This window comes from Homo sapiens, chromosome 10, assembly GCF_000001405.40.
Source record: "Homo sapiens chromosome 10, GRCh38.p14 Primary Assembly".
Taxonomy (NCBI): Eukaryota; Metazoa; Chordata; class Mammalia; order Primates; family Hominidae; genus Homo; species Homo sapiens.
In genome coordinates, this window is record NC_000010.11 from 10,139,139 (window position 1) to 10,211,227 (window position 72,089).

At 36.3% G+C, this 72,089-nt stretch overlaps 1 pseudogene, besides 2 other annotated features; it reads left to right on the top strand.

Annotated features, from left to right (window-relative positions):
- Positions 26,350 to 26,854: an enhancer, noted in NCBI's record as "OCT4-NANOG hESC enhancer chr10:10207451-10207955 (GRCh37/hg19 assembly coordinates)". NCBI's record gives its function as "activates a minimal SCP1, AML or CMV promoter by ChIP-STARR-seq in naive H9 embryonic stem cells {active_cell/tissue: H9 hESC(naive)}" and the evidence as "EXISTENCE:reporter gene assay evidence [ECO:0000049][PMID:30033119]".
- Positions 35,042 to 35,661, top strand: ELOCP3 (elongin C pseudogene 3; annotated as a pseudogene).
- Positions 60,920 to 61,089: an enhancer, noted in NCBI's record as "experimental_9687 CRE fragment used in MPRA reporter constructs". NCBI's record gives its function as "activates a minimal promoter by MPRAs in K562 erythroleukemia cells, with activity observed for the introgressed 10:10242106 variant allele {active_cell/tissue: K562}" and the evidence as "EXISTENCE:reporter gene assay evidence [ECO:0000049][PMID:34662402]".

A 72,089-nucleotide genomic window follows, 5' to 3' on the forward strand; every position in this document is an offset into this window, starting at 1 on the left:
AATCAACAATCCTTTTGCCAGATGAATCAAGGCAATAAAGGAGGAAACACAAATTACAAATATTAAGAATTAGATAGAGAACTTGACAAAGGCTTCCATAGAGATTAACAGGCTGATAAGAAATATTGTGAATACTTTTATGCCAATAAATTTGCCAACTTAGTTGAAATAAACAATTTCCTTGAAAGATGGGAACTACTCACTGAAGGGAAAAAATAACTAACCTGATTAGCTTTGCTTTTCTGAAGAAGTTGAATTGTTTTTAAAAACCTTCCCACAGCAAAAACTCCAGGCCTGGAGGGCATCAGTTCCAACAAGATAACTGCCAACAAACTTTCAAAAAGAAATAATATCAACTTTGCAAAAATTCTTCTAGAAAATTGAAGAGGAGGTAATACTTCCCAACTCATTCTGTGATGTCTGTATGTCTCTGAGACCAAAACGAGACAAGACATCCTGAGAAAAAGAAAAATTACACGCGATATTCCTCGTGAACATATGTAGAAAAAATAAGTAAATAAATTTGTGCAAATAAAACTCAATAATATATAAACAGTAATACATTATTAATGACTATGGTTTATTCCAGAAGTACCGGTTTGTTTAACATTTAAAAATCAATATAATGATTCGTAATCAGAGACTAAAAAAGCACTTGAGTGTCTTGAATGGAACAGTAAAAGCATTGGATAAAATACAACATTAATTCCTAGTAAAACCTGTGAGCAAACCAGGAATAGAAGGAAACTTTCTTAACCTGATAAAACACATCCATAAGAAACCCATGGCTAACAGCAAACAACACCCTTAATGGCTAAAGAGTCAAGGCTTTCCTCCTAGAACCAGGAACAAGGAAGAGATGTCTACTCTCACCACTTCTATTCAGCATTGCAGTCAGTTTCTAGTACGTTCTATACTAGTATAGTATAGTTCTAGTATGTTCTAGTATGTTCTGTAAGGCAAGAAGAAGAAAGAAAAGACATTTCAGATTGTAAAGGAGCAAGTAAACTTGTCTTTTCTAATAGACATTTGGTTGTTTATGTAGAAAATCCTATGAACCTAGGAAAATAAAACTGGAACAAATTAGTGGGTATAAATGATTATAGGATTCAAGGTCAATATACAAAATCCAATTGCATTTTGTATAACAGTAATGGACAACTGGAAATGGAATTTAAAAACATTATCACATATAAGAGTGGATCTCAAGTATTTTTACCAAAATATTAAAATAATGTACTATTAGAAATTTATTTTAAAGGGATGTGTTCCTCTCTTTGCATGAAAAAAATCCATGAATTATTTTAAGTGATAATTTATTTTGAAAATAAAATTCGTATTGCATAAAATGTTACCACTTATAGCTCGAAAATATGAAGTATTTTGAGAAACATATGTCAAAATATGAGTAAGACCTGTATATTTAAAATCACAAAGCATTACTAAAGAAAACTGAAGATATAAATAAACCGATAAATATATCATGCTTATTGATTGAAAAGCTCAGTGTTGTTTAGATGTCAACTCCCTCCGCATTGATGTATAAATTAATTGGAATGCCAATAAAAATCCAAATTGGCAAGCTTTTGCTAATACTCACAGGAGAACACAAAAGACTTAAATAAACCAAACAACTTTTTAAAAAGATGAGGATATTATCTAGTTTCAAGATTTACAGTCTTAAAAGTGTTGTTCCCAACATGACTGACAATTTCCATGCTGCTAAATCCAGGAGTCATATATATCACTCTTTGTTTTTCTTAATAAGTCGCCAGTATTTGACATAACCTATCACTTCCTTCTGACATGCTTTTGTAACCTAGCTTCTGAGATGCCATACTCTGTTTTTTCCTCTTGTTCCCTGCCTCTGAGAGTTGGAGTATCGTAGTGCCCAGTCCTTGACTTTATCTTTTGTCTGCTGTGTGTACACTCATGTCTTTGGGGAGCTCATCTCACTGCATGCTTTTAAATACCAAGCATTTAACCAGCATCAGATGGACAGGTGCAACCAGGACCTCGCCAGAGTAGTTCCGACACATATTTCCAGTTGTCTACTTGACATCTCCTCTTAGATTGTTAATGGACATCTGCAAATTGACATGTCCAAACCTGTAGTCTTGATCGTCCATACATTTGCTCCTCTGAGAGCCTTCTGAATCAGTTGACAGGAACTCAATTTTTCAATTACTCAGGCCAAAAAAAAAAAAACCTCACAGTCATCTTTGACTTCTCTATTTTGCACCCCATATCCATCCTTTAGGATACCCTGTTGATTCTTCTTCGGAGCACAAGCAGAATCTGGCCTCTTCTCGATATTTCCAAGGCTGACCCTCCAAGCTGTCACTTATTTGCTTCATTTGAGTTAGAGAAGTTCTTTATAAATCCCATGTTTTAGTAGTCCTTTGTCTAGTCCTTCCTTGATCAAAAATTTTCTGTCTCTACCTGTGTATCTATGTTCACCTATATAGTTAATGGTTTCAAACGTGTCTCTTTTTTTTGCCTTTTGTGACACATTTAAGAAATACTGCTTAACCTGATTTAATAAAATACATTTTCTTCTTCAGCTTACATGTTGGTTTTAAATAATCCTAAACCATTTAGAACTTGTTTTGGTCTGGTATAAAAGAAGGATTGACTTTTCCTGAAAGCACATTTATTGATTATTTTTCTCTTAAAGGCTCTATTGTGATACTATCTGTAGCTCCTTAGTTTAGACTCTCTAGAAAGCAAAGACTGGGCCAGGATTAAGGAGCTAACACTTTATTTGCAAAGTGCAAGCCAAGATAGAGTGAGAAAGAAAGGGTAGTGGGGTAAGGAAAGTGGGAAGCAAGCCATAGAGCGCATTGTCATTCAGGCTAATGCTGTTTCCCAGTAAACTCTGAGACAGAGTTCACTCCGACTTCCCTGGCAAGACTGAAAATAGACCCCTTAGACTTGTCTGCAGGAGAGAGGGAGAGGAAGAATACATGCCTGTGTACTTCCTTTCTCCTGTTGGGCCATGGGTCGATGTCCATACCACACAGGGCTAACTTCCCTTAAACATCTGGGTTACATCCCAGCCTGTTAGCAATGTCTCGGGAAGCCAGATTCCATGCTCTGTGGTAGGTTTCATCCCCATTCAAAAAAGGGCAAACAGGTGGGGTGAGGGTGTCAATTGGCCCATCAAGACAGAAAAAAGGAAAAGGTCCAGGAATTCTGAGAAGGCAAACAAGATTAATGTCCAATGCAGTCACATGTCAAGTTACCTTGTATGTTTGGATCTGTTTTTCAGCTATTCTATTTCAGTAGTCTATTAACCTATCTCTGGGGCAATGCCAAACTATTCTAATAATCACAGATTTACAGTAAATCAAATGTCGGGCAAGTCATCAGAAGCCTTGCTTTCTTATGGGTCACATACATTTTAGAATCAGTTTTTTTTTTAAGTTCCAGATAAGTAAAGCTATTTAATATTAGTTTATATTTTGAGAGAATCAACATATTTGTGATACAGAATCTTTATAGCCTTAAACATAATGTTTTGAGTCTTATTTTTAAACATCTGGAATATTTAGGTTAGATATATGCCCTGTGGGTTTTGTTGTAATTGGGAAGGATATTCCTTAAACTCAATTGTTAAATTGGTTGTGTTGATATATTAGAACACTACTGATCGGCATAGGCTGATCTTTACCCAGCAAGCCTTCTAAACCCTTATTACATCTTCTGTATTTTACATATATTCTTTTGGATTTTCTTTCTAGACAATTCTATGTGAATAACAAATTAGATTGTTCATCCTTCACCTTTTTATATCCTTTACTGTTTTCTTTAATTGTTCTATCTGAAAACCTTCAGCACAACGTTGAATCAGTGTACTGATAGGAATCATTTTTACCTTATTTCTATATTCATTTGATCTGATGACTTGTGATGTTTCACAGTTCAGGATTATTTTGATGTATTCTACTATCAGGGTAAGGCAGTTCCAGTTTATTCTATTATACGAAGATTCTGATTCTCATGAATTGACTATTTTATCAAATGATCTTTCTGTATCTGTTAATATGCTCAAATATTTTCCATTTGGCCTATTAATGTGATGAATTACATTATATGGTTTTCTAATATTTGAATGCATATCGGTAAGAAGTCTATATTTTTGTATTGAATTAAAAATATTTTAGCTGGATTTGGTTCTGGAAAAAATCTCATCCCTTCTAATGTTAATTATATTCTTTCTGTTCAATCCCTCAGAACAAACACTTAGCCTTCTTATTTTATCCTGCCTGGGTTTTTAAAAATATTTTTTTTTATTTCTATGGGTTTTTGGGGAACAGGTGGTATTTGGTAACATGAGTAAGTTCTTTATAACCACTGCCTGTTTCTTAATTTCTTAACCACATTCATATATTTTCTATCCCTTTATAGTTCTATGCCTATTCTCAGTGATTTATGTCTGTCTCCAAGCTCATTAACATTTTCTTCAGCTATGTCAATCTGCTTTTAAAGTAATACATTCACTTTAAAACTTCAATGACTGCTTTCCATTTCTTGAAGCTCTCTTTGGTGCTTTTTCATATATGACTATTTCTCATTGTTTCATGATGGCCTCATTATGGTTTATTAGAGCTCTCTGGCAAACATAAACATTTTTATACTCTTTCAGATATTTTGTTATTGCTAGATCTTAGGGTTAAAAATCTCTCATGTATTATGTCTACTCACTGCCCTTCCTGGTCGATGTTTTTCTAACTTGGTTTGTAATTTTCTTATAAGCTTATCTTCCATAGGCGTTATTTTTTTGTTTGTGTGTTCCACATGCTCTAGGTTATGTATCTCTTCAAATTATTTTGGTTTCTTCCTGATGTGGCTTTACATATGGCTGTTTTAAACTTGGTAGTATGTTAACTGTTTGACCTGGGATTTCCATGCCAATGTGAATATCAAGAGGGCATTATAAATACTGTTTGCATATCTGATGATGGTATTGGCTTGGGGTTGCAACTGGCATGGAGTCAATCTGTAAAATGATTTATTCATTTTTATTTTTTGTGTAAATCCCAAGGCACATAGCAATCCTTGTTACTGCTTCTCTGGGTTAATGGGAGATGTTTCTAGCTTGTTTTTCATGGCCAAGTAAAATGTTTGAGGTTTTGTGAAGTGCTTAGTTATAGCTCTCTATCTTCTAAGACCTTAAGGATTTTGTAGCAACACCCCAGCCACCATCTCCTTCATCTTGCATCTAAATCCTGCATAATATTAGACCAACACAGCATCAACTGAAGCTTATTACATTGTATTTGAGTTCTTTCTTCAATCGTCTTTGCCTTTTCTTATTTCTTGGCTACATATTTTAAATCAATGTGGTCATAATTTACCCATATTAAATGTATTTAAAGGGGGGAAAGAACAACTCCACCATTGCCAAAAGTCCTAGTCTAGCTGTTACTGCCCAACTTGTCTCATAATTTTGGATTTCCATGTATGAGCCTACTGTGTTTCCATTGCGTCTTAACTCTCTATTGTTTGTGAATGTTTCTGTCATCATCATGTCCAACATACATATTTCTGCCAGTAACTGCTAATCTTATAGCTTTTAATTGTTCACATCACTTTTCATTTTCTAAAAATACCTAAGTTTCTTGAAGCCAGGGACTGTGTATCATGCTTCTATAGCTTTCTGTCTTCCCATAGTAGTTCTTTAATTGATATCTGCTCCTCAAATATAATAAAAACAAGAATCCTAGAAAAGAGATACTCAAACTTTTTACATGTCAGAGAATATCCTAGAACTTTAACTATATGACAGCATTAATTGAACCCTCACATGTAGAAGCCATGCAGTATGCTGTTCAGATATTCCTTCAGGAGAAAGCCCGTTGCAAGGAACGTGTTGGCTGATAGCCTTGACCTTCACATTGAAGTCGGGTCCCCCCAAGCAGCTCCCTGCCAAAGACCATAGCAGGGGTACAAGACCCTGGCCATTCCTGCCCACCACTGAGCTCCCTTGCTGGGCCATATGTGCTCTGGGGTTCTCACCAGCCTAGATGAGCCTTTCTCTGAGTTGCACTGCAGTCTGAGGCTCTTCTTATCTCATCCCTCCTCCTTCCTACTGCTCCCCATGTCTGCATCATAGTCTGAAATCCTTCTTCACTCACTTCTGTGATCTCTATCCCTTAAAAATCATTTATCTGATAGCATTTATGATTCTGTTGATCAAGACCAATATCATGGATCCAAAGGAAGAAATGAAGACTGTAAGACCAGAAACACTTGCATGATGAGCTATGATAGATAGATCTAGAAATGGTTCATTTGGATAATCTTTCTTAGGCTGTCCCCTCTGCTTAGCATAAAGGCCCCATATCTGTAACCTTTACAGATGTTCCCATTAATACCTTCATTTCATATCCAATTACACCTGGCATCTGTTTCCCAGAGGATGCAAACTAGGCCATTGCCTCAACCTCTTCTTCAAATGAGGGAACCAGGGCTTTAAAAGATTAAGAGACATGTCAAGTTTACACAGTTATTCAGTCTAACAGTCCAAATTTGAAGCCAATTTTGTCTGACTACAAAGCCCACATATTTTACCACTACCTGGGAGAAAGTAAAAATAATGTTTCATGGAAATCAACGTCTTGCCATCTGAAAATGTTTAAGGATCACAGTGAAATCATTTTCCTCCTGCAGGGACCCACTTGCAGTATTTCCTGTTCAGAAGGGCTGAATACACAAGTGTTGGTCAGGAGGCAAATATTTAATTTCTATATTCTCTGATTTGTGAAAAATCAAAAGGGTAGCATTTGCTTCAGAGAGTCACAAGGAACCCAAATGGAACATAAAAGTCCTTCACGTGATAGCATTCATGATTCTTTTGATAAAGGCCAATACAATGGATCCAAAGGAAGATGTGAATAGTGTAAGGTCAGAAACAGTTGCATATCAGCTACGATATATAGACCCAGAAATGTTTCATTTGGAAAAATTCTTCTTAGGCTGTATGTACTGCTTAGAATAAGGGAACTATATCTGATTTTCAATACCAGTCTTAGATTACTCTATCTTTATGGTTTATTATATTGAATTGGAACATTTTGTTTATATAACTGCCTCCCTGCCCTCCTACTGCACAAACCTCATCCTCGATATGGACTCACCTATTCTAAAGTCTTTATGCCCTTGGGAGGCAGGGATAGAATTCTTTACTGTTGTACGCATGGAGCCCTGCAGTAGTGGGCATCCGATAAATACTTGTTAAAGGCTTTAAATAAATAGGAGATTTTATAACTGTTACAAAACTTTAAAAGACTGTCCAATGAAAGGAAATAAGTCTCTTTATACAATTACAACTAATTGTAAGATTAGTTGGAGTACAAGCTAAATGGCTATAACAAAGGCATCCTAAAACAGAGTAGACTGAACAAGACTGAAGCTTATTTCTCTACCATCCCAAAGTAAAGACTCCAGGACTGATGGAATAGCCCTGCCACTTTGAGTATGTGGCTTTAATCTCAGAGTCAGATAGCTCCTTTAGTCCCAGACATCTCTAGCCAGCAGTAAGGAAAAATTTGACGAGACAACGCACACTCAATTGTTTTAATGGCAAGTCATGAATGTGGTGCACATCACTTATTCTCCATCCACATGCCTTAGTAGTCACATGGCCAACTTAGTCACATGGTCAGCCTTGCTCACTACGAAATATATCTTCAGCCTTGTGGTGATGTGTCAGTTAAATCTTTATTCCTGCAAGATTGCAAGAGAATGGCTATTTGGGCAAACAGCCGTGTGCTATAACCATCTATAACAAACCACCTTCTAACCAGAAGAACTGAATTAGAAACAAATAGGTCAGCAGTGAATTAGCAAGCTATCTATTACTGAATATATTTAAGCAGAAACATAATTATCATTTACAAAGCAAAAATCTAAGATCAATACTATTTTTCCCATTGGGAGGTTCAAAGAGATGACCATTAAACTCTCCACTATGTGATTTTGTGATTTCATTTTATTTCTTGTACATTGTAGAATATATTGTGCACAGTAGACACTTGGGCAACCTGTTTCTTTTCACACTGTAAACTTTTTGAGGGTAAGGACAATGTCTGCCTTGAAGTCAGCCAGTACTTGGAAAATTACATGGGAGACAGTAGAAAAATAAGAGGTAAATATATTGTTGTTGAACAAATGAATTAATGACAATTAAAAATCATGGACTAGAAGCTAAAAAGACTAGGAAATGTACCCATGTTGCAATGGCAGGAAGTTTGGATTGACATTTAATACTTAAAATGCTCAGATTTTGTAATGCAGAATATTTTTACTAAATCTGTGAAAGATATTGCATAAACATGAAACAAATATATGTTGAGTGTATTTTTGGCATTTCTCAAAAGCTGATAGCAGTTATTTCTCTTATAGAGTCACAGAAATGATGAATTTTTTTTTTTAGGTACAAAATGACTGTAAACTCATTGTTATACACTAGTATCCCTCACTTTAATTTGAATCTTTGTTCGGCTTATACATTCAAACAGTTATTATTTAAGTTAAAAGTTGTCCCAAATAAAATAAGTTAAAGTAATGTCAGTGTCCCTAGAGGAAAATGTTTTTAACCTTCTCTATGCAACTCAGTATCGGGAAATTAAAATTCTTATCACTTCTAAGACTTACAATGGGGGATTGGGTGGCAGAAAATAAATATTACCAATTGTATATTTTCTCTCTTTCTTCCACTCTCCCTCACTCCCTCCTTTTATCTCTCTCTCTATCTCTCTCACACACAAACACACACACACTCCTCTCTCACACACACACACTCCTCTCTCTCACACACGCACAAACTCTCTCTCTTCCCCCCTCCCAACTCTCTCTTCTTCTCCCTCTTTTTCTCCTGTCTCTCTCTCCCTCCCCTTTATTCTCTCCACCCCTATGGATCCCCTTCTATTTATCCTATTTGTATGTTCTCTGTAAACCTTCCCTAGGATTATTACCCTATCTTAATTTATTCCTCAAGCCTGTTTTGGTCAAGTACCCTCTATCCCCAAAGAGAGCACTGACAGGCTATACAGGATATAAAAATCACATGGAGGCTGGACACAGTGGCTCACTCCTGTAATCCCAGCACTTTGGGAGACCAAGGTGGGCAGATCACAAGGTCAAGAGTTCAAGACCAGCTTGACCAACCTGATGAAACCCCATCTCTACTAAAGATACAAAAATTAGCCAGGCATGGTGGTGGGTGCCTATAATCCCAGCTACTCAGGAGGCTGAGGCAGAAGAATTGCTTGAACCCAGGAGGCGGAGGTTGCAGTGAGCCAAGATGGTGCCACTGCACTCCAGCCTGGGTGACAGAGCAAGACTCTGTCTCAAAAACAAACAAACAAACAAACAAAAAACAAACAAATCACACGGAGAAGCAAGGTAAAGATGAAATCGATGTAAAGGGAAATAATGTCAATTCTTCCATATTTAATAACTGACACAGTCATCCAGAAACAATGTTCTAGGTAGATCTCTTGTTAAATTTTGACTAAGCATATTATAGTGTATCGTATACTCATATATAAATACATGTATGATTATTATATTAGTTATAACTCACATGCTATCTGTTATTCTAGGTGCAGAAGAAAACCATCTCTATGATATTTTATGAAAAATGCATTCTCTGCACAAGTAATAATATCAAAGACTCAGATACAACCCAGAGCAGCAATTCTGATTTTTACACCAAAATCTGTTTAAGATTTTTAAATGACGTGTCTCTTCCAGAAGAATAGGGTATTTGCTCATATATGAGTAATGCTGAATAGTTTTTGGAGAGGTCTCTTGTGAAAAGTTAGAGGATTACTTTGATGTCAGTATCATTCTGAGCAGTAGATGAAATCAGAGAGCAGAACCCATCATCCCATGATAGATGGGGAGGCTACTTATGGCCTAGTGAGTAGATAAATTGGTTACATCATTTAATGTGCACCACTGATGTCCCAAGTCACTGTTCAGAGATACCCTATTATTCACCACGCAAACTTGACTTCCACACTTATTTAACATTACCCTACTAAGACCAACACTTTACTTTTGTCAGACTTGACCCATTAGTTTGATAATTCCCAGATAAATCAATGGCAGAGGCACATGCATCATGAAGATTTGCTCTCACATATAATCTGCAAGGATTGCTTGTGTCTAAAAGCAACATCCCGCTGCCTGTCCATGTGTAGTATCTGCCGCTACTATAAAACATTTCCTAGGACTGCAGGTTGGCCTTACACATCCAGCTGTCAATTAATAATGTGACCTTAGCTAAATGATTTAATTTTCCTGAACTCATTTATTTCTCCATATGAAGAGGGAGTAGAAATAAGTGATCTATAAAGTTTCTTCCAACTGTTCCATTCCTTAAAGGACCCTCCATTCCAGGGGCCATGAAGCAGGTCACATGTGATACAACCTCATTATTCACTGCAGTTGCATTCATTTCTGATGAATGAAATAAGAGTTAGAAGGATATTTTTCTCTTCTCCTGCAGTCTCCAACAATGGTTGTGATTTGGCATTGTGTAGAAATACAACAAAGGCAAACCCTCTTAGACATAGCCTACAACGGGGTGCAGGACAGCAGCTTCTCACTCTGGAATTCTCTAAAACTATAGATAAGCCCCATCCCACTCCTCCCTCTTCATTAAGATGTCCCACCTTTATACTCCCAGACAACCTGTCCCTTGATCTTAGCCTCAGTCACACTGCAGAGTAATTTTTATGTTGTTTTCCTTCTTCTGGGTCAGACTGTGAACCCTATGCAAGCAGGAAACATGCTTTTGTGGAATTTTTTCCCAATGTGAATAAACTCTGTTGCTTACCTTCCAATAACCTCTTTAATGATCTCTTTAATGAATGATTTTATGTCACTAGTTATCAACCATGACTGAATGGGGGCCAGGCAGCCCACAGCTCATAGTCTGTTCTGAGTTTCCATTCCTAAAGAGGAAAATTCCATTGGCATGATTCAACTTCAAAGTTCTGCATTTGATACCTCTGGCCAGCTAGCTATTATTCTTGACCCAGTACGCTGTGTTTGAGATGGCAAAGAGAATGAGTCTTACATTTGTTCCTTTAAAATAGTGGATACATACACTACATATTGTAGTTTCTTGCAACTAAAAGAATAATGGGGTTACATCACATGTGACCCATTTTATGACCTTTGGGATGATGGGTCCTTCAGCAAAAGCAAAAGGTAAGTAATGAGATTAAAAAGATAAGGAAATACATATGTGACCTGCCCTCAAGTAGTAGATAGTCTAGTTGTACGTTTTGTTATCTATTGCCCACTTATTAGGAGCAAGGATTCTTCCAGAGAGTGAGGAAGGGCCAGAGACCCCTGAATTGCTTCTGGCTCAGTAAGAATTTCTATTATTTGGGGGATATATTTTTTCCCCTAAAGCCTTCTAAAAGTAGGCTAGATTTCAGCGTCCTAACTGAAAAAATGCCCAACCCATATCCAGCATCCTGAAACCTGAAGCAAGTGGAATGGTAAGCCTCGTGGGAAAGATAACTCCAGGAGTGCCGGGTCTAACAGAATAGCATCAATGAGAGCCTGGTACTGAATTGCAGTTCAGTAGTTCAGTTGTGCTTACAAAGCACAACTATTGAAGAGAACACTGGAGGTAAGAGACAGCTCTCAACAGGACACGTAACTCAAAATCACAGAATGTGAGAACCAAAAGGGACTGATAGTTTACTTAGAAATGCCATGCAGTTGGAGGAAAATTAAGAAGGATTGTAATTGGGTCTTTCACCTGAGGTCTCCGAAGACCACTGAGGCAAATATACATATTGCATACTCAGTTTTTTTGTTGACATGTTTGCAATATAAAATTCTTTTTTTATTTTTTTGAAACAGAGTCTCCTTCTGTTGCCCAAGCTGGAGTGCAGTGGTGCAATCTCAGCTTACTGCAACCTCCGCCTCCTGGGTTCAAGTGATTCTCCTGCCTCAGCCTCCCAAGTAGCTGGGATTACAGGTGTGCACCACCACACCCAGCTAATTTTTGTATTTTTAATAGAGACAGGGTTTTACCATGTTGGCCAGCCTGGTCTCGAACTCCTGACTTCAGGTGATCCTCCTGCCTCAGCACCCCAAATTTCTGGGATTACAGGTGAGTCACTGCACCTGGCCTGAAATTCTTTTATTTTTATATTTCTTATGAATTTATTTTGTAGCTAATAAAATTAAGTGACACAGACAAGGAATTACAAAATATCCAAGTCACCACACCAATTTATGTGAGAATGAGATTAAAATTCTGTCCTCTTTCCACTAAGGTACTTTGTCCTACTTATATTTTGTTATACCAAGGACAAAAAAAAAAGTTTCTTTTTCAAATATTTGCTTGGCAGTTAGACCTATAATTGGAGTAGAAGACACAATATTCATACAATTCCTTGGAGTTAAGAAATGAGGTATTCAACTTCTATTTTTTTATTTCTGGTCAAGCCATTCATTTTCCTGGGAGAATTCTAAAGTCAAATTCCATCTAAAATATTATTAACTTGCCAGTTGGTTCTGAGAAATAAGTTTTTAAGCAATTTGACTCAGAGCATGTTCCCACGACAGAGCACTGTCCCCGACCAAAGGTGGTCACCTACTCAAATTCCTGATATCTGGAAGCTAACACACCTGCCCCAGTTTCTCTTGAGACCAGGTTTCTACCGTGCCATGTGGTGCAAAAATTGGATATTTCATTCTCTGCAACATGATCCTTTAGATAAAATTCTGAAAGTCTTTCTTTTTCTTCCTTTTTCTTACACAAGTCCTTGCTTCGCTCTTGTTAGTCTTGTCAATTTCTGACATTATCCGTTTTGGGACACTCTTCCTACCATCATTGCACCAAAGGAAAGAGGTTTGTTTGTGCAAAGCTGAATCTGTGCATGCCTCGCAGTGGTGCCTGAACGTTCTCTCTCTCATTCATATAAAGTACCCAAGTATTTCCCTTACTATCAAAAATCAGTCCAACTGGGGAATATCAGACAATATGTTTGTGCAGAAAATGATTAAAATTCAAATGATTGCTTGAATGATATAAATAAATTCAAAATTATGGTCTTACTACATTTATTGAGCTATATAAATGTGTATCTAGTAAAAATACTTCAACAATTCTTCCTTCAAGTATAGAGGCCTTCTTATTTCCCTTTACATTCTATAACAAAACTCATTAGGTATAGTTTCTGTTATAATATCTTTTTAAACTACACTGGCAGCCTATCAGTTCATCCTCTTCTTTCCTTTTCTTTTCTTTTTTTTTCTTTTTTCTTTCTTTTTTTTTTTTTTTTTAAGACAGGGTCTCACTCTGTTGCCCAAGCTGGAGTGCAGTGGTATGACCATGGCTCACTGCAGCCTTGAACTCATGGGCTCAGGTAATACTCCCACCTTGGCCACAAAGCAGCTGGGACTACAGGTGCATACCGCCATGCCCAGCTAATTTTTTTTTTTTTGTATTTTTTGTAGAGATATTGTTTTGCCATGTTGCCGATGCTGGTCTTAAATTCCTGGGCTTATGCCACCTGCCCACCTCGGCCTCCCAAAGTGCTGAGATTACAGGCGTGAGCCACTGCACCTGGCCTTTATTCTCCTTTAAACCATTAACATGTGTCTCTCTTAAATAGGCTTAAAATCACAAAGAGGGTTCAACAGGAGATATCAGGGGCTAAAAAATAGTCAGGAAAGGTCTTTCCTTTTAATGTACCTATAAATCATTCTGAACTTTCTACAATAGCAGTAAAAGAGATCACCCTCAATCTCTGTGACAGGCCTTTTTAACCCCTGCATCCAGTAACTACCCATTCATCTAAGGAAGAGTGAGGAAAGGAGGTAAACACTTCTCAACTATGCCACGGAATGAGAAGAGTAAAAAATTAACAGCGAAATGAAACTACCAGAAACTTACGGAAAAATACACTTAATATAGGAGACATGACTTTCACATTATAGTCAGGTACAAGAAAAGGATACCTATTTTCACCCTAAGTACTGTATATTTTACTTACAATAATACAAAACATTATAAAATGATATTTTAAATTATAACTTTAGAGATAATACTGATATTTCTATGATTGCATACATATAGGCAATTCACTACTGGACAAATGATTTTCAAAGAGTATTCAGTAAGGTGACTGGACGCAAGATCAATTTTAAAAAACCAATAGCTTTCTTTATTACAGCAAATCAATTAAAATATATAAAGAAACATAACAGTAAAAAATTATAAAATACATGAGCATAATCATGATGTCAAAAAATGTGCAAGACCTTTATTTAAACACCCACATAATATGACCTGAGAGTATAAAATAATATTTGATTACGTAGAAAGAGAAAATGCCCATGGTTTGGAAAATATGATGTTTATAAGGTTTTAATATTTTCGAATTATACTAGGAATGCAATGCCATTCAATTCAAAAATTCCAAAACTTGTTCATGATATTGAAAAGATGAGTCAAATTTTATATGGATTATTAAATGTGAAAAGCTAATCAAGAAGATTTTACAAACTAGCATTTTGAGAGACCAAGATGGGCAGATCACTTGAGGTCAGGAGTTCAAAATCAGCCTGGCCAACATGGTGAAACCCGTCTCTACTAAAAATACAAAAATTAACCAGGTGTAGTGGGGCAAGCCTGTAGTCCCAGCTACTTGGGAGGCTGAGGCAGGAGAATCGCTGGAACCCGGGAGGAGGAAGTTACAATGAGCTGAGATTGTGCCACTGCACTCCAGCCTGGGTGACAGAGCAAGATTCCATCTCAAAAAAAGAGGAAAAGAAAGAAAAAAATAATAAGGCAGTGATGGTTCTGCCAGATGTAAAAAAGCATGATAAGGCTATAGTATTTGTAGCTATGATAAAGCGTAGTATTTGTGCAGTAGACAAGTACATCATTGGACCAAAATAGGTATTTCACAGGTAGCTGCAGCATTTATGGGAAACTGAAATATAAAAATGATCCCATTTCAAATTACTAAGTGACAATGGCCTAGTCAATAAAATGCATTAAGACAATTGATTATTTAAGATGAGGAAAATACATAATTTTATGTTGTTTTTCCAAAGACAAAATAAACTTCAGCTAGAACTAAATTCGAAAATAAGAAAAATAAGGCAGCTATGAGATTATGAGAAGAAAATATGGGATATTCACAACATGAAAATGACAAGGAAAAGACTGATACATTTTTTTCATTGCTTGTCTTCCCTAATCAATTTGGTATATTTAATGGTATCAAAATATAAACATCTTTGTAACAAAATATGCCATAAGTATAATTAAAATATAAGAAATACACTGGAAGAAAATATTTTATAACATATAAAGCAGATAATATTGAGAATTTGTAAGTTAATAAATGTATGTCTGTTAATTATACAGGAAAGATATGTAAATTAATGAACCTGTGAAACAGTACATTAGCAAACAGAGTAGATATATAGAAAAGCAAATAATAGAAGAGATTTATAAAAAAGTGTTGAAAACCAGCCAGGTGTGGTGGTCCATGCCTATAATCCCAGCACTTTGGAAGGCCAAGGTGGGAGGATTACTTGATTCCACAAGTTCAAGACCAGCCTGAACAATACAGTGAGACCCCATCACTACAAAAAATTTTTAAAAAGCCCAGGTATGGTGGCACAAACCTATAGTCCCAGCTATGTAGGAGGCCAAGGTAGGAGGACTGCTTGAGCCCAAGGAGGTAGAAGCTGCAATGAGCCATAATTGTGCCACTGCACTCCAGTCTGCATGACAGAATGAGACACTGTCTCAAAAAAATAAAAGACAAAAACTATCCTCAACTAAACAGACCATCAAAGACATGCAAGAAAAATAAAATCATACAGTAACATTTGCAAAAATGGAGAATAAATGAAGTTTTATAGAAATGAATCTACATTATGAAATACTGTGCTTCATAGCTTTAAAGAGTGAAGTACGTTTCCACATTCAGACATGAAAAGATCTCAAGGGCAAATAATTTAATCTCTAACAGATCAGATCCCATATATTCTGTGTGAAACTTTTTTCTACTACATATTACACTAGAAACATGAACCAAAAAATGCTGGAGCTCCGAGGAATGATTTTATCTGGAGAGGATGACACATGTGACCCTGCAGCCAGTCCCTAAAATATGACTGAATATTTGACAGTAAGAAAAGTGGTGAATAGATCTTTTCAGAACAGGATATAGTCTGTTCCAAACTTCTCACAATTACATTCCAGTCTTCTTTGTCAACCCCACCAGTTTATCTGTGATCAGTCCCCAATCACCCACTTCACCTGGGCGGAGCTCTTTGATGCCATCTTGCCTTGTACCAATCTGTTCTTCTCTACTAACATCTCCTCCATTCTCCCCTCAGTCTCTCCCTTTCCGTTTGCCCAGCTAATTCCTTCTTCTTTTTTCTTTTTTCTTTTTTTTTTTTGAGACAGAGTCTTGCTGTATCACCCAGGCTGGAGTGCAGTGGCAGAATCTAGGCTTACTGCAACCTCCGTCTCCCGGGTTCAAGCGATTCTCCTGCCTCAGCCTCTTGAGTAGATGGGACTACAGGCGCCCGCCACCATGCCTGGCTAATTTTTGTATTTTTAGTAGACGCAGGATTTGACCATATTGGCCAAGCTGGTCTCGAACTCCTGACCTCGTGATCCACCCACCTTGGCCTCCCAAAGTGCTGGGATTACAGGTGTGAACCAGAGCACCCAGCCTTGCCCAGTAATTCCTTCTTTTAGCCTTAGCTAGGCCGCTACCTTCTTTGTAAAGTCTTTTCCAATCTTCATCTTCTCTCTGAGCATTCTTACTTCCTCATGCTTCTTTTCTCAAATAATCTATGCTACTGTTTAAGATCCAGAATCAAAATTGAACAAAAAAAATGATTTCTAAACTAAAGTCGGCAAAATATTGATAACAAAAAATTAAACTCCCCACATGGTGCATGAGTTTCAATGCACACGTATGGAAAGTAAATTACCAATGAAAGAACCTGAGCAATTCTGTAATATATATGTTCGTTATGCAAATAATAACATGTCAGAATTAGTACAGAAAAGTTATTTACCACCTAACTTTTCACTTGCAGATGAAGTAACTCCACATAAATGGTAAATTTCCTTGATGTACATGCATCAAAATATAAAGACTTTTTTTCTTCTTTTGGAAATCCTGGGAGACTGCTAATGTCTTTTCCCCTTGGTCACATTTACAAATGTCAAAAAAAGTAAGTAAACTTATTTTGCAAAACTGAGAATGTTTTCAATGTCAAGCACAACCATTTAAAACATGCTGCTGTTTCCCTTTGGACGTTTGACTACAAAATTGAGGCTGAAAATGTCCCACAAGTTTCAAATAAATGACAAGCAGAGTCAATATATTTTTTTTCTTCTGTTATTGAGACTTGAAATCTATTGCTGAATTGAAAAAAAGAAATCAAGATAACTGATCATCAGTTAGGAAAAAATGTTCATCCTAGTTAATAATACATGTGATATATCTAGTATAGTTATTATTGCATTGTATTGCAACTTAGTGAGGAACATTTCATCCAAGCAAAGGAATTGCAGAGCCCACGTGAATAGGGACTATGAGTAGACAAGGCAAACAAGGAAACTGTATAAGAGAAAAAGAAAACATGAATATATTTGAATGGCTTATATATTCCAGGCATTATCAGGTGCTTTCAATCACCTTATTTAATTTAATCTAGGTTGAGTTTAAATTATTGAAACACAAAATCAATCTATGCAGACTGGGGCCATTGTTATAATTTATGGGTTAGTATCTGATATCTAAACTCTGCAAATCTAATAATAATGCCTTATTCCTTCATGCCCTGTTTACAAGGAATGGGATGAAACTCAGATTCCCAACTGCCAGGAAATAGCCACCAGCTGCTGAAGCATAACAACGTTATCTAGATTTAGACGATGATTGCTGCATGCAAGACATATTTGGGGCCTGTCATATAACAAAGCAGTTGTGTTTGTTTAATTTGTTGGCGGTCTCAGGGTCCCCTTTAGGTGCCTCAGTGAATATGTCACTGGTAGAGACACCTTTCAATCCAGATGGATGGGAAATTAACATGTTGTTAATGAATGACATCCATGGTTTAGCAAGAAAGCAACAGCAACAATTCCAAAACAGTGATTTGAAAGAATTATATATTGATTGCTGGTTGTTAAAGTGGATTTCAATGTACACAATACTAACAACAAGAATCAGTATCTCCTTTCACTTCACAGTGTGCCTTTAAAAACGTCATTCAGTTTTTCGAAGACTGGCCATTGAATTCAAGACACGTTCCTAATGGTTACTGCCTTAGTTAAGAGTACACAATACAAGTTGGCAGAATAAAGAGCGGAGATTCTAACTAACTGTGATGTTTGTGCATTCTGAAATCTATTCATTAAGCTTCTCCTGACAGTGAACTAATAAATGAAGACTACTGAAGCTAACATTGTCTTTTACCCCCAAGCTCCAAGACATATGAAAGTGTCAACCCTCAATAAAAAACAAGTTTGTCAATTTTAGCTTCAATATTTTAGTGTGGGGAAGCTAAAATATCCGTAAGACAAAAGAGTATTCTTTATTATTAGGCCAGTAAGAAACTAAAGAATTCAATAACTCTGGCTTATTAGGAACTCCAATCATATTATGAAACAGCTCACCACCTACCTGGTTCTGTTTTCATGGGTCAAAGTGAGACACTCATCACTTGTCATGGGATTGATGCTATGGATGCTTTTTCTACAAAGCCCTTCTTAACGAAAGGCATTATAAAAATACAACTTGTTAGTAAAGAAGCTCTATAATGTCACTCATAATTATGTTTCTACATTATCAGAAAGTTATTTTACCTTCACAATATATCTGAAATATTGTTGAGTCATAAATAACAGAATTAAGAATGTTTCATATTCAAGAAATACAATAGATCATCAGTTGTTTTTTTATTGTTACAAGTTTCATAAATATGAAAACACATAGTTTTGGGAATTTTTGTTGTTGGTTTGTATATTTTTTGCTAGCTCTGGTAGCTTTCTTTAAAGAATTTAAAAGGCCAATCTAATCACCCTGAGAAGAAATGTGTTTTATTTTTATCTACTCTACAATTTAAAAATTCCTTCAATTTTTCTCCTGCAAGGGAAGTTTAATGAGCCATATTTGCTTGTTTCCATGGTATTTCAAAGGAGGATTACTAGCTGAAGCCAAGAAGATGTATACAAAAAAAAAAAAAAAAAAGTAGGGAAATAGCCCTTGCAATGAGACAGAAACTTTACTTTTCAAATAAATTCCATAGGTTAGTAGTTATTTATAATCTTTAAATCAGTGCCGATCAATTTTCATGTTATTTAAAGATTGATTTTCGCTCAAAAACAAAAAAAGAATGGTAACAAGAGTACTATCTTATAACATGGTTTGTCACTGCAAGTGCACATATAACCCATCATGATAATGGACCAAAATTCAACTCTCTGTACAACTATGGAATACCTAGAAAAACAAGGATGAAGTCCAGCTTGCATTTTCTTAGATCTGGCTGATAGTATGCTGAGTTTGTGTGTGTGTTATAGAAAGCATCATTATATTCTGTTATCTCTGAACACTGACACCTGTAAATCCACTCTCACTTGAGGGAGATTTTCCCAGAAGCAATTGGCCAACATATATTGTGTTACTCTCTTTCATCTCCAAAGTACATATTAATGACTTGCCTTTCGATTTTGTTTAAGTATTTTGATGATATCTGATGTTTAAAATACAAAGCAATTAAATCAAAGATTTCTATGGTGTCTCATGCAGTGACATTACAATGTCACATTTATAACTTGTGATAATTAAATTCTATTCTGTAAATATTCTCAATCTCTCTTTTACATGTTTAAGACTAGGTAGGTGCATTGGCATGTAAATGGGAGAGCAAGTCTTGAAGTCACATGTGTTGGACATCACAGGGCCTATTCTAGCATTTCTGAAAAAGAAATGTCAAGGAGAGGAAATGTTACATTTGTAGACAAAAAGAGTCAAACTCCTTACAATATTCGAAAAGATTTTTTCTGACCCAATTATGAGTAACCAATAGCCCATGATACAGACACAGGATGCTGTGAACATGTGTCCCAGATGGTCGGGCACATGTTCACAGCTATGAATGTATAAATGTATAAAGCTTTGGTTTATACATTTTAGGGGGATTCAAGACATCAACCAACACATGTAAGATGTACTTGGGTTCAGTCTGGAAAGGTGGGACAATTGATAGCAGAGTCTTCCAGGTTATAGGCAGACTCAAAGGTTTTCTGCTTGGCAATTGGTTGCAAGAGCTATTATCTAAAAACCTGGAATCAATAGAAGGGAGTGTCTGGGTTAAGATAAGGGGTTGTGGAGACCAATGTTCTTAAGCAGATGAAGCCTCCAGGTAAGAGGCTTCAGAGAGAATAGATTCTAAATGTTTCCTATCAGATTAAAAGAATCTGTTCTGTTGGTCTTAAGGTCTCTGTTTGGATGTTAATGCTGGTCAGCTAGGTCTGAATTCCAAAGGGAGGAAGGTATTGTGAGGCATGTCTGACCCCCACTTCCCATCATGGCCAGGACTAGTTTTTCAGGTTAATTTTGGAATGCCCTTGGCTGAGGGGAGGGTCCGTTGATCAGTTGAGAGGCTTAGAATTTTATTTTTGGTTTAGACTTTCTTAAAGGTAATTCAATACCATTGACTATGTAATATCCACAAAACAAAAAAAAAGTAGAAATCATTAGAAAATGTAAATTTTATGAGGTAATGTTGCGGGAGGGCAAGGTTCTTGGCACTCTGACAGTTTGCTGAAAAAGCAACTGAAAATAAGGTGTTAAAAAGAGAAAAGGCATATGAATTTCTTTAACCAAGCACCTGGAGAGAATTAGATAGTGATTGCCCAATATCCCAGTGGAGCCCAGAAGCTTGTATGTCATTGTGAGGTTGCAGAAAGAATGGGGGCTTAGATCCTGGACAGATAGGCTGTGGGAGGGGAAGAAGAGGAATTGGATGATTGGATCAGGCAGCAGAAATTAATTTGTAAATAGTTATCTTTGGAATTTAAATGATCTGTGTAGATAGTCATTATCTTGCAAACAAGTCTGTTCAGGTGTGGTTGCATTCTAGGTCTTCTTTCCTGTCACGGATTATAAGATAACAGGGAGAGGAACAATAATAATCATTCTAGGTGGGAAGTCCTATCTTTATGTAGATAGTGGTCGGGTCTCTTCCAGCACTTGCTGATTTTGTCTAAGTGTTACCAGAAAGCGGTCTGGATCCAGACCCCAAGAAAGGGTTCTTGGATCTCACTCAAGAAAGAATTCAGGACAAGTCCATAAAGTGAAAGCAAATTTATTAGTAAAGTAAAGGGATAAAAGAAAGGCTACTCCATAGGCAGAGCAGCCCCGAGGGCTGCTGGTTGCCCATTTTTATGGTTATATTTTGATGATATGCTAAAGAAGGGGTGGATTATTCATGCCTCCCATTTTTAGACCACATAGGGTAACTTCCTGATGTTGCCATGGCATTTGTAAATCGTCATGGTGAGAGATGACAACGTGCTAGCAGCCCTCGCTCACTCTCAGCACCTCCTCAGCCTCGGCGTCTGCTCTGGCCACACTTGAGGAGCCCTTCAGCCCACCGCTGCACTGTGGGAGCCCCTCTCTGGGCTGGCCGAGGCTGGAGCCTCTGCTTATGGGGAGGTGTGGAGAGAGAGGTGCGGGCAGGAACCGGGGCTGCGCGTGGTGCTCGCGGGCCAGTGTGAGTTCCAGGTGGGCGCGGTCTTGGTAGGCCCCACACTCGGAGCAGCCAGCCGGAGCCACCAGCCCTGGGCAGTGAGGGGCTTAGCACCCAGGCCAGCAGCTGCGGAGGGGGCGCTGGGTCCCCCAACATGGCCGGCCCACCCGTGCCATGCTCAAAATCTTGCTGAGCCTCAGCCACCTCCCCGCAGGGCAGGGCTCGGGACCTGCAGCCCGCCATGCCCAAGCCCCACCTGTGTTGAGCTCCCACACGGCCCGAGCCTCCCTGACGGGCACTGCCCCCTGCTCAGTGGCGCCTAGTCCCATCAACCGCCCAAGGGCTGAGGAGTGCAGGTGCATGGCACGGGACTGGCGGGCAGCTCCGCCTGCAGCCCTGGCACCGGGATCCACTAGGTGAAGCCAGCTGGGCTCCTGAGTTGGGTGGGGACTTGGAGAACTTTTATGTCTAGCCGGAGGATTGTATATGTACCAATCAGCACCCTGTGTCTAGCTCGGGGTTCATGAATGCACCAATCAGCACTCTGTATCTAGCTAATCTGGTGGGGACTTGGAGAACTTTTATGTCTAGCTAAAGGATTGTAAATACACCAATCAGCACTCTCTGTCTAGCTCAAGGTTTGTAAACCCACCAATCAGCACTCTGTGTCTAGCTCAAGGTTTGTAAATGCACTAATCAGTGCTCTCTGTCTAGTTAATCTAGTGGAGACTTGGAGAACTTTTACATCTAGCTAGAGGATTGTAAATACACCAATCAGCACTCTGTGTCTAGCTCAGGGATTGTAAATGCACCAATCAGCACCCTGTCAAAATGGATCAATCAGCTCTCTGTAAAACGGACCAATCGGCTCTCTGTAAAATGGACCAATCAGCCCTCTGTAAAATGGGCCAATCAGCAGGATGTGGGTGGGGTCACATAAGGGAATAAAAGCAGGCTGCCGTAGCCAGGAGCGGCAACCCACTGGGGTCCCCTTCTGCACTGTGGAAGCTTTGTTCTTTTGCTCTTTGTGATAAATCTTGCTGCTGCTCACTTTTTGGGTCTGCACTGCTTTTATGAGCTGTAACACTCACCATGAAGATCTGCAGCTTCACTCCTGAAGCCAGCAAGACCACAAGCCCACTGGGAGGGACAAACAACTCCAGAAGGGAGGAACGAACAATTCCAGATGTGCCACCTTTAAGAGCTGTAACACTCACCAGGAAGGTCTGCAGCTTCACTCCCGAAGTCAGCGAGACCACGAACCCAACAGAAGGAATAAACTCTGGACACATCTGAACATCTGAAAAAACAAACTCCAGACACACCATCTTTAAGAACTGTAACACTCACCACGTGGGTCCGCGGCTTCATTTTTGAAGTCAGGGAGACCAAGAACCCACCAATTCTGGACACAACGGCACTGATGGGAGTATAGCAGTGTCTGGTCACCACCTTGCTTTTGATGGGTTTTGGCTGGCTTCTTTACTGCAACCTACTTTATCAGGAAGGTCTTTATGACCTGTATCTTGTGCTGACTTCATATCTCATCCTGTGACTTGGAATGCCTTAAGCATCTGGGAATGTAGCCTAGTAGTTCTCAGCCTCATTTTACCCATCTCCTACTCAAGATTTAGTTGCTCTGGTTCACACGCCTCTGACATATCAAAATATTCTTTATACCAGGGAGCCATATTTTAAGGTGAAATTGGCTGCACTCCTTCAATGTGCTCTAGGGGAAGAAACCTTGAATTGAAATTAAAAGGAGTTGGTTTCTAATCATAAAACTGTCATTGAGTAGAGCTACAAAATCTTGAGTCTCAGTTTATTCTTTTGGGAAATGGTGTTGGGTTAGGTGGTATTAGAATTACCTTTAAGTTCAGGCTAACACGGATGATGGGGGTGAGGGGGAGGAAGTAGCCAGTAAGTATTCTGTCTCTGGTCTTTGAGTACCTGTTTCTCAAACATTAGTGTTGAGTATAAAAATGTTCTAGGAATAAATGCTCAGTGCTGCAAATTGAAACCAGCAATCAGCCAAAAGTTCTCTCAGCAAGGAAATTTATTTCTGCAGAAGGGTGCCACTCACGTCAATCAAGATGGCAAGAGCACGGGGAACAAAGGAGAGCATCAAGCTTTTATCTCTGATGGTAGTCCCTACCTCTGTGTCACTCCCCCATGGACTGGGGTCAGACCGCACAATCTGAGCTAAGCTGATTGCCTTCTTGCAAATATTTTTCTAAATATGGAAGGGAAGGGGGATGTGAGGTACGGTGGTGAAGCATGTGAGATGTGTAGTTTTGGGGGAACAGTGGGTGCAGGTAACCAAGGGAACAGATGTGAGTTATTCATTAGAGCTGATGGGAAGGGGGTAGTCTGTTTAACAGTAACTAGGGGCAAGGAGGAACAAGAAAGTTGAGTTTGGGAACAAAAGACAAGGAAGTTAGCAGGCTAAATCTTTGAAGAGAAACTCAGAGAAATTCATTGTATCTTACATGAGGTAAGAAAAAGCCATGAAAAGAGGAATTAATCAGAGTGAACTATTGTACCTTGATCTTTTCCTTGTGGGCAATCGGGCCACAAAATCCAAAAGAGAGGAGCTGAAGCCTGACTGGCCAGCCACACAGAACTTCGTGAAGATCCCTGCAGAGGCTACAACACAAACAAACAAAGGCATAAAGAAGCCAAATTCATTCAAGAGTGTGATGGCCTGTGAGGACATTAAAGAAACCCAGAACCAGATAGTTATTCAAGTGGTGAAAACAGATTTCATTCAGGAACAATTACAGTTGGGGAAAATACTTCAGTGGCATATGAGAAAGGAAAATAAATCTTGGGTACCCCAAACTCATAAAGCCAAGGGGAAAAGTTAAGCTGGGAACTGGGTCATGCAAACACAAACTTGCCTCCCCCTTTTGGTTCCTAAATAAGACGGCTACAAGATGAAAAGCTACACACCTCCCCAAAATATTTTGCCTACAAGGAAATTGCTAGTGAGCTCCAAGATCTTTACCCTAAGGTGTTTCTGTTAAAAATTTCACCGTGACAGTGTAAGTTGATAGCTTATCTCTACAGATGCAGTCACCCCTGCCCACTTGACACAAATGCATATCTGATCGTTGCCCTGCCCCATTTTATCTATCTTGTCTTATATAAAAAATGCAGATTCTCTGCATTTTTCCTCTGTTCCATTTTCCTATGTCATCTTATGTGTAAAAAAAAAATGCAGATTCACTGGGCCAGACAAAAGCATGAATGACTGTTTTTCCCTACCGCCCTTACATGAAAAATGTATACTTCTCAATATCCCACCCTTTCCCCTTTAAATTGGGAGCCCTCAAAATTATATTCAGAGAAAGGCCTATACTTGTCTCCTGGAAGTGCATCCTTAACTTTAGCAAATAAACTTCCTAAAATAATTGAGACTTGTCTCATCATTTTTCTTGATTGACACATAGAACTGGGATCAATTCCAAATATATCAAGAACAAGTGGGGGCTGGGTGCAGTGGCTTGTGCCTGTAATCCCAACACTTTGGGAGCCAAGGCAGGAGGATTGCTTGAGTTCAAGGGTTCAAGACCAGCCTGGGCAAGATAGCAAGACCCTGTCTCTACATTTTTTTTTATTATTATTATTAGCTGGGCACATCCCTGTGGACTCAGCTACTCAGGAGGCTGAGGTGCAAGGATGGCTTGAACCCCAGAGGTTGAGGCTTGAGGCCATTCTGAAGCATAAAAATGCCACTGCATTTCAGCCTGGGCAACAGAGAGAGACTCCTTCTCATAAATTAAAAAAAAAGAAAAGAAGTGGGAATTTACAGCCAAGGAGCAGGTTGAGGAGTGGTTGGTAGACAGAAAATTACTATTACAACAGAGTAGAAAGAACCTTGTTAAATTAACCTAACAGGATTCTCTTGGAAGGCAGGCCAGGGTGATCACATGTCACCTGGGGCATGGTGAGGGATAAGGAATTGGATCAGATATTAAAGGTGATCAGATGTCAAGGGTGGGGAGTTCTCTCAATCTGAGGTAACAGGATTCTTGCTTCAAGTGGGCTAGGGAAGCTCAGCAAGCACAAAGCCCAAGTGAAGGCCTAGTGGAGAACAGGGCTCAGAGAAGTCAGACTAAAGTCTAGTCAAGGAGAGATGATTTGTTGCTGACAAGTAGTGCAAACAAAAGAGGACATAGGGGCACAAGAATCGTTGATGTCAGCCTCTCCAATGAGGGCAATTCCAACTTCAAAATATCGACTTTGTTATAAGAACATTAAAAAGAAAAGCCTTATGCAAATATGCGTCTATTAACAATTATACACAACAAATATATAGATGTATATTTCAGTTATTTATTTATTTTTTTCTAGCAGAAGCAACACGTTTCTGGGCTTTAAAGCTCTGTGGATTATACACATTTAAACAAATACCCTCATTAAAAACTCAAATTCCAGAAGCTCTTTGCAAAGAGGACCAGTGCCTATTTGAATATTTCATAGACTATAATAAACTGGCTCAGATTTCCTTGGCTGGTTGAAAGGTTCTGAAGAAAAAAGAAAGGAAAAAACATATTCAATGAAAGTGTTAAATATCCTCCAATATCTGGAGCTAGCAACTTCTCTGCATGGGTTGAGCTGAATTTCAAAACCATTGTCATTCCTAAGACAACCTGTAGTTTTAAATGACTAGCTTGTCAGCCTTTAAGTTTTCTGCATTTGCCTTTTCTGCTTTAGTGAATAGTAACAATTACATCGCAAACAGCATGTTATTTCCAACTGTTTTTTGACAGAAATCTTTGTGTTACAAATATTGCAAACTTGAGTTCATTTGCATGATTCATTTTTTATGTAAATCTTAAGGGTGGAGTTTTTCTTTTAAGACTTCAATAAATTTGGTCTTTAAAATAGTATTGATTTGTCTTTCTCACACACACAAACACATACTTGCTAAGCACAAGTGTTAAGGGTTTGTATAGATTTGGAAACAATTTTTAACATACAGTTGTTAGGTTCATATAGCAAGACTTTAATAGCTGGAATTCACTGATTGGGGGAAGGGAAATGATGCATTTAGAAAAAGGAACCAGGGAAATTATATATTCTTTTTTTGTTTTTTGTTTTTTTTCAAAGAACTTGTTCCAACACCCTCAAACTGAAAAAGAATAGATTGAATTTTCTTATATGTAATCAACTGAAAATGTCATTTCTGGTTTAGAAAGAAGACAGAATTTTTGTGTTATGAAGTACAACGGGCTTGGGGATAGCAAAGGATGACCCAGATCCTTGAAGATGTTTATCTTTCAAGCTGATTTAAACATTTAACAACTACCGAGTCTTTGAAGATCTAAGGAAAAACCAGTAGGATTAAAGCCTATGTTCCAATGTTTTAAAATAACTTTAAATATCTAAAGTAGCACAAAGGCATTGTTTATTAATTATATCTAGCTTTTGTAGAATATATGTAGTAACATATTTATAGCAATTTATCCATATATATGTATGTGTGTATATACATATATGTGTATATATGTGTGTGTGTACGTGTATATATGTTTACTGAACACTAGATATGCAGAAGGCATTGATCTTTGCAAAGAGGAATAAGTGAATGTTAGCTACAAAGGTTTCAGCCCTTGATGAAGAGACTTTAACATTTACCTTAGATTGGCTAAACTTAAGACAGGTGTGTTCATGACTACACTCCCATGACCTACTTCTTCGTAGAAGATTGACTTTAGAAAACTCATAATTGTAACTTCTTTCTCTGCCTCTTTGAGATGTAAATCTTTTCTAAGACTCTTGAAGTTTTATAACCCAGGAATGTCTTCTCAAGGACCTGGGAGCCATTTTTTGAAATGTAATCATTGAAGGAGATAGTGCCTCTGTCTCTTTGTGGGAGGGTAGGCTTAATACGTGACCATTAGCAAAGAGATGTCCTAAGTACATTGACTAACCTCTCCCCTAACATCCTCTTGGACCTTTGCACTAGCTCATCCCAGTGCTTAAAAATCCTCCAGTCCAGGCTTTGGTTTGCTTGGCAGAGATTAGTTCAATCTCTATCCCCTATTGCCATAGTTTTGAATATAGTCTTCCTTGCCTGTTTAAATCTGTCTGGTACAGGTTTTTGTTTGTTTATTTTTCATCCTCAAGGAATATAAAATCTAGAGAAGTAAAAGTCACAGTTAACTTAACACAAGAGCCTTCAGTTAGTTAATACAGGAAAAATCACCCAGGCAGTCACAAAAGAGAGATTTCACTTTGTAATCACAGATACAAAGACTTCACAATAAACATCTAAGCTATACAAATGACTTGAAATGTAATGCATCCAAATTCGTTTATTTTTATTTTGTTAAATATACCTATTTTTTCCTAATGTGATTTAACATGACTATGATGCGTTTACAATTATAGTAGTGAGGATGCATAAAATTGTGAAGAGTTAATGAATACCTAAACAATACCACTTAAATCAACAGCATTTGTCCTCAATGTTTTTCTTTGTGAATTCTTTTTACCTAAATTCTAAAATTAAATTTTGCTGAGTGTTTTCAAAATGTCAACTCCCTGATCATCCAAATTTGCCCTTTTCATTTTATCTCTATAGAATTGGCTGCCAAATCCTATCGTTTCTTAGATAATCCTTTCTTCTACTTAACTATTAATATTACCATTGTTGAATACCAAAAACCACCACCAATTATAATGTTTACTGTAAATGTGAATGTGTTATACTATCCAACTATGTACATTAACATGCCTTTATTATTTTAAGACATTCTTAAATAGATGAAGTTGTAAATAACTTCGTTTCCAGGATCTCTGCAAAATTCATTTACCTAATCAACAAACAACTTTAAGAAGCTCTCAGGCCAATAGATTTCTTAACGAAGATCATCAAAAAACTTTGTACTTTACAGGAGTGTTTTAAAACCCTCACTGGCTTCATCCATTAATTCCAGGCTATTATGTTCGTAATCTATACTCAAGCCCTATCAGCCCCCAACACCACTTACAGACCTGCTTTACCAGCATCCTGCCCAAGACAACCTCTTAAATATCTATTTCTCTCCTTCCTCTCAGATGCTACTAAGAATCTTATCAAGGTAGTGGCCTCTCTTAAAGCAGTCAGCAATAAACTTACCTTTGCTTTATCAATGTATTGTTTTGATGGTCTTTTGAAGGAGTCAGCAGTTGATACCACTAAAGACCAGGCCTTTGTCAGTGCCTTCCTATCCTGGATTGCTGTTGTAGCCACTTAGCTAACCCCTCATCTTCAGCCTTTCATCTCTTTAGGGTATTCTGCACACCCTAGCTAGACATCTTGTGCAAGAAATTGGGAGAACATTAACCACCAGATAAAATCCAATTTCTACTGTCTGACCTGAAATATATCCCAAGTTCCCTTTTCAGATTTACTGTCTATCATACCCAATAGTCAAACTCAATTTTAACCAGAAGGGCCAATTCAATTTTCTCTCTCTGTCTTCCTCCGCCTCATTTTCTGATGTTTCTACACAATTTGCTCTCAATCCCTATTTGTATAAATACTACTCAAATTTTAAACATTGTTCAATTCACATTTCAACTAATAAATCCCTTATTTTATCTGTTTGCCTTTTCTGTGGTCTGAATTCTCTACTGTTTTGAAAGTCTGCTGTACAAATCATTGTTGCCACACAATTGGCCCTTAACTTATAACTGCCTTGGACATTTTACTTCTATTTCTCCTGACTGATTGCTTGCAGGCATGAATTAGGCTATATATTGCTTTTTAATTTCCTATGACAAACTAGCAATTCACTTTTTGACCTTTGCCTGCTCACACCTTCAGTATCTTCCAGTTCTCTCTGGTGGAACTCTTGGTGGCAGCCATACATAGAGGATATAGCTCAAGATTGACCTCCAGAGCTAGTGATGGTCTCTGACCTACTTGTCATGCAAGTCAATGTTATCAAATCCATGAATGATACAGAAGGATGTAACTTCAAAGCGTATTATTTATGTATCTTTTCAGACATTCTAATGAACTTTTTTAGCTGTTACATACAATAAACTAAATGAATTTAAAGTGAACAATGTGATAACTTTGGGTATATCCATACATCTTGAAACCATCATAATCTATTACCATAATAAACACAATGAACATTTCCACCACACTGAAAATTTCCTCATGCCTCTTTGCAACCTATTTCTACTTCTTCTCCTCATCCTCATGCAGCCATTGATTTCTTTTCTATAACTATAGATTGGTTTGCATTTTCTAGAATTTAATATAAATGAAATCAAAGAGCATGCACCTTTGAGAAGGAAGGGCTAACTTCTTTCACTCAGCATAATTATTTTGAATTTTATCCATATCATTGCATGTATCTGTAGTTCATTTCTTTATACTGTTAAATAGATATTTATAAATATAGAAGTTTTACCATTCACTTGCTGATGGACACTTGTATTATTTCCTGTGTTGAGCTATTTTAAATAAGGCTGCTATGAACATTCTTGGGAAAGGCTTTTTATGAACATATGATTTCATTTCTCTCAGTCAAACAACTAGAATTGTTTGGCTGAATCACATAGTAGATATATGTTTAACTTTTTAAGGAATCAACAAATTATTTTCCAAAGTGGTTGTCTCATTTTCATTCCCACCAGTAAAATATAAATGTTCTGGTTCTTCTAAATTCTCATCAACATTTTGTTGGGCCACAGTTTTCATTTTAGCCATTCCAATTGATGTGTATGCAGTGTTATTGCATTGTGGTTTTAATTTGCATTTCTTTGACCACCAATGAGCTGAACATCTTTACAAGCATTCATTTTCCACTCATCTTTTTTAGTCTCTGTCTGTATAGAACTTTTACATTTCTTAACTGAATTGTCGGTGTTTTAATTACTGAGTTTTAGGAGTTTTGTATATATTTTGGACATAAGATCTTTTTGATCACATGTGAATGTGATTTGCAAAACTTTGTTCTACTCTTTACCTTGACTTTTTTATTCCCTTAGGAGTACCATTGAAAACACAGATACTCTAATTTTGATAAACTACAATTTGCCATTCTTTTCTTTTATAGAACATACTTTGGGCATTGTACTTAGAAATTTAGCCTTACCCAAAGTAATGTAGATTCTTTTCTCCTATGTTTTTCTTTTACAAGTTTTATATATTTAGCTTTTCTTTTTGGGTCTAGGGTCCATTCAGAATCAACTTCTGTATGTGGTGCTAGGTATGGATCAAAGTCAATTTTTTTTTATGTAAGGATATCCAAATTTTCTGGCACCATTTGTTGAAAATACTATCCATTTTTCTACTGAGATGAATTTGTATCTTTGTCAAAAGTCAATTTACCATATATGTGTAGGTCTATTTCTAAACTCTCTATGCTGTTCCATTGATCTGTGTATTACTCTTTATACCAATAACACATTCTCCTGATTACTGCAGCTTCATAATAAGTCTTAAAGTCAGGTAGAGTGTATTTCTTCCTACTTCATTCTTCTTTTTCGAATTTGTGTTGGCTATTCTATGCTATTTGCATTACTATATAAACCTTAGAATTTCCTTGTGAAATTCTTAAAAGAGAAACTTGCTGGGATTATGATTATTATCACATTGAATTGATATATCGCTTTGGAGAGAGCTCATAACAGATTGAGTTTTCTAACCTGCAAACACAATCTTTCTCTCTGTTTGTTTAAATCATCATTATTTTCTTTCAGCAAGGCTTTTAGATTTTAGTACACAGGCCTTATACATCTTCATCATATTTATTCCAAATCTTCTTATTTTAAAATTCTATTTGGGATAGTATTTTTTACTTTGATTTCCAAATGTTTGTTGCGAGTATATAGAAATACAATTAATTATGTATATCCATGTTCTATATTGTGACCGTGATAAATACACTTAAGTCTTATAGCTTTTCCCCCTTCAAACTGGATATCTTCAATTTTTCTTCAAGTCTGATTGTACTGGCTAAAATGAGAATTGGTGAGAGTTCCTTGTTCCTGATGTTAGAAAATAAGCATTTAGTCTTTCACCGTTAAGTGTATTGATAGGAGTATATTTTTTATAGATTGTCTTTATTAGATTAAAAAATTCTACTACTCTTAGTTTGCTGAGAGTTTCTATGAAAAGCTGACATTGGATTTTGTCAAATGATTTCTCTCATCTCTTGAAATATTTACATGGATGGTCCTTCTTAATCTGTTAACATGGTGAATACCTTAATAGATTTTTTTAGTGTATTTGTATTATTTATACATCCTACCTGGTCATGATGTGTTATCATTTTGACTTATTGTTTGATTTGATACACTATGATTTTGTTTAGAATTTTTGCATCTATGTTCATGACAGATACTTGTCTGCACTTTTTTTTTCTATTGATATGCTTTGTGTCTCAGAATAATGCTGGCTTTATCCAATAAATTCAGAAATACTACGTTCTCAATTTTCGGGGAGTGTTTGTGCAGAATTGGTCTTTTCCCTAAAAGTTCAGTAGCATTCAAAAGTGTAACCATCTGAGTCTCGAATTTTGTTGTTGGAAAGGTTTTGAAGTACAAATTTAACTTCTTTAATACACATGGGGGCTATTGTGGATCTCTATCTCTTGATAAAGCTTTTGTAGTTTAAGACTTTCAAGAAATTTTCTCATCTATGTTGTGAAAGAACAACTCTAACATGAAGTTGTTCATAATATTTAATAATTATCTTTTTTTAAAATGTATCTATCAGCTCTGTGGTGATGGCACTACTCTTATTCCTGATACTGTTAATTTGTCTATTCTCTCTGTGTTCCTGCAGAGAAGTTAATCATTTTTATTGCGTTATCAAAGAGCTACCTTTTCATTTCATATATTTTCTTTATTGTTTTGCTGTTTTCTATTTAATTAACTTCTGCTCTATATTGACTATTTCCTTCTCCTTATTTTGGATATAATTTACATTGGCTTTTAGTTCCAATTTGTCCTTAGGTAGATACTGAGAATATTGCTTTGAAACTTTTTTTTCCCTACATGTTTTCTTTTCATTTGTATTGACTTCAAAATACTTTCTAATCTCTATTTTTGTTTTTTAATTTACATTTAAATAATTTAGAAGTATGTTGTTTAGCTTCCAAACATTTGGGATTTTCAAGTTTTTTTTTATTATTTCTTGTTTAATTTCATTGCGGTCCGATAATACGTTTTGTATGATTTAAGTACCTTATGTTTACTGAGACTTGTCTTCTGGCCCAGACTATTTTGTTTTTAGTAACTGTTCCGCTAATATTTGGAAAAAAGATACTGATTCCTGTATTCTGTTATTTTGGGGTGGAATATTCTGAAAGTGTCAACTGGGTCAACTTGGTTGAATGTTGTTTGAGCCTTCATTATTCTCACCTATACCCTGCACACTTAATTCTATCAAATATTGAGAGTGGGATATTAAAATCCCTGACTTTAATCGTGTATTTTTCTATTTCTCTTTGTAGTTTTATCAGTTTTTACGGAATGACTTGTAAAACTCTGTTATTAGGTGCATAACCATTTAGAATTATTTTGTCCTCTAGATGAATTGACACCTTCGTCATGTTGAAATTTATCCTTGAATTACTCTGGAATTTATTTCTCTGATATTAATAGAACTATCCCTGCTTTCTTTTCATAGGTAATTTTTTGGTATATTTTTTCTTACCCTTTTACTTTCAACGTATTCATGCCTTTATATGTAAAGTCAGTTTTTAATTAGGACTTGCTTTTTATGCTATATGACAATTTCTGCCCTTTAGTTGGGGTATAGACAGCACATCATATAATTATTGATAAAGTTGGAATTACTTTTTTCTGTTGGTTTTAATTTGTCCTCCCTTTTTTTTTTTTTTTCTTTTCTGTTGGCCTTCCTTTGAATTAAATGAGTATTTTTCATAATTGCATTTCATTTCACTTGTTGCCACATTAGGTACAACTGTTTGTTGTGTTATGTTAGTGGTTACTTTTGGATTTGTATAATATGTAATTCATTCCTCACATTCTACATTCATGTTATATCATATCACTTTGCATGTAAGAATCCCAGGACAACATACTTCCATTTTTATCTTCCTATTCTTCGAACTAGTCTTACCATCAATATACCTATACATATGTTATAAATCAAATAATTATCTTTATTTTTAATTTTTTCTGAATACAGAAACACAAGTGGAAATAATTATCATTTTTGACTTAAAGAGTTCATTCTCTTTTTAAAAAGTAGGCTTATTCTTAAAGAAGTTTTAGGTTCACAGCAATATTAGCAGAAAATGCAGAGCTCCCACATACGTGCATAACTTCCTTCATTATTAACATCCCCTACATGGTAACATATTTCTTATTATTGATGAGCCTACATTGACACATTGTCGTTACCCAATATCCATAGCTTACATTAGGATTCACTGTACATTCTATGGATTTGACAAATATGTAATGACATAGATCCCCCAAACTAGCATCATACAGGATAGTTCACTGCCCTAAACAATCCTCTGTGCTCTGTCTCTTCATCCTTCCTTCCACACTACTCCCTTGCAACCACAGATGTTTATATTATCTCCATAGTTCTGCATTTTCCAGAATGTCGTATACTTGGAATCATACAATATATATCCTCTTCAGATTACCTTATTTTACTTAGTGATATGCATTTAAGACATTCCTCCATGTCTTTTCATGTCTTCATGGCTCATTTATTTTTACCACTGAATAATATTACATTGTCTGGATGTACCACAGTTTGTTAATCCACCTACTGAAGGAGATCTTGTTTGCTTCCAATTTTTAGCAATTATGAATAAACCTGCTGCAAACATTTATGTGTAGTTTTTCATGTGGACATAAGTTTTCAACTCATGTGGGTAAATACCAAGGAGCACAATTACTGGATCATATGACAAGAGTGTGTTTAGTTTGTGAGAAGCTGAAAACTGTCTTCTGAAGTGGCTATCACAGTTTGCATTCCCACCAGCAGTGAGTGAGAGTTCCTGTTGCTCCACATCCTCACCAGCATTTGGTGTTGTCAGAGTTTCAGATTTTTGCCATTCTAATCTCTTGTAATTGTATCTCACTGTCATTTTAATCTGCAAATCCCTAATGATGTATGATGTTGAACATCTTCTCATATGCTTATCTGCCATCAGTATATATTCTTTGATGAGATGTCTGTTCAGTTCTTTTGCCCAAATATTTTTGCCCAAATATATTTGCCCAAATATTTGGGCTGCGGTGGTTGTGGGGCTGATGAGAAACCACTGAAGTTCCTGGGGAAGCAAAGTAGAGTTTCATAAGAACAAAATGGATGGAGAGGAGAAAACCTGTGGTGGCTGTGAAGGCCCTGATGCGATGTATGTGAAATTGATATCATCTGATGGCCATGAATTTATTGTAAAAAGAGAACATGCATTAACATCAGGCACAATAAAAACCACATTGGGTGGCCCAGGTCAGTCTGCTGTGAATGAAACCAATGAGGTCAATTTTAGAGAGATACCTTCGCGTGTGCTATCAAAAGTATGCACGTATTTTATGTATAAGGTTCGCTACCCTAACAGCTCCACCGAGGTTCCAGAGCTCCCAATTGCACCTGAAATTGCACTAGAACTGTTAATGGATGTGAGCTTCCTAGATTGTGAAATAAAATAAATTATAATAAACTGTTAACTCTTTTCAGTATTTAATACCTGTAGTTCAGTTAGTAATTTTTTCATATATAGCATGTTGCCTGTATGCAGTTGAACTATATAAAGTTCATTGCAAAGGAGATTATCTTCTGTTTTTTGCATAGCAATCAAAGTTGAAGTTTGTTGCTACATCAACAAATTAAGGATATTTCCACAAACTGAGAAATAAAGATGCCAATTTGTAAAAAAAAAAATAATAATCATCATAAAGATAGTTATTTATATTTACCAATGTGATGACCAATTCTGGTTCTATGCATTTCTTTGTAAAGATCTATTATTTTCCTCTCAAATTATTTTCTTTTAGCTCTTCTATGTGTAACAAGTACTTATTTTATCTTTAACTCCAAATGATATATTTATTAGTTATGGAAATCTAGGCTGACATCTTTTTTTGTTTGTTTTAGTCATTTCAGTAATTTAGTTTTGTGGCTGTACTTTCTGGCATTGTTTCTGAAAAAAAAAGTCTGCTGTCATTCTGATCTTTGTTAGGTGAATCATTCAGATTTTCAATCTAGGAGATGATTGTTTTTATTAACTTTGGAAATTTGTGCACCATTTCTTCAAATATTTTTCCTAGGTCAGCCCTCTTATCCTCTTTCCTGACACATTCTATTTAAACTGCTTGAAGTTGTCTCACAGACAACGATGTTCTGTATATTTTTTAGTCTTTTTTTCTTTCTGTATTTTATTTTATACAGTTATGACAGCTATATCTTCAAATTACAAATCTTATCCACTATAATGTATGATATACTATTAATTGCCCCTAATAGTAATAATAACCATTTTAATGTCATTATCTACTTAAGACCTGTGTCTTTTTTTTTTTTTTTTTTTTTTTTTTTGAGACAGAGTCACTCTGTCACCTAGGCTGGAGTGCTGGTGGAGCTATCACAGCCACCACCTGGAGCTCCTGGGGTCGATTCTCAACCTCAACCTTCAGAGTATCTGGGACTACAGGCATCTGCCACCATACCTGGTTAATTTTTATTTTTTGTACAGATAGGGTCTCACTATGTTGCCCAGGCTGGTCTCAAAATCCTGGGCTCAAGTGATCCTCCCACCTCAGCCTACCAAAGCACTGGGATTACAGGAATGAACCACCATGGCCAGCCTCACCCTGTCCTTCCTGAGTTGGTTTTGATGGCCTAGTATTTCTGTTAATTATATTTTTCTGCTTAGTTGCATGTCTAGTACATTTTCATTGAATTTTACTGATTGTGTACTAGATATTTTTGTATTCTTATAAGTTTTCTTAAGCATTTTTGGCTGGGCGTGGTGGTTCATGCCTGTAATCCCAGCACTTTGGGAGGCTGAGGTGGGCGGATCACTTGAGGTCAGGAGTTCAAGGCCAGCCTGGCCAACATGGTGAAACCCCGTCTCTACTAAAAACACAAAAATTAGCCGGGCATGGTGGCACGCGCCTGTAGTCCCAGCTACTCATTAGGCTGAGGCAGGAGAATCACTTCAACCCAGGAGGCAGAGGTTGCAGTTAGCCGAGATAGTGCCACTCCACTACAGCCCCGGTGACAAAGCACAGCTCCGTCTCAAAATAAATATTCTTAAGCATTTTAGAGTGATTCAGTTTTACTGGGAAATTGATCCTTTTGAGACTTGCTTTTACAAGTTTGTTAAGTGGTACCAGAGCAGTGTTTAGTCTGAAGTTAACTTCCCCACCACCCAGACAAAGCTCTTCCAAGTGTTCTGTGCGATACTCTGAATTATGAAGTTTCTCACGTTAACTAGTGGGAAAAGGAACGATTACCAGCCATGACTAAGTCCCAGGGACTGCTCCTTCTTCTCTTTTTAATGATACTTTTTGCAGCCTCAGTACATGTGCCCAAATGTATGCATTGATCAGTACTCAGCTGAAGGCGTGAAGGAGATCAACTGCAGATCTTCACGTCTCTGTGCGTGCAGCATTACCATTCTTTCTTGTGAATTGTGGATATTTCCATAACCAGAATTTTTGCTTTATCTCAGAGAGCTCTGGGCTCTACAGTGCTTCCCCTTCTTATGTCATAACAAAAACTCTCCCTTGGCCATCAGCTGTGGAGACTGAAGACTCCTCTCATGAAGTTTTGTGTCTCTCATGAATCCTTGTCTTTCGTTGCCTGATGTCCAATTTTGTTAAAATATATTTTTTTAAACGCTTACATTTTATCTGTTTTTTTTTTTTTTCATTGTTTCTGGTGGGAACTTAAATTCTGGCCTGTTGAAAGTGTAAGTGTCTCCTTTTTAGTTTAAGAGCCAATTCATATTGTATTTCTGATATTCTACGGGAATTGTCTTGTTCAGGGTTTTACAGAGTTTGGACATTGATGGAAATAAAAAAAATAAAATTCTAAAAATGCAACACCTTTGCATTCAGATTGTAACAGCTGTAATTCAGTCACCTATTCTTTTTTAAACGAGCATTTATATGTGAGTGTAAAAATTATTTTAAGTAAAATTCATGTACTTGTTGTTTTTCTCTTTTTATATGTCACATTTTGAAAACAATAATTTATCAATAGGTCGGTGCAATAATAACAATTTTACTGAAGAATATATTAGTCGCCCTTCTTTTGTGGAGCAGTTTTGATGAAGTCCTCTCTCAAGACAAAGTCATGATTTTTGAAGCCTTTTCTGAGATCTTGTCCAGAGTGTAATATTAAAACGTGCCTTCATTGCTCATTTGTATCATCTTATACCACGTAAAATTTTTCTTTGCCATAACAACCCTAATATATTTTTAACTTATGTCTAGGTCTATGTGAAACAAATAATTCCAAAATTTTATTCTTTTAAACTACTAAAAATTCCCAATATTTATATTATTATGGGGACTTGTAATATATATATATATATATATATATATATATATATATATATATATATATATACACACACACACACACACACACACAGTAAAAATAGGGGAGAGTTCAGTAATTACAGTGTCAATGCCCCCAAATACATTCTAATAATTAAAAAGTAAAAGGCAAACCCAACCTTCTTTCCACTTAATAGATTCTCGATTAAAACAGAATAGCAATCAACTTTTATGAGCATTTTGATTACAAAGCTGCTTCACTTCTGACCAAATCAGCTTCACTGATTCATTATATTTTTCCTCTTTCTGGCCTGCCTGCCCTCCCTTACTCCTTCCCTCCCTTATTTCCTTCCTTCCTTCCTTCCTTCCCTCCCTCCCTCTCTCCCTGCCTTTCTTCTCTCCCTTCCCTCCCTTCTCATTCCTTCTCCTTCCTTCTCCTTCTCCTTCCTTCTCCTTCTTTCTCCTTCTCCTTCCTTCTCCTTCTCCTTCCTTCCTTCCTTAATTCCTTCTTTCCTTCCTTCCTTCCTTCTGCTTGCTTTCATAATATTATTTGGGGAGCACTGGAATAATAGCATTGAGTTATCACGAGCGCTCATGATAAAGTGGTACGTAGTACATTTGCGTTCTAACATAAATACAAGTAGTATGAAACCTTCAGAGACTTAGTTGAGATGCTTTGTTCCTCTTTGCTTCAACTGACAGTGCAAGGAACAATTTTAGATTTCTGCAGGTTTATGTCTCACAAACATGTACACAGTGAACAAAATTTAAAGCAATTCTTTAGATAACTGAGACCTTAAAATGCCTACTTCCATCTGACATTTCAAGATAATTTTTTTTAACTTGTAAAAATTGATTTTGCTTAAATTATCTAGATACATGCCTCATCTGCACTCTGCTTTTTGCCCACAAATATATCTTATTTATTTCTCAGGTCTTTTTTCACTGCAGTCAGGTTAAAGTTTTTGAATTGATTTGATTGATGACCTCACATCTATCTTTACATATTTACATCCAACCAATTATCAGATGCTAAAATGAACTTTGACAAATAAGAAAACTTTTCTCTCTTGAATAGTGGCTGAGCTGTAACAGACTTGTGAATTTAATCAACCTTAAAATTAGTATGAGCATGTGTGTGTGTGTGTGTGTGTGTGTGTGTGCACGTGTTGATATATCTATTTAGAGAGTCTCCGGTCTCATACTTTTCTCAGATTTTCATCCACCAAGCAGCTTTGTGAAACAGATGCTGTTTATCATGTCTTTGCCTTCTCCAAGTTGATGTTAATTTTAGAAGTCAATGAGAAACATGGAAAGCTTAAATTCTTCGTCAAATTAAATGTGGCAAAGAAGACATCAGAATGTTACAAGAGTCTATTGGAAATATATCTGCTCATTGGTTCTTGTATAGTCTTCTTTCTGCAGAGATCTATATTTATGCATGTTCCTTGTTTGCTTCCTTAGAAATCTATAAATTATATCTATATCTGTCAGTCTGACAAATGTATTACCTTATACACCCATGGAGAATTTTATCAGGATAATTTTAATGGCCTGTAGCTATTGAACACAGCTGGTGACAAATCATTTCTTCTGTTATTGACCACAGCATTAAAACCATTTTCAAAACAGTATTCAAGAAAGCCAGAAAATTGGGTACATTGTGTATCTTCTATTGAAATAAGATACTGTTTGTAAACAAAAATGTACATGTTCTTATCTTTATAACTGAATTTAAATTTCAGTTAATTAATAAATGCTTTATTATTATGTTTGACTCTGAAGAAATCTTTAAATTTAAGCTTTGAAAAAAAGACATTATAAAATTATATCACTCAGGGGAATGAAAAGGTTAAATAACTCTTATTCCTAACTTTTCACATTCAAAGTGCAACTATAATTTCAAAGTTTTTCAGAATTTTAATCTCTACTGTGTGTCTAGTACTTTAATATGTAATTTAATCTTCACCAAAAAAACTTCATGAAGTAGGTAATCTACTCATGATCGATTCTATCTATCACTATTTTACTGATTAGAAAACTGAGTCTTGAATACAGTGAGTATATTGACCAAAATGTATACAGTTGGCAAATGTCAACTAGGACCTTTCTACTAACAAAGTTTTTTTTGGTTTTGTTTTAATTAGGCAATATGCACTCAGTTATATAATAGAGGATGATTATATAAATGGAACTCTGATTTGGTAAATTGTTTTTAAAAACTAGGGATTCAAAAATTCCTAGAGTATCTATTTTCTTTCTCCTCTTCCCTTTTCTGCTCTGTAGTATTTAGTGGTGTATCATTCTAAGAAAATAAAACTAATATACAAGTTCATAATAATGTTCTTCAAGCACCCTATGTAGCAAAAGCCATAAACCCAATTTATTTCAGAGTAGTTTTCAGATCACTATGTTTGAGAAATTGCTGTGTAATTTCAGAATCAACAGCTAACAGACTTGGCTTATAGGTTTTATTTTTTTCTTATGAGAAGAAATATCATTTAATGTCCACCATCAATTGTAACATTGCACTGAGGTTTTAGTAAAATAATTTGCTTTTACTTTCTATTATAGTCTTTAGAGTGCTTTAATTGGAATCCCATTATTATCTTTTCATTGAATTTCAGTCCAAGGTAGATCATAAAGGCAGCTAACTGCATTAATAAGAAGTACTTTTACTATTTCAAAAGTAAAAATATTTCACTATTTTTGTGTCTTGAATATGAAGATTAGGTATTCTTATAAGAAAAGAAAAAAAATACTGAGTGACTTCTTTAATCTTTTTCAATCTTATGACTAATTCTTTCTTTTTTAATTAAATATTCTTCTTAGGATTAATAATTCCCTTAAAATAATAAAATAATTATAAAATGTATTTGCTCAGGCCTATCGTATTCTGCAATTTCCAACATTACAAATTTTTTTATTCATTCATTCATCCATAAAATATTATTTAAAACCTACTCTGTGCCACCTCTTTTGCTAGAATCTAAGAATAAAATGGTAGAACAAAACAGTGTATTGGCCTGGAAGTTATTAAACAAATAATCATAAAAATGTATTATGATAAATTATGTTAAGTGCTTTGAAGAAAATGTGCAGGAACTTCTAGGAACATGTGTTAAAGAGACCTGACCTGGGGTGGTGAAGTGAGGAAGTTGGGATAGGAAGTCTTCTCTGAAAAAATAATGTTAAAACAGATTTTTTTAAAGGAATGTGTAATAATTAGGCAGAGAAGAAGGGATACAATAAACTAAAAAGCTTTTGCACAGCAAAAGTAGCTATCAGCAGAGTAAACATACAACCCACAGAGTGGGAGAAAATCTTCACAATCTACACATGTGACAAATGACTGATATCCAGAATCTGCAACAAACTCAAACAAATTAGCAAGAAAAAAACAATCCCATCAAAAAGTGGGCTAAGGACATGAATAGACAATTCTCAGAAGAAGATATACAAATGGCAAACAAACATACAAAAAAATGCTCAACATAGCAAATGATCAGGGAAATTCAAATCAAAACCACAATGCAATACAACCTTACTTCTGGAAGAATGGCCATAATCAAAAAAATTAAAAAATAATCAATGGTGTGGATGTAGTGAAAAGGAAACACTTCTACAGTGCTGGTCGAATGTAAACTAGTATAACCACTATAAAAAACCAGCGTAGAGATTCCTTAAAGAACTAAAAGTAGAACTACTGTTTGATCCAGCACTTCCACTACTGGGTATCTACCCAGAGGAAAAGCAGTCATTATACGAAAAAGATACTTGCACATGCATGTTTACAGTAACACAATTTGCAATTGCAAAAATGTGGAACCAGCCCAAATGTCCATCAATCAACGAGTAGATAAAGAAACTGTGCTACGTGTGTGTGTATGTATGTGTGTGTATATATACATATATACATATATATATAATATATATATTATATATACATATATACATATATATATATTATATATATATATATATAAATAAATACTACTCAGCTATTGAAAGAATTAATGGCATTTGCAGCAACCTGAATGGGATTGGAGACTATTATTCTAAGTGAAGTAACTCAAGAATGGAAAACCAAACATCATATGTTCTACTCCTAAGTGGGAGCTAAGCTATGAGGATGCAAAGGCATAAGAATGATACCATGGATTTGGGGACTCGGGGAAAGGGTGGGAAGAGCGTGAGGGATAAAAGACTACAAATTGGGTTCAGCGTATACTGCTTGGGTGATGGATGCACCAAAATCTCACAAATCACCCCTAAAGAACTTACTGGTGTAATAAATACCACCTGTTCCCCAAAACCCTATGGAAATAAAAAAATTAAAAAAAATACACAAACAGAAGACCCTGAAGTGAGGAAGAGCATTGCTGGCTTAGAGAGAAAAACATGCAATAAGCCAAGAGAGTAGTTACAGGAGAGACTGCACAGGGCCTGGGGACCATTCTGTTTTGGAGTCTCTACCCCATGAGCACTGGGAAATCACTGAAGGATTATACCTAACTGATATTAAATATTTAGACATGATTGTATATCTAGAAAACCCCATTGTCTCAGCCCAAAATCTCCTTAAGCTGATAAGCAACTTCAGCAAAGTCTCAGGATACAAAATCAATGTACAAAAATCACAAGCTTTCTTATACACCAATAACAGACAAACAGAGAGCCAAATCATGAGTGAACTCCCATTCACAATTGCTTCAAAGAGAATAAAATACTTAGGAATCCAACTTACAAGGGATGTGAAGGACCTCTTCAAGGAGAACTACAAACCACTGCTCAATGAAATAAAAGAGAATACAAACAAATGGAAGAACATTCCATGCTCATGGGTAGGAAGAATCAATATCGTGAAAATGGCCATACTGCCCAAGGTAATTTATAGATTCAATGCCATCCCCATCAGGCTACCAATGACTTTCTTCACAGAATTGGAAAAAACTACTTTAAAGTTCATATGGAACCAAAAAAGAGCCCGCATCGCCAAGTCAATCCTAAGCCAAAAGAACAAAGCTGGAGGCATCACGCTACCTGACTTCAAACTATACTACAAGTTTACAGTAACCAAAACAGCATGGTACTGGTACCAAAACAGAGATATAGACCAATGGAACAGAACAGAGCCCTCAGAAATAATGCCGCATATCTACAACTATCTGATCTTTGACAAACCTGAGAAAAACAAGCAATGGGGAAAGGATTCCCTATTTAATAAATGGTGCTGGGAAAACTGGCTAGCCATATGTAGAAAGCTGAAACTGGATCCCTTCCTTATACCTTATACAAAAATTAATTCAAGATGGATTAAGGACTTAAACGTTAGACCTAAAACCATAAAAACCCTAGAAGAAAACCTAGGCATTACCATTCAGGACATAAGCATAGGCAAGGACTTCATGTCCAAAACACCAAAAGCAATGTCAACAAAAGCCAAAATTGACAAATGGGATCTAATTAAACTAAAGAGCTTCTGCACAGCAAAAGAAACTACCTCAGAGTGAACAGGCAACCTACAAAATGGGAGAAAATTTTCGCAACCTACTCATCTGACAAAGGGATAATATCCAGAATCTACAATGAACTCAAACAAATTTACAAGAAAAAACAAACAACCCCATCAAAAAGTGGGCAAAGGATATGAACAGACACTTCTCAAAAGAAGACATTTATACAGCCAAAAAACACATGAAAAAAATGCTCATCATCACTGGCCATCAGAGAAATGCAAATCAAAACCACAATGAGATACCATCTCACACCAGTTAGAATGGCAATCATTAAAAAGTCAGGAAACAACAGGTGCTGGAGAGGATGTGGAGAAATAGGAACACTTTTCCACTGTTGGTGGGACTGTCAACTAGTTCAACCATTGTGGAAGTCAGTGTGGCGATTCCTCAGGGATCTAGAACTAGAAATACCATTTGACCCAGCCATCCCATTACTGGGTATATGCCCAAAGGACTATAAATCATGCTGCTATAAAGACACATGCACACATACGTTTATTGTGGCACTATTCACAATAGCAAAGACTTGGAACCAAGCCAAATGTCCAACAATGATAGACTGGATTAAGAAAATGTGGCACATATACACCATGGAATACTATGCAATATAATATGTTATGCAATATAATACTATGGAATATAAAAAATGATGAGTTCATGTCCTTTGTAGGGACATGGATGAAACTGGAAATCATCATTCTCAGTAAACTATTGCAAGGACAAAAAACCAAACACCGCATGTTCTCACTCATAGATGGGAATTGAACAATGAGAACACATGGACACAGGAAGGGGAACATCACACTCTGGGGACTGTTGTGGGTTGGGGGGAGGGGGGAGGGATAGCATTAGGAGATATACCTAACGCTAAATGACGAGTTAATGGGTACAGCACACCAGCATGGCACGTGTATACATATGTAACTAACCGGCACATTGTGCACATGTACCCTAAAACTTAAAGTATAATAATAATAATAATAAAAAAGAAAGAAGCATGAATCCTTAAAATAAATAAATAAATAAATATTTAGACATTTCTTTCTTATAAGGAGAACTTCCTCACAAGCTAGAAGAAGAAACACTCCCTTTGGCTGTAAATTTTAAAGTTGAACATTATAGACTGTATATCCATTTTGGAGTACAATGCTATCTTTCTATAAGGAAATAATAGTTTAGGATGCCCAAAAAGACCAATTACAATATTCATTGTTTGCTAGCATATGGCTTGGTAAGTCTTTACCAAGAGCAATCAGAATTTATCATAGAGCAATCCAAATTGCTCCATGATGGCTATTGAACACACACATTCTAAACTAAATTCTCTATAGATAATCCATTGACTTTGTTCACCATTACCTTGGGAAATCTGACATTCAGGGAAGTTAGATGGAGAGGCTGATTCTATTCTGAAAGTGTAAGTGTTGAGAATCTGCTGTCTGCAAATACTTAGGCTTTTTCTTCCTCTTCCTTTCCCAGTTGTCTTCTATTTCTTTAACATGTCTTCAAATCATGTTTTCCTTGTTCTTTCCTTTTTATGTTATATTATCTCTATGTTTCTCTATATTTTGGTATGATTTTTACTTCTTGTTTCACTATCTTCTCACTGTAAGTATACTTTTATCAAAATATCATTAATACATGCAAATGTAATGGTAAAGATATGTTAAAATGTCATTTAGCACCAAAATGTTACAATAAAAAACAAATCAGTCCCTTATTTTCACTTTTCTATCTCATCTTTCCATTCCCCAGATACAAGAACTTTTGACCATTTAAGTGTTCTCTGGGGGAAATAAACCTGCTAAATATATAAGTAATACAAATATTATAATCAATATTTAATAACTTCCAACATAATTCCTATTGCAAATAAGGATGTTAAGCAACCTATTCTGTTTTGTTTCTGTATTATACTACTTACATAATTATAACTTTTAAGTGTAATAAATACTTGCTTCATACATTTGCTTATTTTTAGTTAGTTACTAAAACTTTTCACGTATTTTGATGGTTTTGTCAAATACCTGTCAATAAAATTTTCCATAATATAAAACATCAGGTAGGAGTTTTTTAAAAGTTTGTTTTGGTTGTTTACCACAGCCTTCCCGTGTAGAGCTATGCAACTTCCTGATCCATTCCAGATGGCTACTTTATGGTATTATTACATGTTTTTCACCCCCCACCACCCCGGGAATTTCCTCTGTGGTCATATAGAAGCTGACTTCACCTAGCATCTATATTGGATTCCAGATTTCTGAGGCACATATGTTTCTTTGTCTTGGCTTACTCCTTTTTATTTTTAATGTGGTTGCTTTCTGAACAAAGAGTGCAAGTGAGATGAAGTGTTTGAGACTCAAAGTTAGAAAATACAGTTTTTGCTATTGTCACAGTTGATTGATAGTTTTGCTAGGTATAGAAGCCTAGGTTTAAGATTATTTCCTTTCACTCAAAAATAAAGCATTAATTTCAAGAGAAATTAAAGCATTGTACATTATCTTCTGCCTGCCAGTGTTCTAGTTTAAAAGCTCCATGCCTATTTTGTGGCTGATTCTATTCACAAAGCCTTTTTTATCACCTTTAGATGGTTTTGGGACTTTTATTATGGTTTTCTGATATATCCTGATGATATGCTTGGAAGTAAGCTTTTTGACTTTTTCTTTTTAAAATATTACAAAGTAATAGTTGCCAGTCAAATAGCAATAAAAGACTATAAACTCATCTCTCCCTTTCTCATTACTCATAGGTGGCTATTTTCTTTTGACATTAACTTCAGTATTTCTAAATAATAGGTATGCAATCATGTCTCTTGATCTCTATGATTTTCAATTTTAGAATACATGCGCTAATTTTTCATTATTTTCTCCTATTTTCTGTGAACATTTTTAAAACTTCTATTAAGCAAATGTTAAACCTTTCATATTGATTCCCTATTTTTCTATTTTTCCCCTATGGTTCTTCATTTGTTTGTTTTCTTCTACATTTCAGAAGAAGAATTTATTTACTATGTCTTACAACCTGGCCTTACTACCATATTTAGTTTGTTCTTAAATTATTATTCCTTTTGGCTGGGCATGGCGGTCTATGCCTATAATCCCAGCACTTTGAGAGGCCGAGGTGGGTGGATCATTTGATGTCAGGAGTTTGAGACCAGCCTGACCAACTTGGTGAAACCCTATCTCTACTAAAAATACAAAAAATTAGCCGGGCATGGTGGCAGGCACCTGTAGTCCCGCTAAGCAGGAGGCTGAGGCAGGAGAATTGCCTGAACCAGGAGGGTGGAGGTTGCAGTGAGCCGGGATTGCACCACTGGCATTCCAGCTTGGGCCACAGAGTGAGAGTCTACCTCAAAAAAAAAAAAAAAAAAAAATCCTTTTAAGATTTATTCTGCTTATTGGAGTTCCTTTATTCTGGAATTTTCCTTTTTAGGTGTTGCGGATTTGAAGCATTCCTTAAATGTTTCATGGCCACCATTTAGTATTTAAGACTGAAAATTTTCTATTTCCAGCAGTGACATTTTTGTTTGAGATATAAGTAGGAACTTGAGGTGTTTACTGCTATAAGTACAGACTTTCATTTTCCTCTTTTGAGTCCCTAATTCACCTCACTGCATTCCACTTTTTCAGTTTCTGGAGCATTTCTGGCTGGTTTCAGAGGTAATAGGTTTGTTTCTACTTCTTTGGAATCTTTAATCTATGGACACATAGCTCTAACTTCTATTAATACACACACGTATTAGCAACCCATATTCATTTTCACTCCTTTTACGTCTTCTTCTTAGCTACCAAAGGCTAGAAGCCAGCTGGGAACTTCATGTTTCAGAATTCTTTAGGAGTAGTGTTCTAATTTCGATTCTACCAATAAAAGCCACATGTTTAAGGTTTGGAAGTAGAGAAAAAAATTACCTTTGCAGGTACATGTGTTTTGCATATCACAGACATGAAATTTAGCAGGTAGTTTCCTGGTATTCTATTACAATCCTCCACTTTTGTGCTGAAGTCAGTTGATTCCCGATTTTCTCTCATTCCTGCAATTTTCCGATTTCCTAAAAGGTAGTAATGACTTTCTCTGATCTTCACTTCCTATACTTTTAAACATTTTGTGACTCCCAATTATCTCTATTTAATCTTTCCCTGCTTCAAAAATAGAAATGTGCCCGGGGGTGCGAAGTCATTTCTCTGTTATTCACCCGCCTTTTCATGTCATACACTCTGCTTCATTAAAAAAAAAAAATCTAATTTCATCAAATACTGAGTTCATTTATCTGGTTCTCAAACTTTTAAAAGTTATTTCTTTTTTTCATTTTAATCTGACACTTTTATTAATTTTTTGGATATTTTATTATAAATTTTTTTATTTTTTACTTTAAATTCTGGGATACATGTGCAGAATGTGCAGGTTTGTTACATAGGTAAACATGTGCCAGGGTGGTTTGCTGCACCCATCAACCTGTCATCTAGGTTTTAAGCCCTGCACACATTAGGTGTCTTTCCTAATGCTCTCCCTCCCCTTCCCCCAACCATCAACAGGCCCAGTGTGTGATGTTCCCCTCCCTGTGTCCATGTGTTCTCATTGTTCAACTTCCACTGATGTGGTGTTTGGTTTTCTGTTCCTGTGTTAGTTTGCTGAGAATGATGATTTCCAGTTTCATCCATGTCCCTACAAAGGACACGAACTCATCCTTTTTTATGGATGTATAGTATTCCATGGTGTATATGTGCCACGTTTTCTTTATCCAGTCTATCATTGATAGGCATTTGGGTTGGTTCCAAGTCTTTGCTATTGTAAATAGTGCTGCAACAGACAAACGTGTGCATGTCTTTATAGTAGAATGATTTATAATCCTTTGGGTATATACCTACTAATGGGATTGCTGGGTCAAGTGGTATTTCTGGTTCTAGATCCTTGAGGAATCGCCACACTGTCTTTCACAACAGTTGAACTAATTTACCCTCCCACCAACAACGTAAAAGCGTTCCTATTTCTTTTAGCAATTATTTATTTATTCAAGGAATAACTGAATACCACATTTAAGCCAATTCAGGGTGCATATAAAAAGGTGTTAAACCCTTCAAGCACTTATTGTAGTGATTAAGCCTCACATGGAATAAATAGTTAAAGTAGTCATTCAAGTAACAATTTCAATAAATATCAAATAAATATATGGAAAATAGAGAAGTCAGTATATTCAATATGACATGGAGAGGAAATTGCAGGGGGAAGGGAAGACTCAAAATGGACCCTTGATAAAAGTGCTTTTGGGAAAGGTAGAGAGAAGGAGGGGCAAGAGAAAGATGGAAAAGAATATACTTGCAAAGCCTTGGAACTAGAAATAATGGTAGCAACTTAGAAGCAGTAAGAATGAAACGGCATGAAGTGTAAATGATAAATCAGTTAGATTTATGAGCACAAGGTTACTAATGGCCTCAGAAACCAGGCCAACATCATTTTTATAAGAAATGGGAGTGGAGAATTATCAATCAGAGAAGATGGCATGATTACACTGTATTTTGAGACAACCAGTTTAGCCTTTGATTTAGCTGGCATGAATGCTATGAGCCTCCAAGTTGCCAGTTGAATTTAAAGGGGATTAAGCTCTACAGCCAAGGGAGGCTCATTATTAGTAAGGTGGTGACAGGTACCCAGAATGCCAAGGGTGCAATTATAGAAAATAAAATGTGCACTAGGAAGGTGAGCAAAAAGCAGACGAAAAACAATGACATTTGTCTTTGTCAAATGATGTATCCAGAAAGTCCATAGAACTTCAGGTATTGGAGTCTGAGAGCTTTCATAACTTTTGTTCTTGATTCCATAGTAGAAACTAAAATGCTGGTTGTTGTGATACAGTCTTTTAAACATGAGTAGCTCTATCTCTATTTCTTCTGTCTTTAAAGATTCTTAGCCAGTCTCTATGAAATCTATCATTGTCAACACCATATTTACCAGCACAAAAGATTGAAGGCACAGACAGTCTGAGCTACAACCCTGTTAAGACTCAGATAGAAATTAAAAGTGGAAAGGGATATATCGAAGATATATCAACAATTCTGAGCCTAGATAAGAATGAAAGAAAAATTCAGATTGGAGCTACCAGCTCACTGAAGAATAAGGTCATCTAGTTTTAAACATGTTTACTTGGAGATTTTAAAAGTCTTTTAAAACAGAAAATCTTTTAAAAACTATTTTTAAAATTTATTTTAAATTTTTAAGTGACACATTATAATTGAACATTTTATGGGGTATGCTTTGAGGTTTTAACACATATATGTTGTATAATATCACATCAGGTCATTAGCATCACCTCATGCATTTATCATTTCTTTGCAGTGAGAACATTCAAACGCTCTCTTCTGGCTATTTTGTAATATATATTACCTTACTGTTAACATTAGACACCGCCTGTGCAATAGAACACCAAAGCACCCTATTACTCCTAATTGTAACTTGTACCCATTAACCAGTCTCTCCCCATTCTTCCCTTCCCAGTCTCTACTAACCACAGCTCTATTCTCTGCTTCTATTATATGAATGTTTTCATTTTACCTTAGATTCCCCATATAAGTGAGATTGTGCAGTATTTATCGTTCAGTGTCTGTTTTTTTCATTTTATATGATGTCCTCCTGGTCCATCCATGTCATTGCAAATGAAATGCTTTTATCCTTTTTTATGGCTGAATAGTTTTTCATTGTGTATATATACTACATTATTAAAAATCTGTTCATCTGCTGTTGGCCACTTTGATTCTGTATCTTGGCTATTGTAAATGGTGTTGTAATAAACATAGAAGTATAGATATCTCTTTGATACATTGTTTTCATTTTTTCTGGATTTGTACCCAGGAGTGGGATTGCTGGATTATATGGTAGTTCTATTTCTAATTTCTTTTTTAAGAGACAGGGTCTCACCCTGTTGCCCAGGCTAAAATGCAGTAACATGATCATAGTTCACCGTAACCTTGAACTCCTGGGCTCATGTGATACTCCCACCTCAGCCTCCCAAGTATTACAGCTGAGAATACAAGCACACACCACCATACCTGGCTAATTATTATTATTTTCATTATTATTTTTTGTAGAGACAGGGTCTTGGTTTTTATTTATTCAGTCAAATTTTTTAATTTTTTTTGTAGAGACAGGGTCTTCTTATATTGCCCATGCTGGTCTCAAACTCTTGGCTTCAAACAATCCTCCAGCCTCAGCTTTCCAAAGCACTGGGATGAGAGGAGTGAGCCACCGTGCTCGGTCCTGTTTCTAATTTGTTGAGGAATTTTCATGTTTTTCAAAATTGTTCTATTAATTTCCAATCCCAGCAAAAGTGTGTAAGTGTTCCCTTCTCTACACATCGTTGCCAGCACTTGTTTTCCTTTGTCTTTTTGATAGCAGCCATTCTAACTGGAGTGAGATGTTTCATCATTTTGGTTTTGGTTTTGATTTTCCTGATGATTAGCAACGTTGAGCAGTTTAAAAATACACCTGGCAGCCATTTGCATGTCTTCTTTTGAGAAATGTCTGTTAAGACCTTTTGCCCATTTTTAAATCAGGCTATTTATTTATTTTTTATTTATTTTTGCTAAGTTTCTTATGTGTTCTGGAGATATACCTATATATTTATTTTGAGACAGTGTCTTGTTCTGTCACTCAGGCTATAGTACAGTGGTGCAATCATAGCTTACTGCAGCCTCAAATTCCTGGGCTCAAGCAATCCTCCTGTCTGAGCATTTCAAGTAGCTGGGACTACAGGCGCTTGCTGCTGTGTTCAGTGATCTTTCAGTCTTCATTTTTTGTAGAGATGGAGTACTGATTTGTTGTCTGAACTGGTCTCGAACTCCTGGACTCAAGAAATCTTCCAATCCCAGCCTCCTAAAGTGCTGAGATTATAGGTGTGAGCCACTACACCCAGCCTCTAGGTTTTTCATACTTGTTCATTACACATTTTGACCTTGGTTAGTTATAGTATCTTTGTTGGTGTTGGTGATTATTTGTAAATTATGTCAAACCAAAATTTAATTTATTTGCTGTCTGGCAACTCACAATACTTTACTTCTTCAAAAGCTTTTGTTAACTTATTTCCCTCATCTTGTCCTTTCATATTATGATCTCTTTCCTCACCTGGACCCAATTCTTGGGAGCAATCATATAAACAGAGTTCCAGAATTAGGAGAAAGAAATTAGTGTATGATGGTGTCATAGAACCGGGAATAACAGCATATAGCCTGCTATTCACAATACATGCATACCTGTACATGTATATCCATGTATGCATGCATGCCTATATATAAACACATACATATATATGTACCTCTCATATATATGTATGCATATAGGGGTGTTTTTATTTGTGTGTGTGTATAGATAGATAGGTAGGTAGATGGATGGATGGATGGATGGATGGATGGATGAATGGGTGGTAGGGAGGCTTTATGTCAATGTTTCTGTTTCTAAATCATCTAATCTAAAATAGTGTGCATTTGAGAAAGAGCCTAAGTGATTTTCAGGGACACAGAGTAATAAGATTAGATCACAGTCTCAATTCTGCTACTGACTGGTATCCAATGCTTTTTCAACTAGACAAAGAATTCTGAGAAGCTGTCTGATCAGACCTGTTGGGTGGCACGATATGCCCCAGGAGGGTTTTTCACTAGAATAAATTTTAATAGAAAATTGACTTAACCAGAAATCTGCCTCCCAATATAGACATAAAGTCAAATATCTAAAACTTCTGAGGAAGAGCCGCCCCTCTTACTCCTACACTAGCAAAGAAACTTCTGCATGAAAAAAGGAGACTCCAGTTCAGGACGTTTTGTTTTATAGAAGCATATCACGTCTATAATTTATCTTGATCTCAGTTGTAAAACAGGTTTGGGTTTTCTCGTGTTTTGTTTCCCTTTTTCTTCTTCCACCTTTGCATTTGCTTCCATATTTTTGGTTACTTTGGCATTTACTAAGAGTGAATCACTTAGGCTGTTTCTCAAACACACACTATTTTAGATTAGATGATTTAGTAACAGGAACATTGACATAAAGCCTTCCTATCCATCTATCTTTCTATGTATGTATGTATGTATGTATCTATGTATCTATATATGTGTGTATGTGTGTATCTATCATCTATCTTGGTATCTATACACACATATACACATATATAAAAACACACTGATATGCACATTTAATGGATGTCTCTATGATCATAGGAGAAGCTGTGATATTCACGTCAAACCCACTGTTTGCCAGACTGGGGTGATTCATCAAAGTGTCAAAATAGTGTAGGGAGAAATAAAAACACAGCCTATGTAAGCTGGTAGCTCTAAACATCAAATTTCCACCCAACCCACAAACCCTACCCAGAAAAAACTTCAAAAGGGTTTTGCTTAAGATGTTCCCCCGCCCCCTTCAGGCAGTGTACCCTTAATGATACTGTATTGATTTTGTAATGTTTAATTTAAAAGGGCAGTCAGGCTAGTACATAATCTTGTGTTGAATAAGACAGGGTCATTTATGTGGCAGTGCACCAGATGAAATGTAAAAGTACCAATTGACTAACAAGTACATAATTCAAGCCAAATCACATTAGGAGTGTTTGTGTAGACTTAAACAAAAAGCATACCAAGGGACGGTGGTGCATCTCTCCCTGGAAATCAAACTTGCACAAATGATATGGAGTTCTTAGAGTTGGGATTAAGAACTGACCCACTGTGGGAATTCACTCTTGCCTCCTGACCAGTGGTAGGGACTACCCTCCCATGCTTTCTGGTTCTGTAATAGTCAATTTTTAAATTTGGAAAAGGCAATAATAATTAGCCTGTATCATAGACTAATTCTGAGTGTTCATGAAACAGTACACAAAGTCCTTAGCATGCTGCCTGACATATTACAAATTTAATAGATGACTTTCATTCTTGTTCTTCTCCCTTATTCATTCATCCAGCAGATAATTGCTGAGTGTTTACTTACTGCTAGGTGCTGGGTGCCAGGCAAACAATAGATAAAGTTCATGTTCTAGGTGGGAGAAGGGTCAGGGCAATAAACAAGGATATTTATATGTATAATTGTATACATACATAAATTATATATAAATTATAAATCATATATAGTTATATATAAATTATAAATCATATATAACTATAATTATTATACATATAACTATAATTATTATACATATAACACATGTAAAATTATATGTATGTATAATTATATGTTATGTAATATAGTACACATATAATATACACATATATGTATACATATGTAATAGGTATAATATACATATATTATATATGTGTATATATATACATATATATACACATATATAATATATGTATAGGTATATACATATATATACATATATATGTATATAGGTATAATATACATATATACATATATACATATATGTATTATATATAATATATAATATATGTATAATAAAAATATATGTAGTATATATAATATAATATATTATGTATAATAATGTATATGTAATTGTATATAATATGTAGTATATATAATACTATATATACTATTATATACTATAATGATATATACTATATAATATTTGTAATTTAAATTTATATATAATTATAACTATATATGTATAATACATACACATATAATGTATCATATATAGTTATAATTATATATAAATTTATATTACAAATATTATAAATAATATATAATTATATATCTATACTATATAGTTTATGTATGCTATACATATATTATATGTATTATATATTATATATGTATATTATAATATATGTATTATATATAAATATAGCTATAATATATAAATTTGTAGTGTTACAAATTTATATAGTATATATTATATATTAATAATTGTACATAATTACGTTATTTATATATAATATCTATCTTTGTATCTATGTATCTTTTATATTTATATATATAATTATAATTGTTTATTGCCCCTGCCCTGACTATATGTATATATAGCCAGGTGGTAAAAATGCCATAACAACAACAAAAACACTAAGCCAATACGAAGGAATCGGTGTGCTGGGTGATGGTAGGAGGAGTACGCTGCTACTTTGATAGGGTGGTTAGACAAGTCCTCTCTATGGTGGTGACCTGTGGACAGAAACCTGATAAGTAGGAGAGAGCAAGCCCTGTGGATGTCTGAGGAAAAGCAGTTCAGGCCGACAGGGAAGTAGGTGTAAGGCCCTGAGGCTGGAAAGTGCTTTCTTTCTTAGAGTTCAAGTCAAAGTCACATATAAGACAAAATGAAGAAATAATGAGAGGGAAAGGAGAAATTGAAGGATTTTGTTGTTAGAGGAGAAATGGAATTCAAAAGTAGCTATACTATACTCAGCACTTACTATATATGCTCACTTGTTTCAAAATAGGTGCTCAGTAAATGTTTGTTGAGTGGATTTACAAGCAGTTACAATGTATTGCTACAGTTGATTGCTGTAGATACAGTTCTAAACACATTGTATGTGATATCACATGTAATCTCCACTATATAGATTAGTAAGCAACAGTCATATCATCAGTAAAATGTTAAGATAAATTATTAAAGATAGATTGTGAATATTTATGAAATAGCCAACAGTCTAAGAGTGTGTTTATTTACAGGAATACAAGCATTTCTTTCTATTGTTGATAGTCCCTAAATAATCAAGTCTTGGAATTGCAGATGATATTATAATTTCAGGTTGCATAAGAGTCTCATATTATCCTACCTCCATAAGCTGAACAAGTCAGGACATTTTTTACCTAATGAACAAGTTGAAATAGAGCTACTTCAAAAAAAAAATGCATGGAATCAGATTCCACAAATCTAAAATGAAATTCTCTCCTTTCTCTCTAAGCACTTTCCCTCTTCAGCTTTTGTAATTTGTGAAATAAAAAGGAAGGGGTCCCTTATATTTCAGGTGCCCAGAATCAACACTGTAATGTTTAAAACTCTTCCTTCTTCTTTATTCCCGTGGAAGTCCCAGCACACCCAGTGCTTGGGTCCTCCCAGTCATGCCCCAAACTATCTCTTTGAGCTGGCCTTTCCTCGCCACATTGAGGTGTCTATGTTTTACTTAGCCCTTTAAGACCATTTCTATTTTGACCTTGTAAACCATCACACTTGTGACCTCAGAGAGCAAACTAGTTCTAACTCACTAGTAATCTAGTCAATAAAGATAACAGTTTCCAGTTTTCTATTGAGTTGTATCTAAACTCTTTGTTCACCCATTTCTCAATCAGGAAGCTATGCTAATTTTGTAACTGGCATGGTTCAAGGTTCAGATGTAGGTGCAAAGATAAAGGTTTTATACAAAGTTATGACAGAAAGAACTTTGATTCTCAGACTTATAACTAATAGCAGGATGAATATTCAATAGATATAGTAAGAGATTTAGCTGAATGAGAAGTTAGGATGCTCTTGGAAAAGTTCTGGTATCAAGTGATATTTTCTGATTTAATAACCACATAATAAGCACATTTTACGTGCCTCAGAATTTACCTGCTACAGCTTTGGTAGGTTCCAATAGGCAAGTGTGGGGTTCTTGCCTTGGAATTTACATTTTGCCACAACACCGATCACGATATGAAGCTTACCCTATGCACCCAGTAAATAGATAGTTGTGGCTCTGTTGCTAGTTGAGTTTGTCACCTTGAGGAAATATATTGAGCTCTTGCACATTTTTTGGATTAGATCTTCTCTAAATTTTCATGTAGCTCTTAAAGTCCATGGTCAAACTTGAGTTAGATAATCAGAAAATTTCCCTGCATGCTGAATATGTTTCCTTAAGGATTGTTCATAAGATCAAACATTAAGTATCCAGTAATAGAAGATTGGTTAAATAAATTACGGCATATTATTATGATGGAATAACATGTTATTTTTAGTGACTGTAAATCTATTAGTACCTATTAACCATCATTCATTGTTGAATACAAAAACAGCTTGTATTCTCTGTGTTACATATATTATATATTTAAAAACAGTTAATCATACATAGTATTACCTCATTGATATTACATATTTATGGAAGGATATTAACCACAATTAATTTCTGGAAGAAAAAATTTCAGGTAAATTCTATTTTTGCCTTTATATTTCCTTCATTGTTTGATTATTTTCACAATGTTCTTGGATCATCTTAAAACTGAGATAAAAAAGCTGAACAAAATATTGGAAAAATAAAATTGACTACCATTGATTACCAAAATAAACATAAAATACAACCCTGTGATTATGTAAATGAATGTGTTTTCCTTCTAGAAATTTCAGAGCTTCCTCAACTTATAATCAGAACAAAAATCCCATTTCATTCAAATATTAGAACATTCTAATGGTAGAAGGGAGAGTGGATAATGCAAATGTAGATGTCTAATATTATGATTATAGCCTTCTTGTCTGAATTTTAAAAACAATACAGTCATTTTCTGAGGCAATGTAATGAGTTCATGAAGAAAAATCAAATTCTCAATATACGGGTCTCTCACTTTCTTTTTATTTATCGGTCATAACACGCAATTAACCCATTAAAAAGATTTCCCTTCAATGTCTCATGTGAAATGTGAACTGCTTCATTTCTTCCCTCTATCCCATGCGGTAAAAACCACAAAAGAATCATTGTACCTGAATCCAATTGGCAGAGCCCTTTTCAGTTTCAAAGTGGAACAGTTATTGCTGTTCTATGCCCCCTGCTTGAAATTCTGTATTCCCAATTTAGAGTGTCAAAAAGCAATGCCTAATTATTCTCATAGCAAAGATAATCACACCAATTATGATTTTTAAAAGAACTGAGGAGACAAAAGTATAGATAAGATTCACAAAGACAAGTTAGGGGGCGGGGGAAAGAGTGATTTTACATGTTACCAATCTGAACCTGCATAGTCTTTTCCTTTTGGAAAGAATAACAATATAAAATGTATGAAAGGATCACATTATCCTTATTAAATCCTTTGGAGGCGGAAGATCCGTCATTCGTATCATCTTACTTATTCCCACGCATAAGGACCACTGCCAGCCTCCTGTTGGTAGCTGTCAAAACCCCACCTTCTGCCCACTCCAAAATGTATTTAAAAAAAAAAAAGATTAGTGACAGCTCTAAGGAAATGAAAGTTGTGAAAGAAAATATTTTATTCAATCAAGAGAGTTTATCTTTAGATGACTCAATGGAATTTAGTAAAAGTTACAGAGAAACCATGAGTTGTAGATAAATTCCTAATCACCTCCCAAGGGCCTCACTTCTTGATACCATCACATTGTGGGTTCAGGTTTCAGTATATTGAATTTTTGAGGGGACACAGAATTTTAGTCCATAGCACTCTTCAGTTTGCTCTTTGGAATTAGGCAAGAAACAAATTAATGAATAATCAAAACACATATGTGAACTTGTTTCTATTTTACTTCTAAACATAGGGAAAACTTATGCTACATTAATAATAGTATCACAAATATTAATACAGTTATCTAGATTTTACTTTTAATACCTATCTCAAATATTTGATAATTCACCGTGAGATAGATTTTATTTTAAAATTTTACCTCACATTTTGGATCGTGTCAATCATGGTGATCAAAACAAGGTTGCATTTAATCTACAACCTACTAAGCCTGCAAAAAAATTCAACAAACAATTCATATATAAGCAATATTGTGCTAGAATTTAAATGATAGGATCCCAGAGAATCTGAAGACTCTAAAACTTGCTGACACAGTGGAATATATCGTCACGACAGCACATCTTTTTTCCTGTTCTTTGTTCTTTATTTCCATAGGAAGACAACTCATTTTCTCAGACAATTTGAGAAAACTGCCATGTTAGAAATCCTTTTTTAGAGAAGATAGGTTATGTAAAAAGCAGTAGAAATGTGTATCTTTTTGTCTTAGTTCAAACTATTATAACAAAGTAGCATAGACCGAGGGGCTTGTAAACAACAACAATGTGTGTCTCACAGTTCTGGAGGCTGGAAGTCCCAAATCAAGTTACCAGCATGGTTGGGTTCTGGTGAGGACCCTCTTCCAGGTTGCAGACTGGAAAATTCTTGTATCCTCGCATGGCCAATAGAGGAAGAGAAGAAGAAGCTGTCAGGCCTTTTAGGCACTCATTCCATTCATGAGGGTTCTACCTTCCTGACCTCTTCACTTCCCAAGGGCCCCGCCTGCTAACATCATCACACTGGGGCTTAGGGTCTCATTATATGAAGTTTTGAGGGGACACAGACTTGCAGTCCATAGCACCTTTCAGTTTACTGTTTGGAATTAGGAGAGAAATCAATGAATGAATAAATTAGTAAGAACTTACTGCCTGTAACAAGAACGCACAGTATGGGTTGCAGTGAACACAGGTGGAGACATAGGCGCCTGGCATCATTTTAAGCATCTCTGTAAATGAAGCAAGTGTGTAGTTGATATGGGGGACATTAGTTGACCTCCCTGCTGTCTGAGCTGCAATGATTTCATCCCATTTTCTACGAATACTCTAGATGTCGTCAGAAAATAATGCCCAGAGCTGCCACATGGCTGAGATGCGGGCCTTCCTGAAAGTGTCACACAAAGGGGTTCTCTGAGGACTCCCAGCCATGCACAGATCTCTTTTTCCCTCTCTGCCTGTTTCTCCACTCCCCCTCATGCCCACCCTCCTTCCACCCTTCCCTCAAATGTTCTGTAGCTGTCAGGTTTCTTTTATAGAAATAAGTGAAATTATAATGACACAAGAGTTAGACGTGCTGGAGATGAAAAGAAAGACTTTAAGGAAATAAAAAGGAATTGCCATGCTATTTGAAAGCCGTAAGAAGGAGGAAGGAGGGTAGATGAAGGATGTTACCCTGCTCGGGGACCTCTCTTCTTGCACATTTGACTTTCAAAAATGCCTCTGATCATTTCCCAGGGAGCTGGTGATGAATTGAGTTGGATCCAAACAAAGCCTTCACAGCTGGGGCTGGAAAACCTCGAGACCCAAAGACACTCTCCTTCTGGCCCAAATGGTCATAGCCTCTTATGAGGAGCTCACTAGGTGTGACCTCTTCAAGAAGTTTGTCATTGAGAACAGATGCCTTCCCACTTCCAGATTTTTATAACATTAGCCAGTTGTCTGTCGTATCTACGGGGGATATTCTGCTCAGGATTGATAACTGAGGTTGATGCTCTCTGTCCCGGTAGAAGCAGAGTATTAGAGCTTACAAAAATTTAGAGACTTATTGATTATAATAGCAAGCAAGCATTTGTATAGTACTTTACATTTTACAAAATGCATTCATGGACTTTATCATCTTTGTTTTTGTTTTTTGGGTTTCTTTTTTTTTCCTAAAAATTGTGTGGGTCTTGTGTCCTTATCATCACCATTTTACAAATTAAAAAGTGGTAAAAGTCACATACTTTGTAAGTACTAGAGCTAGATGTTAAACACAGACCTTTTATTTTAAAATATCTCATTTTATAGCTGAGGTAATTTATGCTCAAAATGTTAAGTGACTTGCACAAGATCTCTCTCAATTCTAAATGCAGAAGCAAAGCAGACATCGAAATCCTGGGCTTCTTGATCCTGAACAAGCAGCCATGACTCCCTATGTTCTGGCTGAAGGAATTGTTTTGGTGTGAAATCTATGTATTGTTTGTTGAGATAAGGCAGGTCTGGAGTGGAATATTGCAGCTTTAATTCTGAATATGATGAGGTTGAACTGTCTGCAGTGGAGCTGAGTGGAATTCCCTTAGGTATCTGGAACTAGTGTTCATGGAAGATACCTAGACAGGAGATACACACTTGGAATTCACTGGCAGTCAGACAGAAATTTAATCCAGAGGAATGGATAAAAATACCCAGCAGGAGTGCATTGAGCTAGAAGAGAAATGGATTTATAATTTAGTGCTGGAAGGTGGCAACATTTAAGTCATAGGTAGGAGGTAATATTTTTGAGCAAAGATGAGAAGAAATAACCAGATAATCGGGTAAACTGGGAAAGAGTTTTTCCCTGCAATCATAAAAATTTTTAAAATCTGCAAATTAAGTTTAGTAACTCATTTGGCAGCAAAGCTTGGCCTTACTGACGTGAGGATGCATACTGAATTCAGGGCCTTCCTCGATTTACTGTAATAAAAAAAAACCTCAGATTAGAATCATGATCTGATTAAGTGAACCGTAATTCTCTGTCATTCTAAATCTACCCATCTTCTGCAACAACCAAACTAGAGACAAAAGGGGTTGTGATGGTGTTACCTACTTTTGCCGCCATCGAGACCAAAATAGGGCATTGTCTTCAGAAGTTCTCTCAGCAACAGGTGTTGTGTGTGTCCTTGTCTTTTCCTAACATAACTCTTTGACGGAGAAAGCAAAAAGCCAACACAGGTAATCTGTCAACTCCTGAAGGCAGCCTTTCCAACTCTACACAAATTCAGGAAACAAACATGGAATGGGTTTGAGATAAGCCTGAGCCTATTGTGAGGTTGACTTTAGCTCAGCTTTTGTTTACCAAATGACTCCCTTGAGTCTCATGATAAGGTTCAGGACATGGCACCCCAAAATATGGTGCCTTGTCATTTGAGAAAACAGCAGAAAACACCTTCCCCTAGCTCCTTCTCCCCTGAAGCAAGTTATAAGCACCTATGTGAGAGATGCTTTCCGTGTATCCAGAGACAGGGAGTGTCCTTATCTCTGAAAACACAGGGACACAGAGAAGAATCTAAACAAACGGACATTGATAAGTCCCCCAGCTTTGTACCATTAGATCATACCCCCTTAGTACAATCATACTTCTGCATGCCTGCCTGCTTTTTCATCAGATTTACCATAAAAATATACAGGTTTTCCTGTTTCTTTGGGTTAATTTCCTTATGAAGTCTTCTGTGGCATGTAAAACATATGAAACAAATCTCTGTGTTTCCCTTTTGCTAGTCTATCTTTTGTTATAGAGACCTCAGCCATAAGCCTAACAAGGGATGAGGAAAACCAACTTTTCATCCCTTACATTCACCCTAACAAGTAGATCTTGGTGGCATTCTAGATCCCCAGAAATTACCATTCGCTCAGGGACACACTAAGAGCTCTGGCTGGATGTTTCCTTCTTACCGGTACACTGTTATCCTGGGTGTCGGTCACAGCTTTCACAGAGTCTTTACTAGAAGTTACCAAATACCTCCCTCTCTTCTGTCCTGGGTTTGTAAATTGATTGAGGTCAGAGTGAAGTGAGGAGTTGTGACTTCAATAAGGTTTCTTCAACCAGGCTGCTCTTGGGCTGGCCTGAACTTTTCTCATTGTACAAATTTGGTAGAAGAAAGACAATGGTGCTATGCACTTATGTGACCCTAGGGATCCATGGGAATGCAGTCATAGGTGGGGAAGTGCTAGGCTGTGTCCTGTTATGGTTATTACACACACTGTGCCTCTGCCAGCTAAATGCCAAATGTTGGTCTCCAGCAGCCTGGGATCCTGCCATCCCCTCTGAAAATCAGGAGCCCCTTCATCAGCAAGGGTTCCCATTCAACAGCAGCTCTGAGCTCCTAGATACAGCTACGAGGGCTGGCTCACTACCTTCACTTGCCCTGGGTATTTCTCAAGATTGGAATGGTCCCATCTTTCTGGTTCCCTCAGAGGCCATAGGCTAGTCTCAGGTGAGTGGTGGGATATAATATGATAAATCCATTCCACCACCCCTTTCTCGGTGGATATTTGGACTATTTCTTCAATCATATTCCAACAAATTTTGCAATGTTGCCTTCATTGAGACATTTTTAAAAAGAATGCAACTTGGGTTAATGGGATACAGTTTTGGTGGCGCCAGGTTTCATGATGGGGGCTTGTACCTGGTTGCGACCAGGGTATTTTGATCAGGGCGTGTATAGACTTACATTGAGTCAGACAGGTTCTTAGAGTTGTACAGTTGATGTAAAACTGCCATAGTTTGTGTATAAGACTCTCAATCAGCCATGGGTATTTTGACCCAAGTGCTGGTTATAGTTAGTACTACACAAGTCACTGCTTACTTCTGTACAAGAAAAGATCTAAGCAAAAACATTTGGACCTCTGCAAAGCAAAGGCCACTGATCAGAGCCAAAAGGCAGGTGATCTGAATTTAAAAGGGCACAGGTGGGTGGGTGGTCTTAGAGGCTTTGCCCAGAAAAATGTGGCCTATCAAGAAAAGATGGCTACATGGGTCATAACCCTTCCTTCTGAGATGGGACCTCGAGGTGAAGATGGCCTGTGCTAACCACCTTTGTTTTCTCAAAGGACACAGGCTTAAAACCAGTATATTTGGTACCCAAAGCAGATCTTTTGTTAACATCTCCTCTACATGATGAAACTGTTTTAAGAAAAAATCATGTAATAGTAATAATTGTTTTCATTGTTCTCTAGTTGTAAAACAATTCACCAATCCAAAGAAAGAATACATTTATATTTAAAGATATTATTTAAATTCAGTAAGATATTTCATATATGAACTAAAATTTGAACTTACCAGTCAAAAATATTTCAACTCTCAGTGGGTACTCTCTCTTCATTCTTTAAAATCTTAAACGCAAATGGAAACTTCAGGAATTGTGTACACAAAATTGAAGAAACTGAAATTACTCTCTTTGTCTTTGCAATCAAGGCATCGTCACTGTTTATTCTAATCTACTGGAAGGGCTGGGAATATAAATAGCACCAGAAACAAGCTCAAACAGTTGCAAACGTTTACAGGCTTGCTTTAAAAAAATAATTGACAAATGATAATTGTATATCTTTAGGGGGTACAATGTTACATGTTGATATGTATACGCATTGTGGAATGATTTCATCCAGCTAATTAACATATCCTTCATCTCACCTGTTTACCATTTTTTATGCGTGGTGAAAACATTTAAAATCTACTCTCTTAGCAATTTTGACATATACAATATATTATTATTAACTTTGCTCAGCATGCTGTGAAATAGATAACTAAAACTTACTCCTCCTCTCTATCTAAAACTTTGTACTCTTTGAAGACACTTCTCTCCCCTCCCCAACCTCTGGTATCCACATTTCTGTCCTCTACTTTTAAGAGTTTGACTTTTCTAGATTCCACAGAAATGTAAGATCACGCAGTAATTGCCTTTTTGTGACTGGATTATTTTACTTAACCTCATGTCTTCTAGGTCCATCTATATTGTAACAAATGACAGGATTACCTTCTTTTTTAAGATATTCCACTGCGCATATATACCACATTTTCTTTATCAATCTGTTGATGGACACTTAGGTTGCTTCCATATCTTGGCTATGGTGAATAGTGCTGCAGTTAACATGAAAGCACAGATATCTTTTTGACATACTGATTTCTTTCCCCTGTATACCCCAGATTGGGATTGCTGGATCATGTGGTAGTTCTATTTTTAGTATTTTGAGGAACTTCCATATGAAAGTTTCCCAAAATGGCTGTACCAATTTACATTCCACCAACAGTATACTAGAGTTCCTTTTCCTCTACATTCTCACCAGCATTTGTTATCTATCACCTTTCTGATAATAGCCATTCTAACAGATGAGAGGTGATATCTCACTGTGATTTTAATTTGCATTTTGCTGATGATTACAAATGTTGAGCATTTTTTTATATAGCTGTTAGCTATTTTTCTATTTTGGGGAAACCTCTGTTCAGGTTCTTTGTCCATTTTTAATTGGTTGTTTTCTTGCTATTGAATTGAGTTCCTTATATATTTTGGATATTAGTCCGTTTTCAGACGAATGGTTTGCAAATATCTTCTCCCAATCTGTGGATTGTCTCTTCAGTCTGTTGATGTTTGATACAATCCCATTTGTCTATTTTTGCTTTGGGATTCTATCAAAGAAATCATTGCTCAGGCCTATGTCATGGAGGTTTTCTTCTAATAGTTTTATATTTTCATGTTATACATGCAAGTCTTTAATTTATTATGGTTTTATTTTTTTATATGGTGTGAAATAAGGGTCTAATTTCATTTTTCTTCATGTGGAGATTTCATTTTCCTAACACCATTTGTTGAAGAGACTATCCTTTCCAGATTGTATGTTGTTGGCACCTTTGTAAAAAATCAATTGACTATAAATATGTGGGTTTATTTCTGGGCTTTCTTTTCTGTTCTATTGGCCTATGTGTCTGTTTTTGTGCCAGTACCACACTGTTTTGATTACTATAGCTTTGTAATATATTTTGAAATAAAGTAGCACAATGACCTCAGCTTTGATTTGTTTGCTTTTTGCTTAAAAGAAATGAAAATTCCCTTTGTTATTATATTTAGGGTCTTTTGTAATTCTCTATAAATTTTAGAATCCTTTTATTTTTATTTATGTGAACAGTATTATTAGAATTGTGATAGAGGTTACCTTGAATCTGTAGATCACTTTGGGAAGTATGAACATTTTAACAATGTTAATTCTTCCAATAAATGATCATGGGATATATTTCCATTTATTTGTATTGTATTAAATTTCTTTCATCAGTGTTTTAAAGTTCTCAGTATACAGGTCTTTTACCTCCTAGTTTTAAATTTACTTCTAAGTATTTTATTTTATCTTTTGATGCTATTTTAAATGCGATTTTTAAATAGTCAATTGTTAGTGCATAGAAATGCTGCCACCTTTTGTATGTTGATTTTATATCCCGCAACTTTATTGAGTTTAGCAGTTTTACCTGTATTTTGGTGAAATCTTTAAGGTTTTCTATATATAAAATTAAGTTGTCAGCAAGATCATTTCACTTGTTCCTGTTCTATTTGGATGTCTTTTATTTACTTTTCTTGCCTAATTGCTCTGGCTAGTATTTCTAGTACTATGTTAAAGTGTAGTGGTGAAAGTGGGCATCCTTGTCTTATTCCTCATCTTAGAGGAAAAGCTTTCAACTTTTCACCATTCAATATGTTGTTAGCTATGGGCTTGTTGTATATGGCTTTTATTGTGTTGAGGTACTTATTTCTATACCTAACATTAGAAGTTTTATGAAAGGATGTTGACTCTTATGAAATGCTTTCTCTGCACCTATGGAGATGATTGTGTGGTTTTTATTCTTCATTTTTAATATGATATATTGCATTTATTGATTGCCTATGTCAAACCATCCTTGTATTTCAGGTATACAGATTTGCTTTTGAAACATATGTATGTAGATTAGTCTGCATCTGTCAGGGACTGACTGTATACATGGGGATATTCAGAATTAATTTCTAGGCAAAACAGAATATTTGTTGAAGAATAAATACAAATTTGCTAATTTAAAACTTATATTATATATTATTAAAATACTGCATTTGCAATTTTAGTTTAGTACCTAGACTCCAAACAATTTTACTAAATGGAATAGTTTATCACTGACACTGTTTAGAATTGATGATAAATGGTGATGATACCAAACAGACCACCTTTTAGTAAGTTTTATTGTTTTACATAATCTTCTTAATGCATTTTTTATTGCTCAAAACTGGATGGGCTGTTCCCACTTCTCTGTTCTTAGTATGTCAGTGGTTAGGCAATAATTCCATTGTAGAGAAAGGAAAGTATATAAGCCTTTTGAACATTAAGAAGGTAAAAAAATACTTGCTATTTTTGCTAATTTATATAGCTAGATTTTGAGTACCATGGCAAAAATTAGTAGAATTCTAGTTTCATATTATTGATGTTTAGCCTAGATAGGAAGTGTGAATGGCAGGTAGCTTTTGGAAGCCTACCCTGATCCAATACTTGTGAATATATAAAAAAGCATCCCAAGTCTGGGATTTATTATTAGCAAACGTAATAGACTTAAAATTATGTTTTTCTAAGGGTCTCTAACAGTAGGCCACCTATCTGGAGAGGTGATTTTTTTTTTTTTCACCTTTACCCTTGCTTTCTTTCTGAGGTTATTCTTCAACTGGCCAGAGAATCCAGAACTATTTTACAGGGGACCCCTTAGAAACACAAACAACCACTCTTAAGTCCAAGTTCATTCAACTAATCATGCAAAAATGTAGAATCAGCTCTACCTACACCAGTCACAATGCTGAGTCAAAAATCTCCTGATGCAAAACAATGTTTTTCTCTCTCTTTGTTTCAGTCTGTTTCCTCATGTATTCCCCTAGACTTTTATAGAAGTTAAAAAAGTGGAAACTTTTATAACTTGAGGGTTTTGTTGGCTTTGTCCTCCCAAGGTGAAATTTGCACTTCCTTTAACTTCTGGGGCATGCATGCTGGGATCTGTTTCTAATCACGTTTTGAAACAATCAAGGTTGATGATAGACCACAAGGAGAATTGGCTTCCTCTTGCAGGTCCCCATGGACAAGGTCATTTCTAGGTCTCTGGAAAGGTCAGTCAGTCACTTCATAAAAGAGAAGCAATGCTGCTTCACTTGACACAAAGAATTAATGAGTGTTTCGGTGCAATAAAGGGTAGGGACAGGTGTAGTTCAGGAAATTCTAAATTTTCCAAGGTTTCCTTAAGATATCATTCCAATTTTTTAAAGTCATACTTTTTTTGTAAATGTCTTAATTCTCAGGGAAGACCTTATGAGACTATAAATTTAAGTTAGCATATAATCATGAAATCTATTAATCAGTCTTTCTGATGCAGTAAAAAGAAAAATATCTTAACCTTCATGCTGCAAGAAATGAAAGATTCTTTGGACACACACACACACACACACACACCATATATATATATATATATATATATATATATATATATATATATATATATATATATGGTGTGTGTGTGTGTGTGTATATGTATATATATATATATATACATATACACACACAACTATAGCACAATCACAGACAAGCAGTCTATAACTTCTTTGGAGAATTTAGGAACTTTGCCATGGCAGTCTTTTTCCATTAGCTTTCCCAGCATTGTTGGAAATGGTCCCCCAGATTCATAATCCTTGAATCCCCTCATCCCTTTGTGCAACTCCGCTGACTTCTCCAATGCTTTGCTTTCAATGGGCACTCCATTTTAGGTGACCACAGGTGATAATTAAATTAGTTTCTTCACTGCTGCTTGCTATGAAGTGCCAAGGTCATATTCCCCAAGACTAGCTGATGTTTATTACCTTCAGCTCTAACCAATTCCAGATACCCTCCATAATTTGTTATGTGTGACCACCCCTGGAACCAATTTTTATGTCAATCTAAAAAAGGATTTTTGCTAGCAAATGAACTGACTATAGATGGTTCAAGTAGCAAATAAATGCTTGAAAGAGCTGTTAGGGTGTTCATACGCTTACTGGGAATGCTGAAGAAACAGGCAGAGAAAATTGGATAAAACAGAGCTACTCGTACTGAAAATAACATATAGATCCTGTTTTGTGGGGACATATATGCTGCTGTCCCCATGCCCAGGAAACCAGAGGTTACTTTGCAGATGCTCTTAGCTTAGATGCTTAGTGGCCCCTACCATGATGAGATCTTGTTGCCTTATATTTCTAGTTCCAGTTTCAAAGTATATCCAATTGGTCTGGCCTAGGACTCATGCTCAGGGCCTTCTGTGCACCAGGTTATTTGGCGCTGACATAGAGAAGTTTCAAAAGCAAAACAATTAAGTTATTAGTTTCTATATCAGGAGACACATTCTGCTTCCCACCAGACTACGTAAGGTGAGAAATTCTCTAAACATTGGGAAGAGAGCTGCCAAAAACTGGCCAGTGTTTACCGCATCTTCATTCTCTGAGTCAGCCATGGCGGCCACTCTCCTTCTTTACTTGGGACATTCCAAGCTCCTTTTCTTCTTAAGACCCCCACTCTTCCCCAGATCTTATATTTGGCTGGCTTTTCCTAATCATGTAGGCCGCACCTTAAATGCCACTTCCTCAAAGTGGCCTTTCTCAACTCCCGTATGTAAAGATTCTGGCTGCCTTCTCCCAGCTTCACCAAACATGCTTTACCCCATTACTCAGTTCTCTTTTTTTGCATCACTTATCACCCTTGAAAATGATGTCATTTAGGTGTTTTAATGCTTATTACCTGCCCTTCCCATGTAGCATATAAGTGTCACAAGTTCAAAGACTTTGTCTATGACTTATTCATTTTTCTTGCACCATTCAATCCCCAGCATCAAGAATAGTGACTTGTACCTATCAGAGGTCAATTGGTACGTAAGGAATAAATAAATTAATCAAAGTGTAGGTTTGGAGTTGGCAGAGATTCCAATGGAATCAGAGGCCTGGACTGAGCTGGGATGCAGGACCTCCCGTAACTCCAGTGTGTATTATTACTGGCATGCATTCTTCCCAGCAGAGTGCTCAGCATAGGGCGTCAGTGCCGGAGCTCAGCCTGAATCTAAATAGTGCGTGATTCTGAGAGATTTTGAAAATAGAAAAGACCACATCAATTCTAAGTCTTATTCTCAACGCATGTGGATTTTTCTGCAGGCACCACTTTCTGGCCAATCAGACTACACATTTTATGTGGTATCAAGGTCCTACTGAGTAAATCGTCATTGCAGCATACACTGATTTATGGCAATTTTTGTTGGAATGATGAACTCTGCGTGCCTCTCTGATATATGCATTTGACATGAACTGGGCAGTGTTACAAATGTTAATCACTGGGGTTTTTATCTTTTGTCTTAGGGAGTTGAAGACGTTTCCCAATGTCTCTGAAAGGGCCAAAAAACATGCAAACATCCTAAAAGGCAAGTCTCAGGAATTCTTGGACATGAGACAAGGTTTTAAGGAGTACCTAGAGAAGGCAATTCCCATATCCTGTGTCTAAAATGGCATAAAATACAGTTTATGCACACACATGTCAGTAATTCAATGGTCATTTCTGTTCGAAGCAATTATATTCTGGCTTTGTATTGTCAGCTTGACCATAAGGTAGAAATAAATTGTCCAATCCCGCAGAGCTGAGGTCATAAAACATAAAGACTCCTTTCATTTCTGCCATTATCTTAATTTTATGACCTTGGGAAAGTCACTTTACATTCTGAACTGCAGAATATTGTATAAAATAATCTCCGGGGTCATTGTATTCATATTCCTGCTCTTGGAGTTCCAAGAAATGACCTCTCAATTGTCTTCATGGTGATGTTGGTGGGAACCACCACATGATTCTGAGATAAAGTTTAATTTTGATGCATATCATGTCTAAATGCTGGATTCTATTTTTTAAAAAAGTATATATATATATATACCTTCCCTGTGAAGTATGAGGGAAATATTTTTCTAGGTTTTTCCCCTCTCAGAGAACTGTTGTATATTGACTAGAATCAGGTAAATATTTCAGACTTCCATTCTGGATGTGTCTTTGCCAGTGTATAGGAAGCCAGGGCTCAGAATGCTGGCAATGCCTTTTGAAAGCTGCTTCTGATCACTGACATTTTTAGCTTTGGCACGGGGAGACTTCCCATCATCATTCCTTCTTTTTTTGTTAGTGCTACAGAAAATCATCTCCATTCTTACTGCTTTGCCTTCTCAGTGATTGCAACATCACCCCTGATGTCACTGTATGAAACTCCTGATCAGCTCTGGCTGACTGGTTTGCCTGAGAAGAGGGGTGAGTCGATGCAAGCAGCTCTGGTTTTGCTTGAAGGGGACAGCAGCTGGGGCTCAGCTGCCAGTTTGATAAGGAACAGGAACTGTGCGCCATCCAAGCAGAAATCTCAAAGTCTCAAGGACTGCTAAGGCAGAGAAAGGCAGAAGACACATATGGCTGGGTTCTGAGCATATGTACTCAAGCCAGGGGAGAAAATTTACGAGAAGGACAGTTTTCCTGTGCCAATTAGGCATCTTTATATCATTCATTTGACAGGCAAGCCTATATCACTTGAGATTTCTAAAGGACAACACGTCTCTCACAGATGGTATAGAATATTTTTATCTCGAAATTCACATGATCTCAGAAGACTGATTATAAAGATGGAACTATAGCAATATTTCTGGGATAAATATCAGTCACACTGAGGGCAAAGCTCTCTTGTGCCCCTCCCTACCCCACTCCGATTGGCTCCATGGAGACCTGAGACCTCTACTCACCCTGGATCTGCTCCTAATATTTATAAATCTTTATTTAATTAAAATCATCAAATTCATTGCAGATGCATCAAATGGCCATTTCAGTAGAACAAAAAAAGGGAGGTATTGTTGCAGTTAATTTGCATACTGCAAAGTTTTCAAAATGGTGAGGCCCAGAGATACTGTAAATTTCTACCACATGCTGTTATTATAAAAATAAAAACCTAAATGGACATGAAAAGATACATTGTCCCTCTAGGCATAGACTCTTTATGATGAAGCTGTTCAACTTAAAGCTAAGGTCACATCCAGCATTAGTATTCTATGATTATACATCTTTTCCACCAAACAAATGGCAATTTAAAAATGTGTTCAACTTGCTGCAGAAACACAAACAAAACTCAAGCTTCTTGGTGTCAACTGTAGTCTCACAACAGATTCTTCAAGGAGACAGTGACTTACCTTAGCTACTTTACTCTCAGTAAAATAGCTTTCAGGCACAGCCATACCCACCCTGGAAGTCTCTTCATTTCATTCTCTCTCATATGTTTTTGTTTTTGTTTTTTGTTTTTTGTTTTGAGATGGAGTTTTTTGCTCTTGTTGCCCAGGCTGGAGTGCAATGGCGCGATCTAGGCTCACTGCAACCTCTGCCTCCCAGGTTCAAGCGATTCTTCTGCTTCAGCCTCCCGAGTAGCTGGGATTACAGGCATGCGCCACCACGCCTAGTTTTGTATTTTTAGTAGATATGGGGTTTCTCCATGTTGGTCAGGCTGGTCTCAAACTCCTGACCTGAGGTGATCCACCCACCTCGGCCTCCCAAAGTGCTGGGATTACAGGTGTGAGCCACTGCACCTGGCCTTCATATGTATTTTTAAGTCCCTGTTTTCCTGAGATATATCTGAATTTTCCTCCATGAGTTGATCAAAAACCTGCTTTGCTGGGTTTGGAATTCTAGAGTCTCTTCCACATTTGCTGAGTTTGAGGAGCAGATTTAGAGAGTTTCTCAGGAGGTCTACTTCAGTGGTGATGAGATAAAGGGCTAGAAGCTCTTGTAGTGTGGGTATTGGGAAGTGGAGCACCTGCCCACCATTCCATTAAGCTAAGAGAAAGGTGAAATGAGACAGTGGCTAAGCGCTTGTACAGATGCTCACTATGAGTCTAGCTCTGTTGTTCAGTACCTTAGGAAGGTCCCTTGAACCCTCCGTGTCGCAATTTTCTAAAGGACGAAATAGACATGATAATAATAGAAACTACCTCAAAGTGGTGGTGGGGGAATTAGAGGATTAAAACATGCAAGTGTTTATAACTATATCTGGCATGCAATAAGCACAATGTATATGGTATTATTATATGATATAGCAACATTTTACTTAAGTGAGTAATTGTTAGGAGCTGAAGCAATT